At 40.6% G+C, this 72,089-nt stretch overlaps 3 protein-coding genes across 4 annotated transcripts; 1 reads left to right on the forward strand and 2 right to left on the reverse strand.

The window, feature by feature from the left end:
- Positions 1–6,033: 6,033 nt before the first annotated feature.
- Positions 6,034–7,441, reverse strand: LOC139649018 (uncharacterized; the record flags this gene model as incomplete). The annotated part of the gene is made up of 3 exons (XM_071525302.1): positions 6,887–7,441; positions 6,393–6,562; positions 6,034–6,122 (listed from the first exon to the last, which is right to left on the reverse strand). Coding segments are annotated over exons 1-3 (731 nt in total), but the record flags the coding sequence as incomplete, so codon positions are not given.
- A 2,565-nt stretch (positions 7,442–10,006) lies between these two features.
- LOC139649017 (RNA polymerase II elongation factor ELL) lies at positions 10,007–37,974 on the forward strand. Its single transcript, XM_071525301.1, has 12 exons — positions 10,007–10,144; positions 12,783–12,830; positions 24,957–25,084; positions 25,781–25,935; positions 28,700–28,941; positions 29,783–29,907; positions 31,375–31,489; positions 31,878–32,334; positions 32,847–32,910; positions 33,425–33,596; positions 33,712–33,756; positions 33,858–37,974. The coding sequence occupies exons 1-12, from the start codon at positions 10,007–10,009 to the stop codon at positions 33,966–33,968; spliced, it is 1,800 nt and encodes a 599-aa protein (XP_071381402.1). The 3' UTR covers positions 33,969–37,974.
- Positions 37,975–38,243: 269 nt separating this feature from the next.
- Positions 38,244–44,838, reverse strand: pex11a (peroxisomal biogenesis factor 11 alpha). Of its 2 annotated transcripts, none has more exons than XM_071525304.1 (3): positions 44,545–44,838; positions 44,247–44,362; positions 38,244–39,777 (listed from the first exon to the last, which is right to left on the reverse strand). In XM_071525304.1, the coding sequence occupies exons 1-3, from the start codon at positions 44,598–44,600 to the stop codon at positions 39,302–39,304; spliced, it is 648 nt and encodes a 215-aa protein (XP_071381405.1). In that variant the 5' UTR covers positions 44,601–44,838; the 3' UTR covers positions 38,244–39,301. The 2 variants fall into 2 exon arrangements, with proteins under 2 accessions (XP_071381405.1, XP_071381404.1); XM_071525303.1 differs by having other exon boundaries at positions 38,244–39,870.
- Between the last annotated feature and the right edge of the window lie 27,251 nt (positions 44,839–72,089).

The following is a 72,089-nucleotide window of genomic DNA, read 5'->3' on the forward strand; positions in this document are numbered from 1 at the left end:
TAAAACAGCTTAAGAGGAAATCTTTGTCTGTATTATTGGGAGCAAGCAACTATTCTAACAGTAACAGGGATGATGAAATCATGTGACATACTGTGGAGACACAGAAATGACCTCTCCACTCAAACAAACAAGCAAAAGCAACAAAAGGAACAAAGATGGATAAGCTGAAAAAAGTCAGTATAAAGGAACCTCAAAGCTACACTTAGTCCACATTAGCCAATGCACTGCACAACATGGAGCAGGAATTGTAAATGATGAAACATTAAATAACTGCAAAGAGACACTGGACATCTGCCGGAGCTGTGTGGACAACTAGTCTGGTGGCCACGCAATACAAAGCCAGCTTTAGTCCACCGAGCCTTATCGGATCTAAAAATATTCTCTCTACCAAAAATTCAATAAAAGCACATGGGGAGATTTCAGTGGAGGAGATTTACTGTCCCAGTAAATACCCTCTCACCACTGAATTTCCCAAAAACACAAAAGCAGAAGTAGATATAGTGTCTGAGGGTAGTGCCATGTTACAGCCAAGGCTGTGCCGATGAGAGAGATAAGCCTGCTAGAAGTAGGGGAAAAAGGTAAACATTCAGTGAGATTAGATGAGGCACATGCACAGTTCAAACACTGGTGTGAGTGGCAAAACACTGCTGTGACATCAGGACAACCTAACATCCAGTTTTCAGAGGTAAAACAAAGAATCCATTGTTTTGTTCCAATTTCATTCAGACATTTCTGTTTAGTTCTAGGTCAACATGTTGAAGCTACCGACTAGTGTGGCAGAGGTTGTAGCAACAGAAGAGCACATGCTGAGTGAGAGCTGGCCTGATCTTATCTGCAGTGTGTTACAGTTGTCTGTACTTGCTGGCGTGCTCCTGGAGCGTGAGGTCTGGGTGTGGTTTCTAGTCAGCCTGTTGCAGCTATGCCAGGAAAGCTACAAACAGAGCCCAAAACCTAAAACTTGTTTAAGTCACGTGACCCTGCAGCCAAGAGTTCGGCTGCAGGTTTGCTCGCAACTGCTGCTGGAATCCTTCATGGATGAAAAACAGTAAAACAAAGAAACATGTTTTCCACACAGGTGTCGGCTTGTATTCTTCTCTATTACCTCTGACAGACTGAAAGGCGATTGTTTGCCTCCCTATTTGTGTATGGAGAGGAGACACCTATTTGGAGAAGAATGGTTTAGATTCATCATTTTTTCCACATAGCTGTGTCTGAAAGGTCAGCCTATTCATTTGACCCAGCTGGCTCTGCAGAGTGAGTCACAGTATCTTGAGTTCAGAGACAAACTCTACCTCAGTAGAGTGGACAGCTTGCTTGCATGCCTACATACCTACAAACAGGGGAGGAGTGGTCATGTGCATAAAAGTGTACAGACACAAGCACAATCATTTGGTGGGTGATTTACTGTGTACCCATTTCATGTAATGGAAAAGCAGAACTGCAAGTTCTAGGCTGCATCGTGTTACAACTGTTGATAAGAACTGGATTACTATGCAAGAAGAGGAAGAACAAACACACACACACACACACACACAACAATAGCAAGTAGTCGCACCACTCATTTAGTGATAGAGAACAAGAACTAGCCAATTATTTTCTCATCACTGTGTTTTTCACAGGGAAAGTATAGGACTCACCCACCAGGCCTATATCCTTGTTGTGAGGTGGGAGAGAGAGAGAGAGAGAGAGAGAGAGAGAGAGAGAGAAATACTGTATATATACTGTGTATATATATATATATATATATGTACATTTAGAGAGAGAGAGAGAGAGAGAGAGAGAGAGAATGTGTCATATGTCATTGCCAATGTCAAATTCGTCTTCGGTGGCAATGACCGCAAGTATCCTCACTCATCATTGGACATAATCCCATTCATCACATCTCAAGGTTGACACTCTCACGTTGCCAATTTCTTCTGTGGATCTATTGTTTTGCACGCCTTTCTCCTCTGAGAATGTCACTGTTACCTTATTCAGCTGCATTCCCTGCTTGATATGGGTGTGTCTCAGAGGCTGTGGGGAAAGGCTTCCACACGCTCGCCAGCCTCTTGAACAGTGTCAACAAAGATTCCCCTTGAGCACATTCCCAAGAAAGAAGTCTCATTGATCGTTGCATGTTACCTATTAGTTCTCGGTAAACACCTTGTCCAGTATATTCATGTTATTCCGGCGTGCTGACAGTGTGGCAGTCTGATAGAACAAGAAAATTCAGCAAATGCACAAGAACACACTAAGTCGCACAGGTTAACGTGCTGAAAATTATGCAATAACCATCAATCATCAAGGTAAATGTTCAAACTGCAGTACATTCCCATGAACTGAAGCTGAACTGTAGCATCACTTAACTGAAACTGCACTCTTGCTCCACCCCACCACTAGTGCTACACCAGAGGCTGGTGTAATCAAGGCTTGAGCAGCCATCAGGCCCAGCTCCCCTGGGGTCAGAGTGAGGGAGATTCCTCTCTCCTCCCTCAGTAAAACTTGTTTGTTTTTCTCCACTCAGAAACCGACAGTGACAGCCATCTGTTCTGTCTCCACAGTGTCTCTGCTTTTCCATTGAAGGCTATTTGTTTAGCGCGTGATTATCTATTTGTATGTTGTAGTATACCACTAATACTCAGCAGTATCCAAGTCCCGCATGACAAATTGATGCAACACCAGAATGATTGACTGGCTGACACTGTCCATCTGGACTTGGATTAAGCTATTAATTTAACTATTTGACATGTCCCAGTGGTCTAATTAACTCCACTCCAACATGTGTTACTGAGATGGTTCTTTTTTCTGCCAAGAGCAAAAGTATGCCAAAATGATTAGCAGTGCAACACCTTCCCTACCAGCACAGAGTGTAAGCTCCTGTTTATATTTGTTGACAGCAGGCCAATGTAACCCTACCTTACTTTACATCCCACCAGTTTAGACTGAAGACGTCTTTAAATGTGTTGTGTAGTATTTCATATATGGCTAAAAAAACACATGCATGCCCTGCACACAGTACAGGCAGGCTCATTTAACTATGGTCTCAAGTTTGACAAGCTCACTTTTACTCTGATACAAGTAAAGCAGCTGCTAGTGACACTTAATGTTGTTGACTTTGGGGTCGTGAAGGGCTGATGGGGCAGCGCCCCCCACTCCCACCCCGGCCCCTGGGGTTTTTTATGGGCACTGAAGTTGGGCCTGTCCAGTGATCCTCAGATGTTGGTTTCCATTGATCTCTGATAATGACATGTTGACTGATGGGATTCAGTCCGCGCCTCCATGGAAAACCGTGTCTCCAACCATGTCTCAGTGGGGAACGGTTTTGACGCATGCTACTTTTGTCTGAAGACGCTGAGCGCGAGGAAGTCTTCCGTCACATCTCATCTTTCAAAGGCTTGCTGCGTCCACGTCTCGTCGGACAAACGTCAGCGGTCCTTACAGTCGATTTAGTCCCGGCCATTTTTCTCAGCCTGCCTGTTGTAGCCAATCAGGTAAACTGTGGTTCCTCCAGACTTTTCCAGGGGTTTCATTCGTCTTCACCGTATTCAGGAATTACACCTCCTCTGAGAAGTCTGTTAGGATCAGCTCCACCAGCCAGCCCATCACCCACTCACCATGCCACAGACCGTTCTACTGTGCTGTGCTGAATCAGACTGTCTGACCAGCTTTGCACACTGTTCTGACAAATAACTGTGAAGTGCTCTTAGCCGTGCTGTTTGCGACAGGCGACTGACAGAGTTCAATCAATGTATCCGCCAGAGAACAGGGAGAGGCTAATGAGATTTTCTCTCCTTGTCTGTCTGTCATTTTACAGCACAGACACGCTGTGACTGTCAAATCTTCTTTGAAAGGACTATGTCTCTCTGCTTCAGATAGTCACTCTTGTCAGCTCTTTTGCCTAAATTAGTCTTTTTATCAAATACTTTTTCATAGACCTTAACATATATATGTTTCACTGACATGCTTATCCAGAGAGACTTATGATGAATGAGCAGGTAGGGGTTCAGTGTCTTGCTCAAGGACCATGGCTTTTGCAGGGATTGAACCTGGGACCATTCCATTATGGGATGGTCTCTCTCTAACCACTAAGCCAGGTTTGTAACATGCTGTTTAATTAAATCATTTCTCAATTTTCATTCCAATCCATCATCAAATGTATTTCAAATGCAACATTAGGCTTCAGCCACTTTGGAGAGTATCAGATTTGCAACAACAAACAACCACAGTATGTCAGCAGTCTTTAAAACGCTGGCGTGATGCTCTGATTGTCTACCTTAGGGGCAAGGCTAAATTTGACTCCACAGCACACAACCCTAATCAGCTGCATCAAAACAATCATTAACCAACCTCCTGCTGCCTCCCCTGTTTTCTCTGACTCTCTCTACACACAGAGGACCAGACTCACACACCTCCCACCCATGTCCCATCATCACCTCCATAGAGCTGCATAACACAAACAGGACCTCACACACAGCACAGAGACCAGGACTGTGTGGCACACACATCACATGGGTCCTTGCAAAAAAACAAACTACACTGTTGCATGTGGAGCCTCTGACATTTCATACATGCCTGCGTGTAAAGCAGGACAATTATGTTTTGCAATACACCCATGAGTGTGTAGGTTAAATGAATAACATAGTTCAAAGGCTTCATCGGGTTTAGTACTTGGAATGACTGATATTATATTTGTTCTATGTATCCCCAGATATGCAGCAATAGATTACCACCCTATTGTTTCTGCTGAGCAGTTGGTGCCTCTGCTGCTTTCAAATGTCACACGCTGTGTTCTCTGTTTGTCAAACAATATTCAGTTGTTGCTTGCACTTTCACTTTGATGCAAACCTGCTTTGACTCATACATTAAGCATTACTTTGTACTACTTGTGCCACCACATGATATTTCTGGGTGTGTGAAGTTTTGCTTTTGTGCATTACTCCTCCCTACAGCTATTCCAATCATTACTGGTATGTCAAGTGTAGCTGACTTTGAACATCTTGAAATATCATTGGGCAGCACTTGTCCTCAAAAGTGCAGTAAAACTTGTCATTCTAGGAATATATCAAGCTTTGTTTTGGCAACACGGAGGCCTGAATAGATGGCGAAATTTTCCAGTGTTAATTACTGTTGGTTTTTCAGTGATAGTTATTTTGAGTTGACAAGTGTTGATTGGAGAGTTGTTTGTCCACTCATAGAGCTGATGTGGCTCTGGGGCGGCTGCTCAAAACTGTTAAATTAACTATGATGGGTTTGGACTTATATATTATGATTTTTACACTCTCAAAATTAAATAAACACTGATAATTTTGCTGTGAAATGTGAAATGCTTGTAATATATTGTCACATCTGTAAAAAACCCTATAGCAGTAACAATTACAAAATATTGTTTGCTAGAAGAAATAATGCCACCAAATGGCAAACAAATTACGACATATTACACTTTTGCTATGACCTAAATCTTTGAGGCAAGACTTTTCCATTCAAATGCTGTTCTTTGCAATCTGAAAAGTAATCCTCAAATCATCACGGCGCATTGAAGTCTCACTCTCACGTGTTGAAGTTATCTCTAAACAAACATGAGATGATAAACACTTTTACAGGTTTTCGTCAGTAGCACATGAACCTCTTCTGTGTTTATACTGGCTGTTTAATGGTGTGGGGTTATAAACCTAAGCCATTGGCTGTAATATGAGTGGCGTCCTCCCATAGGTTGGGAGGTGTTGGCCTCTGGCTGCCTCTGAATGGTGTTAGGAGGAAGCCATCTGCTCCTGTTTATGGTTCATTAGCCTTGCTACTGAGGGTAGCCAGGCTGCCCCCACAGCAACAGGTATAAAAGGCCTGGGCTTCTTTAGAGTGATCATAGATTTTGCTTTACTTTTTTCAAATCAGGATGATAACTGACCAAATCTGGGTTTCTGTTTCAACACGCTCCTCGCCCCCCCACAACTACAGAACCACACAAAAAAACAACACACCGGTAAATAATTAGTATTTGTCAGAGATGTTGTATTCTAATACCACGGTGTTGTGGAAGATAATTGCCCAAATCCTTACCTTCCCAGAAGCCCAAAGGTATACTGTGAATCTGCCAGCAGTAATGCGATCTCGTCTTTCTGCATGGATATAGCACACTCCTCCAGGGCCTACAGGTGTCAAACAGCACTGTTTTATCGGCATCCTTTTGCATAATTACTGTAAATACATTTAGGCATATCTTAGCATTGTGTAATTTACTGTCCTTAATTGATTGACATATTACTTGATGAATTCTTAAGTGTCACAAGCTAGAACAGCCATTTTGTTTATGCGTACGGTCTCTCCATCGGTCACTGATGAAGTGTGACAAGACAACAACTGCTCCGCACTGGAGAAACCTGCAGTGTTAAAGAGGCAGAAAGGTTCAAAGCTCGCACCTGGTTTACATCTCCCTCTCCTATAACAAAGACGAGCTTGCGGTCCTTCTCCACCACCGTCCGGTCCTCCAGGACACCTTGCATTTTGATGGTGACCTCCTGGCCCCAGGTGGGGTGCAGGGCATGTAGGGGCCCGGGCTCCAGCACCTTCTTCCTCAAGAGCCGGTCATCTGGGTGAGGAAGGGAGAGAAGGTCATGTAAGGGGAAGGGGGCTTATCTGCTTGTTGTTGGTAAACATGCAGTCAGAAACAACCGTTGAACAGACTTGTGACCGATGTTGATTGCATAATTTGGCCACAAAATTTGTCCTGGTTTTGTTTTGGGGTCAGATTTTACGTCAAAGTTTCACATAAAGGTCAAAGTCAATTAAATGAAATGGAAAGTTACTAAAGTTTGTTCAAGACTATGGCTCCATTTTAGGTACAAAATGTATGGCTATAAATGTGATGTACTATGATGTACTGTGTACTGTACTGATATATCCACAAGCCTACCTGCGATGTCCACCCAATCTTCTGCCATGAACAACTCCTCAAAAGTAGAGGAGGTCCACTCTTCCATCGAATATTCTGGAAAGAGACTCTCTCCTGAGCTGTCCCTCTCCAACACGGCTTCTGCTGCCGATGGGTCTTGAAATCGGACCGTCTTCCAGCTGTTTGTTTTTTTCAGTTTCCTCCCATCTTGACATTCTGTCTGTCTACTTTCTCCCTTTGAAGGTTCGGAGGGACTCTTCATCGTAGCGCCTTCACTCTCTCCTCCATTACTCTCTGTTTCGTTCTCCTCTTTCCCATGTGGGTCCTTGTCTTCCTGTCCAGGCCCATGGGACAGCTCCGTTGGACTGTCCTTGTCAACAAGCCCAGAAATGGCCTCCCTTACCTCAAGCTCAACAGGCTCCACCACAAGCTCCTTGTGCTCTTCACAAAACGGCTTTGTCTCCATCTCACTGCAGGGAGCGAGGGACACCATCTGGGGTAGCCTCCAAAAGAGATGATCCTCCTTGTCCGGCCTGCGTTGCACCAAGGTGTGGGTTGGTGGTTCTGTTGTGAATCAAGTTCTGCCACCTATGTTCGTTTACAACAAAAAAGCATCTCCATCCACGAGAGACACGATGTAATCTTTACAAAAATAGAGCATCCACATCGTATTTAATTAAATCCAACTTAAAATGCATCTCTAAATCCTAGCTTCATCTACAGTTAGTTGAAGAGCTTTGTCCTGTCTGCAGCTGCGGAGTTTATGCAGTTCTGTTGCACTTTGACCTCGTCTCTCTGCTGCTGGTGTCCGTCTTAGTCTACATAGTCCAGTGGTGTGGGAGCGACAAGAAATGATCAATGTAAAGAAATTGTGCAGCGCAACGAAGCACTCTCAGTCAGCAGGTTTGTGTGCTGGTAATCTGTAGGATTAGAAGAGGAAAACCTAATCTGCCAGAACGTCTGTAAGCTCCTTAATGACTTCATCGCGCTGCCCCATAATGCAGTTTCCATGAATGCAATCCACCAATAAGATCTCAGGGGCTGCAATCTCTAATTTAATTTGCTTTAAATTACACTGGAAGATTTTCATTTTCACTTTTTAAGAAGTGGTGTTGAAGGGAGGCCACAAGACTCATAGAACAGCTGTGATAACCGGCTGACCTTACAGCTGACGCTAGGTTGCATACGCTCTGTTTATTGTTTATAATTGCTGGAGTTGCTTTGATGAGGCACGCCACTAAAGGCAAATTAGTCTGCATTTCAGAGTGTGTGCATACATATTTCATATCGCATGTATAATTTATGTGTCCTTCTAATTGTTTGGTATATTCACATTATCTTAAAAATAACCTGTTGATGGAAAAATAAATGTTTTTGGAATGTTCTGAATGCATCATAACTTAAAATAATGGTCTTTATTCAAGTGTTTACTCAAGACAAATAATGTAAATAAATCCTTTGCAGCCTCAAAATACATGTAAATGTTAAGCTGTAAATATTAAACTAGAATGGGTTTATTTTTTTCCCATTGGTGCATATCTAATTCTTTGCTGCTGACCAGTTATTTCAGAAGATAGGGTTTGGACAAATGAGATTATATGGTATGTTAGGACTGTGAGCCAGAGGGGTGCAAGTGACATTTGGGGGAATTGTATATCAAATCAATTCTAAACTCTTAATGAGATGTATCTTGTATGAAAAAGCAAGTTGTTAATCAAACGGTTACACTCTTCTGGCTCCAAGCCAGATATGTTACATGAATAACATTCAGCCAGTCATGGAAGCTGATATAAGGGTTGTAATAGCATTCATGAATATGTCATGAAGCAGTCATAAAGGGTTTAGCAAGATATTATGAATGTGTCATGTATGAAATGTGTGCTATGTGTGTTGTATGAAATGTGCTACAAATAAAATTTGACTTGACTTGTCATAAATCCCCACACTTCAAATGAATGGTACAAAATAAGATATCATTACATGATTGCATCATTGCTAAGTCATTTTTCACTTCACCTTTTACCTAACGCAATAGAGAGTGAGTTCAAAAGGAACACAACTTTTGTTTTGTATTTAGAGATTTCACTATAATGTTACAATAGGAAAAGTCACCCAAATATTTGACTGCCAGAATACCTTTTTCATACTGAGAGGGGAAATAAGATACAATCTATGGAGGCAAAATCAACCTGCACTTAGTAGGATAAAAGTACAATGTACAGGTCAGTGTCTACATTGAATAACTGATAATGATGTGTCTCTACAAAAAACATCTGACATAAATGTACAGAATATAGTATAATAGTTCGGGCAGCAGGGTGACGTAGTGAGTAGAGAAATTTAATTGCAAATACTACAGCATTGAAAATGTATTGGGTTGTGTCAACTAGATTGTTATGAAATTTATGAATGTTTATTACTCTTCAAGTCTTTGCTCACTGAATCTCTACCAAAATGCCTGTGATGTTACAGCACAGTTAGAAGGACATCAACGTCCTCATAGCCATATGGTAAATAAACACTGCATTGTTGACTGTGAGACGGCTCCTTAATCCACAGCCAAAGCATCTTGTCCGTCAGGGATTACATCTTTAATTAACCCAAATTCCATATTTTTCATTCTCTGATTCACTTCATCTGTCTGACTGCACAGTGTTGGCAGGCCACAAACATAATACCTTTAAAGATGTCCAATCTTGAGATTTGTTTGGAATTTGTTATTTCACCTTTTTATTCAGGAATTAATAAATTCTACCGTTTCATAGGTTTTGATCGGATCACAATTAATGCAATTTCTGTAGATAAAAAGTATCTCAGGCTGTAAATATGTAGTTTTTCTGCACTTCAAGAAGGAAATATGGAGTTTCACAAACAGAATTAAATGCTATAAAGCTTTTTTTGAAGTGGCAATCTATTTCAATAAGTTGTTTCCATTTGTCTGGGAATATGGATATAAACCTTTCCATACATACTTTATTTTGTTTGTGTGTGTGTGTGTGTGTGTGAGTGAGTGAGTGCGTGTATGTGCGTGTGTGTGTGTGTGTGTGACGTGCGTGACGTGCGCCGGCAGGACTTAACTCCGCCTATAGGTTCTACATGACGTTTCAACGAGAATGTCGCCAATTGCCTTCAGTTGTAGAAATGGCAGCGCTGAGACAGGAGCATCGGTATGGGCTCTCCTGTGGAAAAATCAACAAAAACACCCCGAATAAAACTCTGTATCATGTAAAACTCACTGACACTGCCATCCGGACGCTCGAAGCCTATCAGAACCTGAAGGTAAGGAACCGATTGGGTTGAATTTGCCAGCTTGTGTGTGTGTGTGTGTGTGTGTGTGTGTGTCTTTTAAATCATCTACCAAGTACGAGAACTGTAAATTCTCCATTGAAAATAGAGCACGCTTTTACTTTTAGATCAAAAAAAAGTTCAAATAGGCTACTTCAATAGTCAGCCGACCGTTCAAGTCAAATCGACAATAGCATGGGTGTCTATGTAGGCTGCGTTCGTTTATTATGCCTCAGACAGTTACAGTATAAGGCAGGCTTGATTTATTATGATCATAATGGGCTATGCAATAGACTTTGATGAATGAACGGATTTCATTGCATTCTCATAGAAGCTGTGAGGAAAATGTATTTTGACCTGAATTCGAGTTGTGCTTGTCTGCTTGTTAACGAAAGCACCATCTTCCGAAACCCAAAATGTATTAAAGTTCCCATAAGAAAGGTTTGCTGTGAGCTGTAGAAGCCTGCTGTGTTGTCTCTGCTTTGTAGCCATACATCTGCATCTGAAATGCATTATTTAGGCTCTGCAGTACAGGCGAAAACACAAGATTGTCAATCATTAAATGTAAAGAGGAAGGCTGTCTTTTTCTGCTCAGTCGCTCTCGGGAATAAATGGAATTAATGAATGGGCTATCAGGCAAATTGTAAGTATTCCGGGAGACTATTTTATTGCTATGGGTTGTTTTTTATGGTCCATTAGATTAGACCTAGATAGTTGATCCAAATTGCCTTTACCGGGGAAACGGTAGATAAGAATGGTTCTCCCGCAGTTATGATTATAGTCTCATTTGGTTTAAGTCTTGTGAACCGTCAAAAAGAAACAGACCTATTCCGGCGAGAAGTTGCTTAACTGGCTGTACACCGTTAAACTGGAGCTGGACGTGGGTTCATTAGTCGACCGTGTTCAATCCCATCCCAAACTTGGTTGCTTATTGGGTGGTGGGGCTCGGCAAGTTGTTGCTGGGCTCTTGTGTATTATTGTTTTTGCCCTTTACACGTCCGGAGCCCGCCCAGCTCCACAGCTCATTGGTCCGCGAGGCAGCGTAAACTTTCTGTGCCGTTTTCCCCAGTCACACAGCGCCTGACGACTTCCTCCAGGCCACAACGCAGGAGAGCTTATTCCCAAACTTTTCCATGTCAAGGACCAGCCGAACAAACACGCCTTTAGACCGCGGATTCCCGTGTGTTTTGGAGGATTTTGTCCTAAGGAGCCCTGATCTGAGAGGGTTTTTCTTATTGGATATGATTGAGTTATGAATTGCATTATAGTCTATACTGTAGGTGGAGAGAGGGGCAGTGAAACCTACAATGAAAAGAGTCATTCTTTGCCGTCTCTAATTGTATTAACTTCTAGTGACTGAAATAATATTTAAAGGACCCTACTCATACTCCACAGTATGATTCATAATTTTCATATAAGCAGTCATAAGCAGGGATACCAAGTACAAACTTAACAATATAGGCCTTTTTCCTAAGGTATGTAGGTAGGCAGATAGATAGATAGATAGATAGATAGATAGATAGATAGATAGATAGATAGATAGATAGATAAATAGATAGATAGTTTGTTGTCCTCCATGGAGGAAAATGTTAAGTCTCTCTTGAATGATGTCAAATTTGGACTCCTAAAAAATTTCTTTAACAGGTTTCCTAGATTAATAATAGCCCAAGACAGCATGGGTTTGTAATGTGCAGCAAACATTTTGGGCTTTAAAATGTATTGTAATGTAATGTTTATTTCAATCAATGTCAAAAGCCAAAGGATGGCAAAGAAAATCACAACAATACAATGTAAGAAGGTAGGGATCTCCCAAAACCATTAACAATAGATGAAGAGTCCTGTTGATCCTGGCCACAGCTGCCTTATCTATTAACCATGTATCATCTTGCCTCAAAGGCAGACAATATGCTTTTTTTCTTTTATTCTTTTAATATTTCAGTCTTGACAATAGGTGGAAAAAGAAACATTTTGTTGGTTAGGAACCTCAAACCAGGTACATTGCGCTCTCACTGTTAAATAAAGGTTTACTGGGAGAACAGTGTTGTGCAGGGAACACAGTTTTCTGCAAGTCACTGTACAGAGGGCACATAAAACGTACCTTTATAAAGAAGTGTAATTGGTTTCAGAATGAGCTTAGCCTTTCCTCGGGGAACTGTTGTAACCTTTACTCATTTAGATGGGAAATCAGCTGAAAAACACACACACACACACACACACGCACACGCACACGCACACACACTGCAAACTGATTGACATGAGCAAAGTTTTCTGTAGGCTAGATTGATTAATCAGACACATTCCTCTGAAGATTAGGACTGGATCCCCTTCATCTGTAGACCTGACTACATAGAAATGTGACAGTAATTCACTGGGGCAAAATCAGATGGGAAATAGCAATTATGGTAATTTTTGGCATTCAATGGGTAAAGTTTACCAAGCTTGTCTCATCAGAACAGATACTGTTACTGTTACCTAGTTATCTAGAGAAATCCATGCTGGAACAATGGCGATACATTTTCCCTCATAACATTATATGACGTATGAGCTGTCCGTCAGTTTCAGGATGAACGCTATTCGACTGTATTACAAAGGCTGAATCAGTAACCGGTTCCTCTTTTTTCTCTCCTTACAGGAATCGCTACCAAATCAGCCAGCAATTTGCTTCAAGGGGAACCAGGGGGTAAGTTGTTTTGCATACTCTTCCTAATGCTGCAGAAATTGAATGCGTTAATTAGTTATGATTTGCGGCGGAGCACACTTGTGACAGTTCCTCTGCAGAATCTCATTCGATTCTTACGCATCCGATAAGCAGTCGCATGCGTCCATTGAGGCTGTCGTGGTGAGATCGCAAATGTGATGATATTCTCATTGTTTCATCTGGTTGTTTTCATTGGCTTTAAGGTACATGGAAAGGAGTTGTTGTTGTCATATTTGTTTAAGTATGGGAATTGAAAGACCCAGTGATCCACACAGGGAATATGGTTGCTGTAAATGCATATATACATTATTTTCTCAGTACCCCAAGCCTTGAATGCTGATGAGGGGGGAAAAAGTAGCACTGGTTTGCTCGAATATAGCATGTTGTGTCAAATATCCGGGATTGTGTATGTAAGGAGAGTAGGTATATAATCTACAAAAACACTTGGCAATGAAAGCGAGAGGGCATTCCTGTGAAGCGGCTGTGAAGAAAGATGCCTGTGTCCAGCCAGATTAGCCCAGCCACTAGAACACCCTCCCCAGCTCTGCCTGCTAGGCTACTACACATTTACCACACAATCGGCCCTGTCTAAAAGGAGCTGTTCTAATCCCCGCAAGAGCCGATTGCATTGACGAAAGTGACTTTGCTCTGTACACAAACGCCGGCCCTGTGTGCTCACACAGGCCCTGGAAGCCCTAAGACAGGGTACGCTATACCCCCAGGCTGCTAGCCAGGTTACTGGGTCAGGCTTGCAACTGGGGAGGCTTTGTTCAGAGAGGGGGAGGAGGCAGGGGAGTTGGTGAACCCCAGGGAGCCCCATGTCTCCACGCCTGTTGTCTCTGTGCAGACATGAAAGATCTGAAATACAGGAATGGTACGGGAGCGGTGGAATTGTTATCTCTGCTTATCTGGGCGGCACTGGAAACATATACAAAAATATGGCCAAAACACCAAATAATACATGTAAACGTGTAATCGGACATATGTAAAAGGCACAGTAGATTAACATGCTTATAAGGGTCCTTCTGTGGAGCAATGTTAAGTGTGCACAATTTAAGTGTGCTTTAATCACTGAATAGGATTTGGTGATTATATCTTGGTTGGCACATTACATATTCAAATTGCTTTGCGGAATTCAAGCATAGGCTCCCTCCCCCTCCGACAATAGTCCCCTAGCTGGACGATTGGGCATTAATGAGGTAGCTGCAGCCATTGGTGGGGGAGACCAGATTAAGCCGTTAGTGGGGGGAGGATGTTGGTGAACATGGCAGTCTGGGTACAACAGACTGAGGGGATAACCAGTATCTGTGTCTCCAGGTTGGAGGCTACAGCGCTACAGATGCAGATATTCGCCTGCTTATTCTTATCCTGCATTTGCACCCCGGCCATTTCTCCTTCTCCAGGGTTGGAGGAGCTCACCCTCTTCCCTTAAAACAGCATGGGATTCAAGAGGTCATGTGTAGTGTGCGGCGAGGCTTGTGTCCGCTGACAATTGGCAGACGTGGAGCTCCATCACAAAAGCCACGGCTGGTCCTTGTGATCTCGGTTCTTGCCGGCTCATGTCACATTTCCTGCGAGGGGGCACCTCCAGGGCCACAAAACCAGTGGAATTCTTCAAACCGCTGTCCTGGCGCCACTCCAGGGCTCCTATCAAGAAATAGCACGCAGAGGTTTTCGGCTGCTTTTCTCTCTGACCCTGTGGCATTTAGTCCTGCTACTGTAAATTGTCTGGCAAGCTTGTAATCATGCAATGAAAGGCAAGGGCCCTCAGATTCCTTTGAAACCAGTGTTCAAGGGAGCTGTGAAACTTACTCATAACAGCAACAATAAAAAATATTGCTTTCAAATTTAGCTAACTTGATGCATATGGCTCCTGATAGGACATGCCTCTACTTTTACTCCTCCAAATAAGGTCTTCAAAATTGGAGGGCATTTGAGGAAAGGGACTTGAAGAAGCTTGAACAATAACTAGCTTTCTGAGCGGTGAAAGAAAAGAAAAACTTGCAATGGTGCAAGTTAAAAGTGGAGACGGTGATGCAACTGTAAAGAAATAAGAGAAGAAAAGAGAAATTCTTTTCTCAGTCCATAAAAGGTTGCAGTTGAAAAGAAATTCGATTGAAATAATCACCAGGGATTGAGGAATATATTCAGTACTGGTCTGGGTTCCCATGGCCTGGAATTTCACATCCTAGTGCTTATTTTCCTTTAGGGCTGGCAATGCAGCCTCCTTACCGGCATGTTTTATACCCATTTTGAAAAAAAAAAGATTCTTGTATTCTTCTTTCTTAGATCCATGCTGAAGGGCACTTATTGATTGGGAAGTGTTTTTCCCACTCGACCGCAATACTGCCCAGTATTTACAAGGACATATTTCTTGTTATTGGAATTCGACTAGATTTTTCCACTTGTGCTTGTGTACTGACTAGTAAACACTTTATCCCACTTATTGCATTGCCAAGTTGAGACATTTCTTTGTGTCATTCAAAATTATACTGTTCCATTGAATAGAAGTGTTGTGAGTGAATCACTTTGTCTTTTTGTGGCTGTAATGGATATTACATTAGAACATTGTATTACCGTGTCAGGTGTGACACTGGTGTCATTTCCTCTTCCATTCATACATGGTGAATTGCCACAGCAATTGAGAGGATATTTTTGTTTATGGTCTTGTCTGTATTTATGTGCACAGCTGCCATGTAAAGGCTGTGGTGCTGAGATGAGGGGAATGTAGCAGCCCTCTTTGAGATATTCTCATGACGACTGTGTGTGAAGGCTTAGCTTCCCCTGGCTCCCTCCCGCCTGCCCTCTTGATTATTGTGCCATTTCACCCCGTGCCTCGGCTGAATCCTTGGGAGACATCAGGGCCTCTATCTCACACACGGCTGCTCTGACTCTACCCCCACCACCACAGCACTTTGCCTCCCGCTCACACTGCAAATAAGCTTTTGCAGTGTGTATGTGTGTGTGTATGTGTGCACACATGCGCACCCGTCAGTTTTTTTTTTCCTTTTCTGTAAGCTAATTAGAATAACAATAACAGGAATGCGGTTTGAGAGCCGTCCTCTCCCAGTGGCTCAGCAGTGAGTGGGAGAGTTGTCCCACGTGTGTCTGAAAGGGCACACGCCGCTCTATTCATCCAGATGTGTTAAGCGAGGCAAAAGTCCCTGTATGCCCTTCTCGTCTGAGACCCACTGTTTTCCTGCCGAAGCCGTTGGCCTCAGGATTTTTAGATCACATATTTCAGGAACAAACCTCATGAGATGCTCCAGTTAAGGAGGACTTTTCCTTAGCGAGCTCCTCTGTTATTATCGTATTCCATAGCTTCAAACAAGGGATTGTAAAAGGCGTTATTGTGACTGGGGCAGTTAAATTGTTTTTTCTAAAGATCAGAAATCAAATTTCTCCAAGCTGGGGAGGCAGTGTGGCCTAAAGGCGACAGAATACTACAATCAACAAAGTCAAACTTGCCTGAATTAGAAACGGTTGAACACGGCGCCACATACAAATTTGTGCATTCTTGTTACGGCTTCATGTTGTTTGTTTATTTACACTCCATGCCAGTGGGGGAGCATGAAGATTAAAGAGGTAACCGTAACCCAGGGAAACCGGAAATAGCAGTGACAAAAACTCAGAGCAGAACAAATAACAATGGCTGCGATGAAAGAGCGACAAAGACGTCTGAGGGAATATGAGGATTTAGAAACTGTTTGATCGGTCATAAAGGAGCAGATATCTTCTAACAAGCTCAGCAAGCCGAGCCTCGAAACGCTTCATGTTGAAGAGTTGGCCAGAAGATATCAGCACGGAGATGTAAACAAAGGCACTGAACTGCAAAAAGGAAATGGAGACACTTTTCCACAAGGCAACACAACCAATCATGTGATATCTTACACCAATTGCAGACGGTCGCGCAGTGGGGGCTGGTGTGCAATGAATTTGACTAGTTCAGCCAGCGGAGGCCGAAGCCAATGCGGGACTTTGTTTTTTCTGCAAATGTGTCCTTTTGTCCCCAAGAACCTGCCGAAATCTTGTTTCCGGAGCAAGTATACTGTGGGCTTAAGAAAGACCATCCTGTTGCATGAAGGTCATAGGCGTGATCCCAGTGACAGCCAGTGTCAACAGCTGTCCATGCTGACATGTCCTTTAACAAGACAAAACCTCTGCCTGTCCCAGGGACGACACTCATGTCCCTGTGCTCTGAACCCTCTGGTGACTCTGGCATCACTTATGCTTAATTTTAACACTTTTTTAACACCAGACCATGTAGGAAAAGAACCATTAAATTTGCCAAAAATGCAGCATATAGGTTTAGAGAGGGATGATTTATGACAAGTAAGAATAGGGTTAGGGTTTACGCCACAAGAGCCAAATCTGTGAGGTTAGGGACAGCAAAGAGGCCTCTATCTTAAGTGACAGTATGTCAGATATCACTCGTTTTCCTCTGCAGATATTGGCACCGACATCAGACTCAAAATTTGCTTATTAGTCTGGCCATTGTCTGAGGTATATCCAAACACATTTTTAATTACACAGTGTCCAATATGGCAATCTGGTGCTCTAAAGTGCCAAAAAATACATTGTTTATTTGGATTGATAGAGACTATTGTTCAGCACTAATGGAGCTGGCGGAGCCCCTTGGAGATTTATCTCTAACCAGGATGACTAATGGTGACGGTGTGTTTTAGCCAAGTTGAAAAGTAAGATTGCTTGTTTATATTAATGTTTATAATATTCTCATGAAAGTTAGTGAATACCTGAGACTACAGACTACAATACTCTTTGCAGTAAAATCGTCTTGTACTTCTGTATGTTTGGAATATCATTTAATATCTTGGACATGTTTCAAAAGAATCCGGTATCACTTTGTAGGCTAAATGCTTTAAAACAAGGAATCATCAAGATTAAAATATTTAGGTGATAATAAGGAAGTTATCATTCAAATGACCTGTGATAAATGTTACTATCTTCCTGTGCAAAGCTTTAGATTATTAATCATTCAAGGAGTCTTGGTGAGGTAAAAAAAAAAAAAAAAAAGAGCAGGGCTGGAATAAGGAAATGCTTTATCTGGTGCCGGTGCTTGCTTATCACAAACATTATTTTTTCCTGGATTTAAAAATGTAGCACAACAGGATATGAGCAACACTGGCGCTGCAAATAAACACAATGACAGAAACATGGTCAGGGAGCAGTGTTTTTGTGTACAACATTTCTAGGTTTCTATAAAGCCTAAACCCGAGAGCTTGAGAGCAGCACCAAAGAGCTATTGTTTAACCTAAAGACGGAAAGAGATTTAACCAGTTTATGTAATTCTTAGTAGATTTGTGATGGAAGATATACACTGTGCAAAAAGGACGCTGATGAATTCTGTTTTGAGGTCACTGATTATACTAGTATGTGTGTGTGTGTGGGGGGGGGGGGGGGGGGATTCATATAAAAATTGGGATTATTTGAGAAAATGATTTTACCCATCATCCTTTCCTCTTTTTTTCATAAGCACTAGCAGTAACAATCACAATGGACATATAACTAAACTCATAACGGTAATCAATTGTTTACCACCTTCAAAAGTTTGAAAAATACAAAAACGGTCTATTGTATTGGATCAAATCAACAATTACAATGTATTGATAATCATGATCACATTGAATTGGGACCCCAGGAATAGTAATCACATCAAAGGTCCCTGAATTTCCTCACCCCTGGTTGTACATTGTGTGTTTGACAGTTTGTTGATTAGCAGGGCTTATCACTTCACTTTACACCTCACATCTTGGTGTATGTTTTGGATTTTCCCTTGTTCCTCCGAGTTTCCCTGCAAGTTAATCAGGTTTGGACATACTTTCCAATGCACAATCTGTGAATTGTTAAAGGATTACAGACTGCCTGCTTGCGTGGAGAAAAAAGTCCAGTAATGGGAGTATAGTACAACGCTCCAAGTGGTTCGGGATTGCTCCAGCGAAACAGCTAGGAACCAAGGAGAAAAACACATTATCGGTTTCCGTGCATGTGAGTTTTAATACTGAAGAGAATATCCTGACTTCCAAACACTTTCACCATTTTATGCAAATTAGGGAAGGCTGGCAGTAGAAAGGTGTGTGTACAGAAAAGCATAGTCTGTGGGGATTTAAGTGTTTCTTTGCATCTATAGATTTACCCTTTGATTTTTTTTTATGTATTTTTGAATTTACCTATCAAGATGAGAGAAAGCGGGGGATTATGCTATTATGTTATCATCTGCCTTTTTGTGAGTGTAATTGTGGGCTTTTAAAAGATGGCCAGCAGTGTTGTTTCCATCCCTCTGTCTATCAGAGAAGGAGGCACCTAAGGACGGGTGGGGGTGGGGTGGGGGGGAGGTGAGGAGATGTGTGTTTGTTGAGGTTGACAGATTAGCCCCAGCTTCTTGGAAAAGACTGATTTTGCTTGGCATAAGAGGCAGTACCTTGGGGGATGCTCGACAATTGCCCATCCCCATATCCCCACACTGCTCCCGTCAATCCCCACCCCCTTCCTTTGCTTTCCTGTCTCTACCAACCCCCCTCAATGAATAGACACAGGAACCACCACATCCAGGCTCTCTGAAAGCATGATTTAGACCTTAAGAGGTGATGTCACGCATTGTGTTTTCAACGAATGAGTCACAAAGGAATCATAGATCATACTGTAAACAGCTTGGGGAGAGTATACAGCAATAACTAATTTGACCCTGCATTTCTCTGAGGCGATGTTTGCCAGCATCTCCATCCTTGCTCGCCTGCATGTGTCGCTGAAATATTGTGTTCTGCTCAACTGACACTTGAATGCTTTTTATTGTCTGACCAATGGCTCAACTTGTGGAACCCATTAGAGGAACCATGGTAACAATCACTTTCATCCATGGCTGACGTATATTTTTCAGCTTTGCACTTACATACAGCATGCAGTCTAAATAGAGATAGATTCATAGGAACAAATACATTGGCCCCAGCCATGATCCATCCCCCTCTTCACTGCTGAGTCGCTTAGCAATGTTTAGCACATTCCAAAGGGAGGACTATGTAGGACTACCCATCATGCACAGGCTCTACTGGGAGAATACCCTCCCCCCCCCACCATCCCCCCTTCTACCCCCCAACCCCCAGTCCCCCCCTTTACCCCCCAACAACACACAGCCACACGTCCCCGCTGTTCATGAATAATCCAGGCGGGCCGACAGGCCATTGCACTCAGCTCTGTGGGGGAAGAAGCTAGAACAAAAGATGGGCAGCTCTCAGAGCAGCCATGGCTGAGCTGACTCAGATGAGAAGACAATGGTAACTAGTGTCAGTACAGACAGGGGCAGGAGGCAAAGACTTCGGAGTAAATCACATATCCAGGCGCCTGCTCCCATCACAGTGCTGCCACGCCAAATACCAGAGCTGGGAACCTTGCCTTCTCCCTTTCGTCTGCAGAGCAAAGACAGAAGGAGAGAGAAACCATCCTCTCATCTTTCCCAGCAGATGTTTGGCTTGCAGGGGCAGAAAGACGAAAGAAGAGCAGATCTCCTTAGTGAAACTATTTTCTAATCCCTCACCAAACGGGAGGGTTAAGAATACTGTTTAACCCGATCAAAGATGAGTAGTCTTTACATGCTCTGGGAGTTAAAGATGGAGTTTTGCATGGACATCACCGATGGTGCCCTTTGTCCTTGTTCAACTGCAGAGCCCCCTGCCAAGTTTTTCCGTTCCAGTCCAGTTCACACCTTACAACAGGCTGAAAGTATTTGACATCTCCAAACACACAGGGCCTGGAGTAGCAGATGTGGCAGCGCCGGGGCCACAGAGGCAGTTATTGTATCAGCCTGTACACTCCATGGGGGGCTGCACTGACAAGGTGCTAAGGATTGCCATTCTGATGCCATTTGGCTGCTACGACCATAACTGTCCAACGGCTAAGCTTTAGTCATATCATAACAGTGGGCAGCATTACTACACACCTCTGCTGCACACAGGCTCTCACTGCTGTGTGTGTTTTTTTCTGGAGGCAGTTCACTTACACACTATGTTAACATGTAAACCAATATGTCGGTCTTCATCTGATTATAAAAGTAATTTTATTAAACTGACACATGTTAACAGTATACTCTGATTATAATAATATGCCATAAGCCTTCAGTCTGATTAATTAATCATCAGATTAAAGGATCAGTTCTACAATCATAATTAGAATACTAAGGACTATAAGCATTTTAATTCTTCCCCTGGTTCAGAGCCGGACAAATAACACCAGTTTAATAATCAACTCAAGGACTTTTACAACAGGCCAACAGGAAATTCAAATTACATATCAGAAACAGATTTTGTACCATAGCTCCAAACACAATACAAATATCTTGTCCTTGTCCTAGGAAAATTGCATTTTTAAAAGTCACATTGACATATTTTTTCTGACTGAAAAGAACTTGTGGAAAACAGGCATTCTCTGAGGATTCATTTTTTATTGTTGACTCCTGCCTTAGCTAACATTAGCAGTATTCGGCATATTCTCAATAATGTGTAGAAACAATATTTTGTGTAAAAGAGAAGCACGTAACAGCATATATCTGGATAAGAGCTTGATGAGAAAGTTACAAAGTATTGATGTCAGTGATTTATTGTTTACTCCAATGCTTCCAAACAAAGCAAATATTTTACAGTTCCAACATCTGTTTAAAACTAATTTGCTGTCACATGCTCTTTATCAGTGTACAAACAAATGCTATTTGTTGGACACACTTACCCAGAGCTTCTTTCAGTTACATGAATGTGTATACGTGTCTAGAGCTCTGTTAGTCAATTTGAGAATGAAAAAAATATCCCTCTTGTGTGTGTGTGTGTGTGTTTTTTCCCTTCTTTTTTGTGGCTCATCTACCATTTTGTTGGCATTTAGATTGTGGATTGTGGATTTCAAACCCTGTGTTCAGTTCCCTTGACTTGCCTGTTTTTGTTTCTTCATTGTATGGATGACATATATCACGGAGTTTGACTGCTAATAGTTTCTTTTGGGTGAAGTGGGGCCTAAACCCTCGGCCGCGGTGTAGCTTAGGAGATGTTTGACCTCACTCCCTGCATGTGACCTGTGGGAGTGTGGGGCTCCCTCTGCTTAAAAAGAGATGGAAAGGCCATGCACACGCACACACTGCCTGGGGCCGTGGCCTGGGAGCCCATGGGATCAGACCGACGCTCCACACTGGGACCTCTATGAGTCAGCGGCTCTGTGTAACTCTACACCACCTCCTTGACTGACAGTAGCTCCAGGATGACTAACCTGTCTGTGTGGGTGGTGTCACTGAACAAATCAAGAGTCACAGAGGAATTATCAGTTTGGGTGGGATGGTGACATATAGTTCACTTTGCATGAATTTGATGTGATGATAGCTCCTTTCTGCAGTCATTACTAGTCACAACTTTACATCCTGAAATCCCCTTCACATCTTAAAATGCAGACGCCTATTGGTTTGTGAACTGCCATGTTTAATAACTCTTCTTCTGAGGGAGGGATAGCAGTTTTGGACATTCCTCCTTCACTCAGATTGAAGTTTTAGTCGGAGCACCCCATGCTTTTAAGCCGTTTTCATACAGCGCTCTGTGACGCCAAAACAAATCAGTCCGGTGATCCCAAGGTGATGGAGATAGGCTCCGCTTTAGGAGGCAGGAGCTGGGAACTAATGGGTTAAATGACATATGGTTATGAAGCTGGAGAAGGAAGCTGTGAATAAAACGGGGGCGACCTCTGAACAGTCTGACCTGGTTGACATTGATTAGAATTAGAATGTGAAGTGTGCACGGTGGCATGGATGGGGGTGACAGGCAAATCTAACGCATGGCTGGAGGGGGGCTCACACTGCCGGCACAGAGGGGGAGAGGGGATGTGGTGGCACTGTGGGGGTGGGTGAATCGCGGGGTTACCATGATTGCAAAGCTTAAACTGTAAATCACGGGCTGCGCTGTCGTCTGAGGGCAAGCCAGCTTTTGTTTAGTGGCATTCTCATTTTAAGACCCAAATTGTTCTTCATTGCAATTCTGCATGCTTTGACCTCCATCTCTCTCTTTTTATGACTTGTTGCTTCTAATTTTGGTCAAGGCGGCTACCACTTTAGACAGTGTCTTGAAGTAATAGGTCCTGAGGACATGGCTCGTCTGTTGGGCCTGCTCACTTTGATGCTTTTTTGGTTGATCCTAGTTAATTAGCGTAAAACCCAAAGCAGACCCAAAGCAGGGAATCTGCCTTACCACTTCATGCGAGCGGCTGGACATAAATAGGTCAGAATTAATGGTCAGTTGTGTGTCTCAAGTGTCCGTGGCCTTGTGGGCTGCTTTGCGTTTTGTGTTGAGATGGGTGGGCTGCGCACATTAAGGAAAGCTAGAGGCTGATGGGGGTAGGGTGAATGGCATGCGTTGGGTTTCAGAAGAGGAGGAGGGGTGTTGAAAGAGGAGCTGTTCATTGGCTCCACGCTGCAAAAACTGCTTATGGCTTTGCTGCATGACTGGGCATTTGTGACAGCTATGGTCCTGCCTGCCACATCTGCCAGGGGCACTGCGCTCTCTGCCAGTCAGCCCATAATCAATCACTTACCGCTGATAACTAAAGAGGCAGTTTTAAGTCCCTCTGACTGGCATTTGTTTGTCTTGAGACCTGCAGTAAAAAAGCCTTTGTCCTTTGGCTGAACATGTTACCATGCGCTACCGTGTGCTCCAAAATGAGAGGTGAAAGAGACGCAATTAGAGCGGTTGCGGCAATCTCACTGTAAATATGGTAAAGCTGTACACAGTACTACACATCAGTAAGGCTGTATCTGTGCTGGGTAAGGATGGGTGATAATCATTGGCCCTCTCCTGAATCTAGGACACACTACCAACAAAAGTACCAAACTGTCCATTTTCAGGCTGAAACACAGCTGCAGGCAATGCAAAAGAGAGCCGCTGCCCAATATGTTTTAAAGGACATACATATTACCTGTTGGTTAATGACTTTCTATGTTGAACTGGCCTTTTAGTGGAAGTAGGTTTTTAGGTCATTATATGTAACAGGTTTCTGACAGAGACAGACGGCACCCTGCTGGCTTGTTTGTTGCTAGGGAGCCATGGATGGTATATGACAGAAAAGGTTATCGCCCAAGTACAAAGCCATCCACTATACTATTGTTATGGTTTGCCTTTCAGACAGGCTCCGCCCATGGCTGGCTACAGGTCATCATCTCTGACCTGGGAGGTCCCATGGAGCCTCTGTGATTGGCTTAAACTGGGGATTATTTAGGTCACATTTATTGCCTGAATAAAAACAGAAACCAGCGACTCAATCTTGTTCTCGTCAGTTTCAAAAAAAGATTTTTTTTACTTAAGTTGTTTAGTTGCTTTACTTTATCCAGTGTTTTTCCACTTTGAGATTACATTCAATCAGATTAGGCTACATCTTGGAGAGATAAAATGTACTGTAACACATCACTCTATATATCTTATATAACATCTTACATCTTATATCTTATATAACACACCACTCTTCACACTCATACACCACACAAACACAAAATCAGCAATACTGGCAGATACATGCAAGTGTGTCAGAGTGTAATATAGAACATTGTAACACTGTTGCAAGTTAATAATTACCATGAGTTACAACAATGGAAGCTGGTTTGGCGTTCACACTTACACTGCTACTAAAATACATTTGTGTTTTTAAACTGTTCATACATATAGGATGTTATTAATGGATGGTGAATGTAGCAGTTTCAAAGTCAAGAAATAAAGCAATTTCAGAGATAAGAAATGAAGAGTAAATATGGATAATTTGGTATTTAAAAAAGCCTTGTTTCTCAGTGCTATTTACATTGTGTGGTCTAACAGGATGGATATTAGAATAGTGTGTGCAACCTAATGAAACAAATCTATCTGATAAAGCATAACATTCAGCTGATGACAGAGAAACACTGTGTTATAGATGACACTGTAATTCTAAAGCAGGGCTTCAGTTCTGAACTGAAGTCATGTGAAGTTAGATATAGATCTTGCAACTTTAAGACATCATGGTCTCAGTCCAACTCATCGTAAAGACATCCTGCATTTCTGAATTATGTTTTTAATAACTTCATACTCGTTGTTTTTTCTTGGACAGTACATAAAGATCCCAGCGCCGTCCCCTGAATCTCCTGATGCACTCAGAGTCTTCTCCTTCTACCTATCCAGCGACAGCAAAGACAAACCTCAGTCCAGCTTTGACTGCATTCACCAATATGTCTCAGGGTAAGCAGCACACTTCACTGTTTTCACAGCCAACCACAAATGGAATTCATAGCAAGTTCGGTGTCAGACTGAGACCACAGGGCTTCTCAAACAGTGGCCTCTCTCTTAAATACATTTCCTATTACCAATTCAAGTAGCCCATGCCCTCATGTTTACTGCAACAACAACAGACAGCACATTATCAGGCTATATTCAAACATGTATTCAACAAGTTCTATAATAATATCCAAAGGCTGACATGCCACAACTGACCTCAAAGGTGTGACCAGAAATAATTGCAAACGGTCATCTGGTATTTGTGGGCCACACAGGGTCAATGGGTTGGTTGAAGGGTTACATTAGTGCTGCTTTATTTGGCCCGCAGCTCAGAGGAGTCTTTTAGCCTTCATAATTCCTCACTTGTTGTTTAGATTGATGCTGTAACACAGGATTTGCGACACACAGTCACAGAACCAGTCATGTGTGTGACAAACGAAACCATATTTTGTACTACAACTAAAATCTAAAACTATGTTTGATAAAGGCCTATCGATTGAGCTGTGCCAGAAAATTTGTCAATTTTAAGTTAAGTCTTCTCTCTTGTCCCGTTTTGTCTCCTCTCCTCTCCTCTCCTCTCCTCTCCTCTCCTCTCCTCTCCTCTCCTCTCCTCTCCTCTCCTCTCCTCTCCTCTCCTCTCCTCTCCTCTCCTCCAAAAAGGGAGGGCAGGGAGCACCTGGAGGGCCAGGGCAGCATTCAGGACAAGATCACAGTTTGTGCCACAGATGACTCCTACCAGATGACCCGGGAGCGCATGTCTCAGGTGGAGAAAGACATCTGGAGCCGCTCAGCAATTGAGATCAAGCCAGGGCCAAGTGAGTCTTCACTTAATGGCTGTCTCTGCATTCTGCTGTATGTTCCAACCTCAATTTGCGTGGCAGCCTTTAAGCACATAGGGATCAAGGACAGATAACCGAGGAGTTTCATGTTCCCAGAGTGCTTCTAATCCATTGCTTCTCACCATTTCGTCCTGCTGATAATTGCCATATGGTGTGGAAGTTATCACATAATTGATCAAAGCACTGGGTTGCAATTATTCATGCAAGAGGGATGCCTCTATTTCTTGTAATTTTCCCTTCATTTTGACCAGATTGCTCAGGCACTGTGCCAACTTGCCTGCCAGCACCATTAATGTGATTGAGTTTGCCAGAAGTATGCGCTAACAAGTCTCATGCTGAGTGGATGAAGTTTTGCCTAAAAGTTTAATTACGGTGACTGGGATTTGATTAGTTTGCATTTGATGAAATATTGTATAATTTCTTAACATCATTTAAAGAAGAGGCCATAGTTAACCCTGAGTACTGGGGTTCTGACTTGAGACCCCCTTTTTCCAGTTAATTTTCTTTTTTTTTCACAGCCTACTCCTTGCCTTGGCTATGGTTTTAGTGTCATTGTCTGTTAAATTGAACATGCTGCATCTTTTTAAATGATTTAGCCATGAGGCTTCATGGCATTTAGAGGTCCCTTGTGAATTTAAATGCTTGTGTAGATGATGTTTTATGAATGGGAACATGCTGTGATGAACATAACTGCAACATAACGTTTAGGGTAATTGCCACATAAGCCTGCTGTTGAAGCCAGTTTCTAGACATTACATGCCATGCTTTGCTGCTGATACAGCCTCTCAGGGGCTCTTGCACAATTCTATTAAATTTAATGTATCTGGCACTGATAAATGTTGAAAAAGATGGTTAGAAACACATGCTCATTTTCCCAAGCGCATAACTGGACTTCTCTATCTGTGGACAGTGTGACTTGCAGAAGAAGAATCAAACAAAAGTGAAAGGAAGTGGTTATGTGTTTATGTGCCATATGCTATGGAGAGCACACAAGCCTTTTGTGGTGACTGACACTCCTTTTGTGGCACAATAATGCTATACTCATCTGTATATACCAACTCACAATCATAGGTTGCAGAGTATAAAAATGTCCATGATTTAGAACATAATGTGTATGTTTCAAAGTTCACTCCATCCAAGGGAAAAGAGGCATTCAAGGTCACTGACAAATGGGCAACAGAAATTTGTGCACCGGTAGTTTTGGGCAAGACCTTGGTGCTTTTGAAAACAGTTAAAAAGTTATAAATTCAACTAAGTTATGAAGTCACCTAATTTATTATTGATGCACCATAACCGAGCCAAAAGTGTCACAGTTGCTGTTTTTAATTGGATCATTGCACAAATAGTATTCCCACAACAGTGGAACCACATCAGTTATCTTAACCTTCATGACAGGCATGCTTGTGGAAAAGACGCGCTGACAGTTTGAAAACTTCCCTCAAGCTGCTTTAATTTATTACCTTCAAACAATGGTTCTTGTTGCTGCGTGTTTGAAATGTGGCAGCACAGGTTGTTTCAGTGCAGGAGGATATTTGACTAAAATCTCCATGACTTGAGCCAAGGGAGGTAGATGTTGAAACAAGTTTCTGAAAGACTGTTGGATTTGGCGAAGCAGAGATTAACTGCCTTGGATAAAGTTTATTTAAAAGACTCCTTTTGATTCTTCTGAGGCAGACAATATGCTGGGGTTCTTGATATTTTAATTTCCCATGATCATTTCATTGCTGCAGGTAATGGCAGTTCCCACTGTTGTGGAAAAATAAATAGCTTAGCACGCCTTGGCACCTTAAAAATACAGATAGTTCATACTTTGCTTCACTCTTTTCTTACTTGATTCAAATCATTGTGACATACAGAAATGCCAAGAGCATTTTAAAAAGGATAGATATCTTCTGTGTTAATGGTTAAAATGTCAGCTATATGATACTACATTGTCCCTGTGAAGAGGCTGCGCGTCTTCGTCCTATAGCACCTTCCAAAGTATGGCTTAAAATTGTAATGAGATTACGGTCGGCAGATATCTATAAGCACTGCCGTTCCTTGCCTGCCTGGGTCCAACTGAATTAGTACTGCAACAGGAAGAAAGGGCCTCTCTGTGTTAGTTGCTTTAGTTTCCATGCTCCTCTGTTTACTCAGCAGTAGGTTAACCCTACTGTCAACCCCTTCACTGTGTTCCACTCACAACACTGCCTCTGCACACCAACACAGAAACTGCATGAGCACAGGTTCAAGGTATTTAAATATATGTTAAAATATATGTTCAAAGCTGCTTTACATGGAGCTGAAAGGGCTGTACCTGTCTATAGCATTTGCATATAGCATATTACATTACAAGATGATGAAGATAAAGTGTATTAGGTTGTATCTCCTGTGAAGGCCTTCTTTCACATTTCAAAACCAGGCTCTGGTTTGCATAACTGGCCTGAGGACTGGATCAGGAATGATATCTTGGCTGGGATTTTCAAGGCACTGTCAGTGTATGTGAATCCTGACGACGAGGTATAAACCCTTTGCTCCTCTTTAGTTTTGTATAATGCACTGACTGAATGGCCATTCAAGAACAGCTTTAGTTTATTCCTGTGATAACTTTTCCAATCACTACCACTATCAACGACTAAAGAAGACTGTACTTATCTTGGCAGAAGTTTAATGGGAAATTATGCCATCAAAACAACCATACAAATACAATCACAAATGTAATATTGAAACATTGCTGTGCTTCCCTTTGTTTTGATCTTAGGTAAGTGTGTGAAGGTCCAGAGGAAGCAGGGTCTCGTATCAGGAACAGACAGCAGCAACAAGCACTCCCCCAGCAACAAGAGGAGCCTGGTTCTCAGCCCTGTGGCACACCGGCCCTTGAGGGACCGCGTCATTCACCTCCTGGCCTTAAAACCCTACAGGAAACCTGAGCTGCTACTGTGGCTGGAGAGGGAGAGGGCCAGTCCAAAGGACAAGGCTGACCTGACCTCAGTCCTGGATGAGGTGAGATATCTGGCACATTGCTACACAGACACAGTGTTGACTGGTGATTAAATACTGAAAATGTAAGGGGAAATGCAAAAATAGTGAATGTTGGACTATGTATTATGATTTTATAGGAATAATCCCATTTTAAAACATCACTTCAGAAACAAGAAAAAATTATCACAAGCATAAAAACTACCGGTTCATAAAAAGTGGGCTAAATTGAAATACAGCTGCATTTAGAGTCAGTTGATATCACTTCATGGTTTAAAACTGCAAACATAAGTAGTCCCTCACTGCTGCTGCTTCTGCTAATGATACTGGCTCCATTTACAGCCTACTGTTGTACAGCTAAAACTCTGATCTAAAAGGGTGATTTCAGTAAGTTTATTTCAGGCATGTTTCCTGTGCTCACTATGTTTGAGTGTCCCACTGCAGTCATCAAGTGGAGACTGTGCCGCTGCTGGTAGCTGTAATTAGGGCTGTGCTTTAATTATCTTTGGAGGAGAAGATTGTGTTTTGACAGGAGAGGGGTGGGGTGTCTCCTGCTGGGCTCCGACTACTTTAAGAATTGGAAGCGGTCTGAGAGGCATTCTGGGTAGATTTGTTTCAGAATTAGATGTTCTAGGAGCGCAAGGTTAAACTATTTTGTCAAAACGAGCCGTTCAGGCGACTGTAGAGCCATTGAGGTGCAAAAAGGTCTTTAAATATAAGGTGGGGTCAAGGCGTTGCAAGTTAACACGGTGTGAAGCTTTTACAACCTCAGATCGTCGGCTGGATTCTCACCCTGACAAATGACCTGTTGTATTCAGTCTCCCTCCTGTTGCTTTATTAACATTTCGGAGCCATTGGTTTCCAGATTGCGAAGCTGAACTCTAAGGATCACAGCTACAGTCTGAAGGATGAGCTCTACAGGCATGTGCAGAAAGACTGGCCCGGCTATCTAGAGGAGGAGAAGCAACTCATCCATAGGCTCCTGACCCGGTGGGTGTGATTTCCATTATTGTTCATGCATCAAGTGAGCCATAATACATATAACTGCAATTCATTTTTAGTGTTTTATTTTTTTGTGTTTTGTTCCATGGAGAAAGTCAACTTGGCAACCCATAACTTTACTTTTTTACTTCTTTTTTTTATTTCTTTTACACTTTCACAGACACCTTTGGCCAAATAACATGGAAAAGAGTGTTTCTAAGGGTTGGGGGATTGATGCATTTTGACAATGTGCTGGCGTTAATACAGCCAGGCCGCTGGATTAATGTAGATGTCTGCTGTGATCATGTTGAAAAGGGAGCTACTAAATGACTACTTCTCTGCACTGATGAATCTCTTAATGGGCACATCAAAGCAGAGGAAAATATTCACTGCATGGTGTTGCCAAATGGCATTAGCATGGGAGGCTCAGAGTAGCAAGGCCGAGCTTTTCAGGATGAACTGCGTCCCTCATACGTGTCCTCTGCCTGCCAGTAAACACTCTGGCCATGTGCTTCATGGACATTTTGGGAAAAACTGCAAGCCCTGCTGGCTGATTTCACAACCCCCTCTGTTCACAACTCTTGCTAAATTTAAAAATGCTTACTGTAAAAGTTATCAAAATGTTTTGCCAAGTGTGAGCAGGATGTATACAGTCTGTGGTAGCCTGCAAATGTAAACTTCATAATTTTTTCATGTAGTTTATTGCAGAGGACTGACTTTTTTTGACTGGATCCTTTCAGTGCAGGCTTGCTGACTTGGTTAGTTATGTTAAAAATGCCATAAACTCCACTGGTGATTACACTGATCATATGGTTGAAAAGGTTGCGTGCATCCACTGGGAGGAATGACTATTCTCTTGTTCTAGTGACGTCTGTATGAGGAAGGAGCTGTAGGAAGCAGATTGCCAGAGGAGAGGGTTTGGTCCTGCAGAGCTTAAATCTGCTACTATTGTTCTGTTCACTGGACACCGCTCAGCCTTTGTGGTTGCCTCCTGTAGATGTTATCACCGGAGAGTCACAAAAGAAAACATAACACAGAAACACGCAACCGGCACTGATAATACTCCAAATATCGTAATAGGGGCTGAATGTTATTTTGTGATGACACACAAATAAATTAGGTTGTTTAAAGACTAGCATCTTAATTAATTTATTGAAAGTGGTTTTGAGGCAGACTCAGACTTTGCTTGCCAATGACTGTCATAGATTTTTAGGTTAACCAAAGGCATCTTCTTGATTCAACCTATGCTTTCTTCTGTGGAAAAAAAAGTCCCACACCTGTCATTTCTCTGGGAGCCGTGCCATTACAAATAATATGATAATTGAAGTCCTATTTACACACTAAATCATAAATCTGTCAAAAGGGAGCGTCATGGCCTACATACTGTATCTTCCTGTTTATCTTTACAGCCCATTTACCTAGTACAATAAGAATAACTGGCTAATCGAAGGTGATATGTTCTTAATGTCTCTTCAGGAAACTCCAGCCACTCCACAGTAACCAGTTGAAGAGTCTCCAGTCCAACCATTTATTCCACAAAACCCCCGGAGACTCTCCTTCACAACTCAGTCCTGCCAAGAGTCTCTCTGTGGTAATTATTCACCTCAAATGAATTATACCTTCCCCTGTTGCTACTGCTTTCTCATAGGACTGAGAATGGTTAGGGATTTTCCTCTATTGCAGATTGCTGGAATTATTATATTTCTGTAATATCTTCCAGTAAGAAGTGTGATTACATTAAGCAGCATGACACTAAATACATTTAAGAGGGGAATGACAGTTAAGTTTCTTCATATAACAGCATCTGCTTTGTATTTATGCATGCGCTACAGACAATTTCGGCACATCTCATTTCAGGGTCCAGTTAGGATGTTAACATGTAACATAATTTACCAAATAATCAAATAATAGTGGGTCTTATAAAACATAACCAAAAAATTTTACAGCAAATTAATGACCTTATCTCCTTGTTTTTGCAGAAACGTCCATTGCCCTCTGACCCATCCAACTGTCAGACCCCCAAGAAACAAAGACTTTTAGACCAGTGTTTGCCTCTGCAGTCCCCCTCCAATGGAGACCATGGCCCCAATGGGGTTCGTAGCTCCTCTAGCCAAGGAAACACTAGTGTACAGACCAAAATGGAGTTTGAAAGAACCAACAATCACATCCAGGGGAGCCCAAATGGTCTTTACTCACGGCACAAACTCAGCAGCTCATCTACTGTTCCCAAACCGGAGAGGACGGAGCCGGCCCCTACCGCACCCAGCCCCAAGCGCCCACAGACTGAGACCTCCATTTGCACTGACCATCAGTTCGCCAATGGCCAACATAAAAAGAAGAGGTCCAAAAAGCACAAAGACAAGGAACGAGAGCGCTTAAAACCGGACTGGATAGAGACCAGCCCAGACCTGAAGCAGAACCAAGAAAATCTCAACGGTAAATGGCAATGAAAATTACTTGTTTGGAAAGTTTGTCTCATCCTTGCTTTTACCTACTGTACTGTAATGAATCTGCTTTATATTATTTGTCCTGGCCATGACACTATCTGTTTCCGTCTAGCCATTGTAAAGGGGAAAATGCTCCAATTTCAGGGGTGAGTTACAGTTGCCATCAGAAGCCCACAAAGAGCAATTCAAACAACGTTTTCATTTGAGAGCGTCGTGTGTGTTGTTCTCCACCCTCTAGCCCTCACTCCCCGGTCTAGTCTGTTGATGATTGACTGTGGAACAGCTGGGTGACCTACGGTCCAGCGAGTCAGCAGGCAGCGTTGCCTCCTACTCTGCGCTGCTGACGTCACCGCCTGCCTTGGAGCAGATCTCTTATCAGGGACAGTGATAAACGATTCCATCAGCCTCGATATGATGGGGGTTTTTATCTCATTTGCATTGGCAGATTGCTTTAACCTTTTTTTTTCTTTTCTGTCTTTGTGTGCGTGTGTTTATCTACAGACCATGATGGAGCAAAAACACCTGTCAATCGAACCTCAGCAGAGGAACTGCCTGACTATTTAATGTAAGTTCAAATACACATTGTGTCCCTCACAGCCACCTGGGTTTCTAAATTGTACTCCCAGATTCAGTAGGCATTTCTAAAACGCACTACAAAAATAAACAGTTTGTCACAAAATCGATGGGGCCACCTGAGTTGTTGTTGATATGATCAAGATTTTGTTTCAGAGTCTACCTTCTTTTATTATTTTTGTTGAGAAAAGACACTGATTTGCCCTAAAACATTTAGGTTCAGCTTCAAAACATTCACATAAATAGTGGGAAGAAAAAACAAATGTCTTAATGGGCTGTCACAAAGCTTCACTGAGAATGACTTTGAAAACAAATGATCTAACGTCTTTCATTTATACATCTGGACAACACATCACACTGTTAAATCCGTGACGTGTCAGACTATTCACTGCAGCGTTCTACAGTGCCATCTACTGGGTAAAGTTAAAGGGGAAAAAAATGGCTTCTTGTTTCATGCTCCCCCAATATACTTTTAGTTCTCAAGATATTTATGTTTATCCTTTCAGAAAATACAGCACCATAACAGCGTTGGAGCAGCGTCAACAGTACAAGGACGACTTCTGTGCCGAGTATGATGAATACAGAGCCCTTCACGACCGGATTGGTACTATCACAGAGATGTTTGTTCAGTTGGGCTCAAAGATCAACACTCTCTCGCCTGGAACACAAGAGTACAAGGTACTGCCTGGACCAGGAACCAATGGCTGCTCCATTTTCAACATAATACTCTTTCTAAAACAGACACACATCAGACACATGGCAGGCTAACACTGTTTTCTTTCAATCCTTCCAGCTTATGGAGGACCAAATACTACAAAAGTACAGAAAGTATAAGAAAGTAAGAATGTTTTTCTTTCTCTTCTCTTCTCTTCTCTCATTGTGTCACAGTCTTTTGTGTATTATTGGAAGCTCACTGATGCCCCCTTTTTTTCTTTTTAGAAGTTTCCTGGGTACCGGGAAGAGAAGAAGCGATGCGAGTACCTGCATCAGAAACTGTCGCATATCAAAGGCCTGATCATGGATTATGACCAAACGCAGGAACCCTCCTAGTCGCTGGCCTTTACCCTCAGCAGGGTGTAACATGACTGGACCAAAAGACTCCACGTGGACCAAAAGACTGCCCAGCTGGGTCCCGGAGTGTTAAGGACCTTGGATAAAAGCTGAAACACTATTCACTTTACTCCTCCAAGTGTTAATGGAATCGAGGAGCAAGGTTCTCTTTTCAAAAGTGGGCCAAGACCACCAACTCGTGATCAAATGATGCCCTTTAATACTATAGTTTTTAAGAATGATTGTTGTTGTAATGGCTGGATATTGTGCTGCTGTAAAATGGTTAGATGACACAGTGAAAGCCAAATCCATTTTTTTCTATCTAAAATGCAAAATAGATGTGATCCCTCCTGCCGAATTGCATTTTTTTATTTTATCCTTTGTCTTTTTTTGTCAGGACTAAAGCATTGATTTGTGTAAACGTATTAATTTGATGGTACAATCATAGCGGAAACAAATGCTACTAAAGTCTGTATTTAAGTACAAAGAAATTTGTTTATTTGCTGTTTCAGTAATGGTACATAAGTCAAATGTGAACGTAACACCTTAATTCATATTGTTAGGGTTTAAATCAATAAGTTACAATAATGAAATCACATAATGACAATAATATGGGCATGACATAAGCAATCTATCTCTCCTCTCATATAATAATATAGCCTGGCGAACTGACAACTTAATTTATTTCAAAATTTAGACAAAATCGTCACCCATACAAACCTTATACTGAATTGAAACACTAACACTAATATGATTGAGAAATTCAATGAAGTTTAAAGCATAACACGCAGGTTTGTTTCAAGATTTGTTACCTTGTATTTTCGCCCAGAATTTGTGGTTAAGACTTGTGTCTCCTGGTTTGATGTTTTAGTTTTTTATCATGTAGCTTTCTGCCATCACCCTGCTCCATTTCCAAGACATGTTGGAATGCCAGAAAACCACTCTTCCAACTACCATTATGTTGGTTTCAAGTTAGTGCTTGTGCAAAACCAGTGCTAATTCCACCAACACCTAGCCTACCATGAATTGCCTTCTCATTATGTGAGGAAAAAATAGAAACCTTTGACACATCTCAAGTCTACTAGTTACCATTGTATTTACTGCCACACAGTACACAGTCGTACCTCTCATGTTAATGTTGTAGATGAATGCCTACAAATTGGTCTTTTAAACATACAGTATCTATCAGCTCTACATGCAGTTTTAGAGCGTACAGGGTATTCAACTTGGCATAGTCCCCACATTTCCACTTGATTTGATTCTGCTTTGGTTAATGTCTTGATGTGGTTTAGTATGGGATTTAGTTGAAAAATAATAATTCACTTCAGTGAATGTTACATTTTGACATTATACTACTGGATATGGTAGAGATGCCTTTAAAAACTGGATTGTGTAATTTTTACCATCTTTGTACCAAGGCAGGTACAATCCAAATCAATACGACCTGTAATTTCATTTCACCTTAATTAGCCACAGCCTGAAGTAGGAAGTAGAACAAGAGTTCGGTGTTCTTTGAACATCGGCACCAATGTAGCTGTAAACACAACTGTTGTCTTAAAGATGGCCTAAAATGGGAGAATGAAACTAATATTTGCCTTAACATGTCTGACAGACATTTCCAAGATTCTGATACCCCTTTTCTCAAATGTACTTAATCTTGGTTTTGGTCACCTGCACAGTTCAAAGTGTTTTAAGACAATTTGTTTCAATGTCTTTGTTATTAGTTTGAAGGAAAAGCTGAATTTAAATTAATGGATTGTTTTAGTACGGCAATTGTTGTCTCATCTGCGTTGAATTTTTTTTCATGTACATCTTAATCATTTGTGTTTTAGCAGCATTTTTTTTTCTCATAATCTGTTAGATAATCATGAACTGAAAAGGAATTTATTTTAAGTCATTCTCCAATCCTATCAAGCACCACTATCAAAAGCAAGAATTATTTTAGAGATCTACACAAAATAATGTGCTTAACTTCTCTGGACTTCTTAATGCAAATAGTCAGTGGGTGTAATGTCACATATTAGGAATGTTCTGTTGCATAAATTAAATGTATGTTACTTCATTAGGTATTTTGAGATGTGTGTGTGAGGATTTGAGACTAGTAACAGTTGCTCTCTTGGCACATATTCACTAAGCTTAAAAAAAAATCTATAGTGATTAGGGCTGGGTATTGAAAAATGATACCTAATGATATCTAGTACAGACTTTTGGTGATGTATCAATTTTAAGCCTCACGTGGCATCAAAGCTATAAAAAGCTGGATTCTTAAAACATGGAGCCAAATTTTCTGCAGATGGCCTGCACAAATATACAAAAAGAAATGAAATTTGTTGTCATTTAACACACAAAGGTATTGAAAAAAAAAAAAAAGATTTAGAACAGGAATTTTAAGTTTTGGAACCAGAATCAAACAATTTGCACCGATATCCAGCTCTTTTATTGATAGAAGATCAACGGTCACATCACATGACCTTATTAACTTCAATATCACCTGTAAAAAACTGGTCTCAGATAAACACGCATGTTCTTAGATACTTAATGCATACTGTCCCTGATATGCAGCACTGGACTGGACTGGGTTTCCAAAATCATCTTTGTGTTTTGATAGTCTTAGTTTCACTGTGAGCATGAACTAGGGTTCGACCAGTATGGGGTTTTGAAGGCTGATAACAGATTGAAGCTGCCAGTAGCTGATATTTTAAGATATTCTATATCTTAAAATTTGACCACTTTCATAGCAAACAGGTCCAAAAGAATTCAGAAAGTATTCAGTTTTCCACCCACAAACTGTATTCTTGATAGGATGGAAAATGTTCTGAAACACCATTTAGACCATGAGACCCTGAAACTCAGGATAATAGTAGTAATATTATATAATCAATTCAAGTTAAGGGCTTCCCATACACAACCAGTGTAATACTGATTGTTAATACAATAAATACTGTATGTAATCAAGCAAGCTGCATCATATCAATGAGATGGATGACACTGACTGGCCAATATCGGCCCAATATATCAGCAAACCAATATATCGGTCTAACCCCAGCATGAACAAAGTTAATCTTACCATTTCTAATAATGAGATGCTTTTGGGAAACCACACCTTCGGTCAAATGAGCTTATCAAGTGCTAACTGTGATGTGTTTGTATTTTACTGCTGCAGGAGCTAACTACTGTAGGTGCCTTTTCATAAGGAAAGAAGAGCCAATTGGCATTTACCTATCATTGGTATTCTGGAAAAACCTTGTGCCACCAGTGTTTAGTACTGTTGTTAGTTGTTTGCAGTACATGGTTCACGATGCTTGGATTAGTGAACCTTATTTCAGATGCCTTGTGAAAAATATAGCCTAAAAAGTGCATGGACACTTTCACTTTCCAGTTTTTTAAATTTGGCTTTTTAAAAATGTGTGGTTTTCCAGGACACCAATTTGCCTGCATCTTATTTGTTAGCTATTTGCATACATGTTAATGTAATTATTTGAAAGAATGGCCCGAATTTTTATTTTCATTTCTTTTCACGTCCAGCCCAGCAAACTATTTTCACATGTTGTTTCTTACCGGTGCGCTTACTTTGTTTGTTGGTATTGGAAAAACAATGTCTCAATAGAAATGTGAAATTAAATGCTGTGTCTAGTATAAATCACTGCAATTGATCTACCTAGGAGAACAAATTTCTCTAACTATTTATTGCTTTTTATGTGTTTATTTTCTTTTTTGGGGTTCTTCTTTGCACAGTTTATTCATTCTTTTCACAGCAAGACTCGAAGTACGGTGAAAGGGAAATGGAATATATTTTTGCAATTTTTGATGGTGGATGCTTTATCACAACATCATCCTCTTGAGAAAAGCTTACATACAAAAATGTATTGTTGTCCAAGTAAAATTGAAGAATAAAGCTCTTTTCAATTGGTCCTGTGGTTAACAAGATCCAATGTTTCCCCAAGAGGGCAGTGTTACTCTATTCTCAAATTGAACTGCAACAGAACAAATCATTTACTGACAATAGTGGAGCAATTTGTATTGTCAGCCTGATTAAAATATGAATATTTGTTCCTTGAAAAAGCAAATGAATCTATTTCTATTTCTAATCTATTTCTAATCTATATATTTAATTGAATTATCTTCAATGCCACTTCATTAAATATTGATATAATATTTTCCCAACCTTACAATCATTAGCAATAAAAAATATCAAACCACACAGAAACAATTAGATTGAGACAATATATTAAGAATTTAATTTCAAACACATTGATAAACAAGTATATATTACAAACAAATCTATTAAGGCTCTTTAATCTAACATAATTTGCATAGATTTTTTTTAGATGGAGATTCTGTACTCAAACTTTTCCATCACACTTTTCTTGTGGTTAACATATGCTCTGCTGCTAATAACGTTGTGAAATGAGGTTTTGAGGTTCGGTGTTAATATAGAACTAGTCAAAGTCCATGCCACTTGCCAGGTAATTCCCTGAAATTGCCAAACTTCCGTTAGGTCCCTTCGTACTGGAAAATATGTAATGTTGGCTTTGAAGTAGCTTTTTCAGTGCTAGAATCTTAGAGCTAAAAGTTTTAGCAGCATCCTATCAGTGAATAGAGAGCAGATAAAGACAGCAGTTCTAAACTGATAAAGCCACCTAGATGAAAACTATGCACCTAGCTTTTTTTAACGGGCCAAAAGCTTGCATTAGTGAAGGGCCCGTATTTTGCAAAGTGCATCCCTTTAGTGTCACTCACTGCAGATACAAAGTGCAAAGTAGCATTGCAGTTACAAACCAGCTTGATTAGAGTGTGACAAATTGGTCTTGGGGGTGGGGGAGGAGGGGGAGGAGGGTGGGACTCTGCAAGCCCAAAATAGAACTTGATTTGCTCCCTTTTTAAACCAGTGTATCAGCCCATAAAGTTTAGCTGGTCCCAAAACCTAGCATAAGATGTCAAAATTGTATATTTCCAAAATATCCTGTAATTAGTTAACCACTTGCTCACAAATGTAAAAAAGAAAAAAAAACTAGCTGAGATAACACACAGAACAAAGATCCATTTATTCCAAAAACCTTTCAAGCCTTTCAGTTATTGCTAGGTCAGGTTTGGTGTAAAACATAATTACCAAGAATATAGGCTAGTTAGCAGAAGTGCTTGTAATGTCTAGTCTACACAAAAGTCTAGTCTTTGTGCACCCAGGTTAACCTCAGTTAGCCATTATAAGTCCAGTTATATCACTAAATCCTTTTAAAGACCCGTATTTCAAGATAAACTGTATTTCATGATAAACCTTTTTTTTTTTTTGCTCATCAGCAATAAGACATTCCCATCACTTTCAACCCTGGATATCATGGTTTGATTTTTAAGTTGGGCTGTATGAGGGTTACAATCCCTAGCAGTGAGGATATCAGACCGCAAAACCCGACCACTCCTGCATTTGACTGGTATATACCCAGCCTGTCTAATGGAATGAAAAGATCGCATATATTTTTCAGCATGTCCAAGGCAACAGCAGGATGTGTTTTTAGGCTCTCAAACACGAGGAAAAGAAACGCATCCAGCTGAGGAATGACAACTTCAGCTACTTCAGGACTGTCACTGAGGTGTCGATTGAGCCTCTGCTGAAAGTGCTTATCTCTTGTTCTCTGTACCACTAACTGGGAGATTACGTAAACATCTCTGGTCAGACCCATAACTAGCGAGAGCAAGTAGTAGCGAGAGGCGTTTAGGCTCCAACGGTCCTTGTTGATGTCGTTGATAAGGCCGACACTCCTGGCCCAAAGTACATTGTCACAGATAAAGTAGAGGGCGCGGTTGATGTTGGCCACAGTGAGGAACAGGCACAGCACTGGGTCAGAGAGTTGCATGGTTCGCTTGGCAGCCTCAATGGAATTCACTGTGTTCCCCAGCCTGAACACTGACAAAGAAAACAAAAAAAACTGGGCATTAGAACAATATGAAATGTCAGATCTATATTTCATAGTCATAGCAGTCTATTGGATTGCAAACTAGGAGTGGGTGAACACTTAAGCTGCACTTAAGCCTTGTAATATTTCAGGTTATTACATTATTCACCTGAGGGAATTTGGTCATGGTCATTATATACTCACTGAAGAATATAATAGCACCTGTTCTGGCTCTGGCACTTCATTGCTTTCCTTGCCACCTCAACCCCTCAGAGAACGAGTTATTGGCGTCATCCAGAAGCCACAATCCTTGGTAAATTGGCCTCCTACAAGGTCTGAGTTCAAATTGTGAGAGCCATAAATGTGTCCTTCCCCCTTACACCCAGCCAAGCTGAACTCCTAGAGGACATAGGCAAGCAGCTAAACAAGCATAAAACCTCACTCAGACCGTGGAAATGTCACAGTCCTACGTAACCCGTGCCAAGCAGCCCAGGCACACAGGCAAAAGAGCCCAGTGGATGATTCTCTGATGCAGAGAGGAGATAATTAGGTGGTGCGCCAACAGAGCCTGGCCTGGCTCTCTGTGGCCCAGACTTGGCCCTGACACAGCTATGCTGCAACAGCAAGACGAGAGAAAAGGCTTTTAATCCCTGACTCTCCTCTAAGGCAGAAACTCATCCTTCATCTAGATGTGGAGCTCATGTCGGTCTCTGGGTGTTCAATTTGCATGAAAACCGCAAAGTTTCAAAATAATGATTTATGCACAGGCCAACAAGTGCCTGGTTTAGAGCAGAAAATCATCTCTCTCTTGACAAAAGAGGTGATTTGAGTGGCCCCAGGGAAAAAAGCCATCAGCGGTTTATATAGTATTGCAGGTTTTGAAAAAGGTAGTACATTTCTGGCCTACTTTAAATCTAAGAATGCTGATTGAACATTTGAGGATGTTCAAGATCTAAAAAAGAAAAGATGACACAAATGAGAACAACTAGTTTGCATAAATACATCTAAAATATGCTTACTTCTATTAGTATTTATCCTCGCACAGGAAATTTCTGATTGAGACAGCATGTCCGCAAATCTACTCTGCTGTCTCTCAGGCAGCCCACTAGTGTTTCATCTGTGTGTGGGGAGACTGACAGGCTCCAAACTTCTTACTCATACCAATTCCACCCGACTAGTCATTAAGAACTCACAAGGGACACAAACTGCTTGTTCGTACATTAATTCGCTCCGTGGGTTGTAAGACCTTTCTACGAGCCATTTCACCCAGTCTTAAGATCATCACTTTCGCATCATTACAGCCACGCTTGTTGCAGGTCTGCCTGTCATCAGAGCACTTACAGTCCACTCACCCGCGCAGTGTCTATCTCAGTTCACACTGGGGTAGAAAATAGTTTTCACTATAGTGGCAAGCAGCCATTGACCCATGGGCCAAATACCCACAGATGTCTGAGATACTGCAATTTGCAAAATTGCCAATTCATCCTCACAGCAACTTTATAGAGCACAATCAAATGTGATCCGACAGAATTTGGAACACCTTCACAAATACATATGTGAAGTTTCATTGCTTTAGCATTAAATGTTTAGGTTTGTGCATCTTTGCTGTCAGCTTAATTTGTGTGTCTTGGCCAAATGGTTACATGCATGAAAATTCTCTGGAATACCCATGATGTAAGCGGTTGAAATATTCCATGTGTAAAATTTGATAGAAATTGAGTCAACAAGACAACTCCATGTGGTCTGATGCACTTTGTGTGCAAATATGTATGTGAAGTTTGGTTACTTTAGCATCAAGCGTTTAGGTATTATACCTCACTTCTGTTAGCATGTCTTCGCCATCACCTCTGTCTGACATTGCCTCCTCTATCCCATAGATGATAACAGACTTGTTAAAAGCTCCATTTCCATTTATGTGCTCATATGTCAAGAATATGCTCATAACTTCAGCCCCATATCGGTGGCATTTGTGGGTAGCTACAGTTAAGCCTCTGTTTTCAATTGTACTTCTTCTCATCTGTTTTTCATTGGTAAAGTTATTGTAATATATGTAGTAAGAGAATAGCCTAACAAAAATATAAAATACGGGCACTGCTTGCATGTGGTAGCCAAGCAGTTCAAGATGAAAGTGGTTAAAGTCAACTGAGTACAGTTGGAGAAAGTCAGGAGATGCTTAGCTACATCATCACCACATCCACTTTATTATGCAGATCCAAAACGTCAGAGGAATTGTTTTGGTTAAGGATTCTCAAATTAGGAATGTAAAAAATGTTAAATCTCTTTTACATATCCAGCAGCAATAAACAAAAACTACAGAAAAGCTTTTTTGGTAAGTGATGCTTAAGATGTTTTTTCAAAATAGCCAAGGCACACTACAAAGCTCCAAAAATCTTCAACTCTCCAGTTTTGTGAAAATAGCTGTTCCAAATGAACTACAGCCTACCTGTTCCAGGATTGGTTTCTGCAATGCCAATGTTTATGGTTCTGGCAGGGATGCAACAGAAGCAAAAATTATTGCTACAACAAAGAAGTGAAAACCAAGTCTTGTCTTCTGAAAAGTGCCAAATATTCTACACTGACATGTTGTGGGGTTGCACAAAACATTTGCATCAACTAGTTTTAATTGCATCCATCCACTAGTGCCATCCATATGAAGAGTTATCAACATTCTCTTAAATTATGGGCATATAGGGAAAAAGTGAAACAGGGCTTTCAGAGTTCAGTTCAGACTTTTCAAGCTCAGGTGCTAAATCACCACCAGGGTGAATCTCAGGTGGGGGATGACAATGGCCATTCAGAAAAAACAGATTTTGCTTTGTTTTGATATTTATCAGGTTCCGATATACATATGTACATCACTACTCTGAAGTATGGGATCCATATTTTGAACAACTCCACCTGTTAGCAAGTGGAGAGTTTACTGGAGCAAACAATATGTTTTCCACTGTCAGTCAATGACTGATTTGTCAGTTACATAATAACAGAGTGGTAAAATCACAATCTTACAAAATACAGAGCACAGAGGGAGATGTTTTACCAGGAGTATGTTTAACCAATTAATTTGTAGCATAAATGAATGTAAAGTGGTTCAATTTGTTTAAAAGATATCAATAGATCTAGGCATACATCCAGTAGACCTGGAATATATAATTTAAATAAAAGTAGATAAAAGGTTAGGCCTATATCTTACACCAGCAAAGGTTCTTTGACACTTAGGGCCAAGTGGTAGGTTTCAGACTAAAATGATGTTTGGAACAAAGTCTATATTATTAAGCCAATATACTAAAAAAAGGAAGGACATAGACTTCATGGAAAAAAGATGGGGGTTCCAACAAGGTTTTCATACAACAGATGGGGTGTCCGTCTTTGCCACTGAAATATTGGCAATAGTCTTTATAGGCTTTATGGTGGGTGGAGGAAGTCAAACCAAGTAAAGCTGTTATTTGCTTTGATTCAGCTGCTGCCTTGTCGGCCGTGAAGCATGAGACAGCAAGAGCTCGCTGTGACCTTGTTAATAAGATATTATTATGTTTACACAGAAAAGAGAAAGTGGGTGGTGTTTTTGTGCATGCTGGGCATTCAGGAGTTGAGGGCAATGAAACGGCGGATATAGTGCTACAAGTATAATCAAAGAGGGGCTTGCAAAGGAAAGGCCGGAAGAATGGATCAATGAAAAACAGAGGGAGGCTTTACTTTTTGGTCCAGTTGTGCATGAGAGTCTGTAAAAAGGAATGGTGTATAAATGGGAGGTGAAAGAAAAGATGCTGTTAAATTGACTCCACTAGGGCAGACTAGGGCATTGTGGGCTAGATCATAAAGCATCCAGACAGGCTGTGTGTATGTGGCAGTCCAGAGACAGTACTGCATGTTATATTTACTTGTAGGAAGTATAGTAAAGGGAGAGAGAGCAGTTATTTAAGGAGTTTCTTCTTTTTCAAGATAAACATCATCAGATCACTGAAATTTGAACTTTCACACATTACAGGCCTTTATCCTCTGATATAGGCAGAGGATGAGGTAAATATTTTCATGGGCGGTGGAGGGCAGCAGTACACTTTTCAGTGTCTAATCTGCTGGAAATTTTATCAGAAGAAGAAGGTGGGAGTGGGACCTCTGTGCTCTAGCTCAGTGGTTGATTTAGTATTGAACTGTAGAACTGTCTACACTGTATATGGGGTGATAATAGGAGGGCGAGAGTGAAACCTAGGACTACAGTGGTCATTCTTATACATTCTCTAATTGGTGTATTTCTTAGTGAGTTAAATCAAAATGAAATATAACTATTCTGGGGACCCCCTGGAAACCCCCTCAAGCACCCCTGGGGGCCTCCGGACCACACTTTGAGAACCACTGCTCTAGGTGCTCCTCCTTTAAATTTACAACTCACATTTTCGTCCAGCACTCATATTGGACTCCAGACTTTTAAGCTTCGCCACAAGTTCCTTTCTTCCCGAGCTGTTTCTGAGTAAATATTTGGACAGTGCGCAGGCATACTGTGTTGCTCTGAAAAACAAACAAACAAAAATCAGTTTGTCTTACTTGGCTAACCGTTAGCACACGACGGTTACAGCCGCTCAACAAGCGCTGCCATTGGCATTACTCCATAACATTTAGCTGCACGTTTCGAACAATAACTTAAACAGCCAATAGTTTATATCCAAATCATAATGTTAACAACAACTTACCTGAAAATACGATCCCTCCCTTGACTTTGATTGGTAAATTTAATGAACGTGTCCATGGTGAAATCTAACAAGAACAAGTTGTTCTAGTTGGGCGAAGGCAGGCAGTTGCACAGATGAAGTAGCTACGTTAAGTTCTCGCTAACGCTGCTAACTGTTAACCGTCTTAAATATAGATTACGTTTGTTATAGTAGCGCATCTAATGTTATCGATCCAAATTCAGAAAAGTTATCTGAAATTTTAAACTTCATTCACATTCAGACAAAGCTAATTTTCCAGTCAGGTAAGTCAGAGAAGTTGTTGCATGCCAGTAAGGATAGGTCTACTTGTTTCAGTACGGATAGTTTTGCGAACGGACCAAAGGGGGGTGGGGGGGACGAGTTTTGTGGACGGACCAGTGCGTTTTGGTTACTGTAAATAATAGACTCCCATGATAGAAAAAACAAAAAAAACAAAATAATATTATACTCCCATGATTAGTGCTTATTGACCTTATACACAGTCGTAAAAATACCAGCCTATTGTTTCACGCTATGGCATTTGCTATTGGAGAAACCTCTCAAAAGTAATAATAAATAAAAAATAAAATAAATAAATAAAAATCTTTCAACTAATGTGATTATTTCATTGCATTTCAAGTTAATTTACGAAAAAAAAATCACGTAATACATTTTAGAATGATTCCAAAACAAATCGTCCCTATATAAATATTATCGGAATATTATTGTGATACAAAAGGTGATAACAAAAAACATAAAGTAGCCACAATAAGGTCACTATAAACTCACTACTGATTACTCCAGACACATTATAAGTCCCTATAGGAATATTATAGGAATGTTGTAGTGATTTTGGGGGTATTGCGAATCCTTAACGTTAAAAAAAAAAGATGGACATAAAGCTCACATGTCAAAAACGGTGAACGGAATGTGCACGTACCAGTTGTAAACAACAGGGGGCAGTATGGCAGCTGTCTGTGGTTGTTTGAGTGGTTGATTCAGATGCAGTGTGCCACATACAGACTTAGGTGTAACCATTTAAGAACCGAGTATAAATCACACTTTAGGAGACTGGTAGGATTAATTGGCTGGCCACACTGGTACTAAACACTGGAATAGATTTATAACTGAAGACACAAGAGGTTTCTCACCCAAAAAGATGCAGATTGATTATACTATACTATTGACTACTATTGACTAATATATATATATATATATATATACACACACACATATTTAGACAGTGGGTTATATATTATGAATAATCATGACAAGACCTTCTGAAGTTTGACACAAATTTCATAACCCACTGTAAATCAAAAATACGTGCATGTTTTACTTGAATTTTACCGAACATTACCGATATAACCACTTCTTTTACAGTCAAACATTGATGCAAAATTTGAAATTGAAATTTGAGTACTTGTATCAACAGCACAGTCAATCGATTTGAGAGTGAAAAATATTTTCAACTCAGCTAGTTAAAAAGCCAGTGGGGCAACAGTGTTTCAACTGTTTTATTACTAAGGGTTGGAATCAGAAGAGGAAGGTTGTGAGTTGAATAGTCAGAGACTGAAGAGCACCTGCTGAACTAATTATAACAGTATAAAAGTTAGAGCATCTGGCAACAGAAAAGCATCTATTCTAAAGAGAGGTTAATTTAGTTCATTATCATAGAATTCCCTGCCACTTGGCCCCTATTTTTCACAGGTGTAGATCTATTGGTGTAGATGAATAGGTCAGTATTCAGAGCCTGAGGAGCAGCAGAACAATTCAACATCTGTTTTTTTTAATCTGATATCAGAACAGAGATTACTTGCAGTTCTCATCAGCTGAATGAATGGGGTTGGAGATTGTGTTGAAGCCTTTACATCCAAATTAATTTTATTTGATTGTAAGGCTGACAGATAAGAGCCAGAAAATGTGCCCAGATTGCTGTAAAATTACCTTGGTGCTGTCACAATGGGCCACAAAGTTAATCTCCTGTTCAATGGTAATGGAGCAGCTCCAGGATTTTTCACTTGATGACATCAACAAGAGTCTTGCTTGTCTTGTTTCTAGCTTTGGGAGACACTTGTGAATGCTTATAGCATGCAAATTATATTTCAGAATGGGTTTCTCCTTTAAGGTTTTGGACTGGATTCTCTGTTTTTAGGCAAATAGTTCCAACTGTGGAGCGCCATGCCCCCAAGTGTACAACTGCAGTGCATTTATAAAAAGAGCAGAGACGATTATTTTTAGCCATCAGAAACTCTTTATTGGCATCATGACGATAATCTGTCTTTAACATTTTGTATTATTTCATTGCATTACATATATATCCTTTATTACATTTTATTCATATCCTTTACTGCCATTTGCTTTTTCTGAACCTCTGTTCTTTGCTGCAACCACACAATTTCTCCTTGAGGATCAATCAGTCAAGTTCATAAAGTTACAGATCACAACGTTCATAAAGAACATGTTCATTGGGCTGGGTTGGGTTTATGACAAATTTTTTAGGTCAAAAATATGACTTCCACTATAAACAACATTCCTGCCTGATAGGAGCTGGTAACAGCAGAGTGCAACCAGCTTCAGTTTTTGAAGGCTGATACCGATATCTTTGTATTGAAGCTGCCGATCGCCAATATTTTGTGCTGATATTCAGCATCGTAAAAGTATTCAGTGTTTCCAGTGTGGAAAGCCTCTGAAACAGTATTTAAATCATCATGTGACACAAAAATTCTCCACTGAACCCATTAAATTATTTTAGCAGCTCTTTAAGGCAGAGTGACTCACCACACCTATTCCATTGCAGGGAAACTCTGGGATCGATTACTACCTTTAAATAAAGAATTAATTTACAAAAAACATTATTGAACAATTCAGTGAATAAATAAAATAAAAAAAAAGATTCATCATATCGTCAGTGGAACACAGACTGTGGCAGTGACCGCTGTCTGATATTTAATTAGAGGCCGATATCGGTATATCGGTTTCATCCAACAGCAGAGTCGAGGGTTGCTACACAAACTGGTCATACACTGCCATGTTAAATGAATGGGACTGAGCTAATTATAGCCAGCATCAATCTGAGATGATGAATATACATGAAAATGCTGAAATAAATAATTTCCTTCGGTTAGCTTGCTAGTTATTCTACTGATGTGGATTTTGACATTTGGATAAGAGCTCAAATTAATAATGTGTAAATGTTAAACTAATGCACTGCCATAGCATTCAAATGGCAAAATGTATATGGTCCAGAAATGGAATAGCTGGTGAAAGCAAAGCTGTTTGGCATTTAGTATGGAGACCATTAATTTAAACTGAACCTAAAGTCACATCAGCAATAATATACAGTTGTGTACAGTGGAAGGTGAGATGGTCATTTCTTCAAAATTTGGTGTAAAATTGGTCACAACTTGACCAACCTTATCAAACTGACATTCTGCCAACCCAGTCCATATATAAAAGGATGATTAGTTGTTATGTCAGAATTACTGATACGATAGCCCACTGTAATAATAATAATATGAAAACATATGCATCTCTGTGCACAGACATAAGCTTTTCGTTGGAATATTTTGCATTTGTGTCATTTTCATAGTTGAAGATGATGAGATTATCTGTCCATTCTGTCTTCCTTTCCCTACTATACTATATTGTGTGTCTTTTGATCCTTCTTTATTACATTAAGTGTTAGCAGCAGGAAGATAGGTGGAAGATGGGGTTAAGTGAACCACTTAAAAGCTGCATGGGCTTGGTGATGTCATTGTGATCTGATGCAATACTTGTGAAATACTGAGGTTTGCTAATGTATTGTTTTCACTGTTAAAGGGTTTAGCCATGTTCACAGCTGCTATGTCCACAATCTACAATCTGGCCAAACTTGAACCGTGGCTGGGCTCATCATGTTTCACCACGCTGCGGGACTTGGTCAAATATGGCTCCCAAATATTATGAATGTGTTTTAAACTGAGGTTCAAATATAGTGTTGCCAAATCCCCCGGGCTCTATGTAGATAAGGTCACACTACGTTGAGCATTATCAACTCATTTCCATATGTTCACAGGCTAACCCATGGTGGTGGTGGGGAAGTGGGTAGAGCAAATGCCCTTCTTTTGGCAGACCCCTTTTGATGAACATCTTTCCATATACAGTATATCCTCAATTACCATTTTCATCTTACGGAATAAATATATTAGTTATTTGAAGCAAACCTCAGAGAGTGTGGTCCTTGGATGACATTTCAAGGGTCCCTGCCACTCAATAAGTTCGATACACCTAGGAAGCTCACTTCTAAATTTTAAAGTTGAGTAATTCAGAAAATATTTTACTAGATAAATGTGCTTCTCAAACTTGTGAAGTTTAGGAGAAGTTGGGAGGAGTTTTAGAGTGGATGTGTGCTTCTACTTCCACTGGACTTGCAACTTGCATTTTGCAAGTTCTCAAAAGACTTGAAAAACAAAATGAGGAAGAGGATTAAAAAATAACACGTCTCATAATGAAAATAGAAATAACTAATACAGCTGTCCTGTCCAGCAGACAAACGTGATGCATCTCCCTGGAAGCAGGATGTCACAATGATGAAGAAAACTGGAACAATGAGAGATTTAATTCAATAATAACTCAAAGCAATATAAAATGTAAACAAAATTCACTTGGTTTAGGTGTAGGATAAACTGTACAGATGGTAACCATTGATTGTTTTTCTGGAAAACAACAAACCAAACAAAAAAAAAAACTGAAGGTAAACAAAAGCTGCGTCTGGTCTTACCAGAGTGCAGGATTTGGGAAGGTATACTAGCAGTCAGCTTCTCAATCGCACACATTTTTCGTTACACCCACTACACACTGATTAGAAAATTTAGATGCAGATTTAGATATTCAGTACGCCATTGGAATTTAAATAATAAACCTTATTCTTTGAATGCTAGCAGGTTAACATTCACTGGTAATACATTTAAACATTCCAGTCCACAGTGATGATAATGAAGCATTTAATATTCCATGCTATTTCAATTAAATTAAAATGTTCCAATCTTCTTTGACTCAGCACTGCAATAATTGATGATATCACAGTACTGTAACTGGACCAGCATAATGATTGTAACTGGACCGGCAATAATGATTACATGGTAATAAACCCTTTTGACAAGCTTGGTTTCATAGTAACAGATGTCAAGAAATATGAAGTGGCAACTGCATCCACAATTTTTATCCTGAGATTCAGAGCACATGCACATGAGGAAGGCTCTTGAAGAAATAAGTCTGACAGATTGAGGAGGGCAGCTTCTTGCTCCCTGGGGAAGTTCTTTTTCTGACAGAAAACTCTCACTTTTAAAGATATATTGACTCTCGGCCAATTATTCATTTTCTGCTAGCCAGAGTAGCTGCAGTTGCCATGTTCTGACTCTGACCTTATTTATATCTGGTATTAAAATGCGATCTGAGTCTGAATATGCTCTCCAGATAATGAAAACGATCAGGATCACGCTCTTGCATTTACCCCTGGGGTTTATATGCCTTTTCTTTGTCTGCATTCTGTCTGATTTGTGATTGGATCTCATTTTCCACATTATGCAAAGCAGGCGGGTAGGTCAGGAGGTGGTAAGTCTGTTTACTGTCAACAAAAACAAACATGGCAGGTGTAGGGTCATCAGAGGCAACGATACTGCACAGCCTCTACTTACTCTTCCTTTGCTGTGGATGGAGTCGTCTTCTGTGACTGTCTAGTAGGAAATTATGAAACATTTCCATCCTGTGGGACTTCGTCACTAATGCAAACACTGCACTGCATTTGCACCTTGCTAACTCTGGCTGAAATCCAATCATAATGCCAGTCAGGGGCCTGCATGTCTCATCTCGAGTTCAACATAGTCCAGTTTATCTTCGTGAGAGCTGGCGACACGATGCCAATCCCCGTTAACTGGTCTCACGATGGTTATCAACCCGCTCTGTCCACCCAAGATTTTCCAATTCACCCATGAGTACGTTCATATAAAAAGAGCTGGGTTTGTAACAAATAGCCAATTACATGCAACATGGACAGATCTAGAGCAGCATATTTGATGTAAGGTGAAACTTTATTGATGCCTGTTGGGAATAGAATAAATAGAATAGGAGCACACAACTAGAATATAAAAAAATAAGTAATAAAATAGTGGAAAAACAACTAGAAAAAGTACGTTTCCTTGAGAAAATGTGCTGGCTAACTGAAAGCAGGTAGCAGTACTGCTTAAGCAATATGTTTGTTTCTTAGCAAAAGAATCACTTGATTATCAATACAAATACAGGAGCAATTGAAGTAGTTGAATTGAAGTAGACACGGAAAAATAGTAGGATGTTAATGGAATAAAGCTATACCTTTAAGAGCATTAATAATGAAAAATTGTGTTTCAGTGGAATGTATCTTTAAAAGTAGCCTATGAAGCGCTTTGAAAAAAAAGACAATTCAGGTGGGAATCGAATAACCTGGATCTCCTACAGCAACGTTGACAGCAACGTAGTAGGAGGAGAAGAACGAAGAGAAGGAGGAGTTGCGGGAATAGAGGGAATGTTAAAAAGAGTGGACGGAGGAGTAGAAGGAGTAGAGGAACAAGTAGGAGGAGTAGAAGAAGGAGTGCTTGGAGGAGGAGTTGTGGTAGTAAGAGGAGGACTAGTAGGAGCAGCAGTAGACTGTGAAGTTTGACTTTGACTGCCATGACTTTAATCTAACATTCCACCATTAATATCTTTTAATACCATTTATCTTTTTTGTGGGGTTATATAATCATATTTCAACATGTTAAATAGACTGTAAAAGTGGGGAGTATGGATCACTAACATTTCTGTTCTTCTCTCAAGAAGAACAAACTATCATAATGAATAAATATGAGCAAAGCAATACAAACACATTATAACAGCAACAAGTATAACACTGTTGCTGCTGCCAAGCCCAGAGAGGATTGCTGGAGGAAAATTGCAGATAGTGTAAATCCATAAGTAAATAGGCTTATTGCTGCACGTCATGAAGGCAAAGCAGGCAAACTATTCATCGACACAATGTTGTGTTTGTATTGAGGCTGTGAAAAGGTTTCCTGCAACAAAGTCCACCTCATTTTACCCCTGGGATGCGGTGATGGAATATGGGTGCAATCCAGTGGCGGGTGGAGAAAAAATGGAATAGGTGGGGCCAAAACTTCATCCCCAACCCCCAAGTGCTGCACCCCTTAATTCATCTAGATCCAGCACTGACATCACTTTATTGCAAGCAAAGCGATGTCACAGAGTCACAAACTTCTGAAACAGCATCAACAAAGTCTGTCATGGCCGTATGCCTGTGCAGCATCCATATTTCTCTTCTGAACTTGCATACGGCAGAAACCTTTAGCCTCCCTGACTGCACTTAGGTCAAACCCTCGAGATGCCTGAATACTGCTGAAGCTGTCCGTCAAAACGTCCTCCTTCTCATAAACAAGTGTGTGAGACGCCCGTGGCAACCTGCTCGCTGTCGTCCGGTCCTGAACAGCCACTTTTTTCGGAGAGTGAGAAGAAAAGGCTGAAAAACCACTGTGATAAGAGAAAAAGTAGTATACTGGGGTTACTGACCAGACTGCCCCTTGCTTTACCAAATTTAACTGGTGTATGAAATGTGCATTGGGGTAAATGCCTTGGTTTTTCTTCCTCTCTCCATGTGTTGCACCTGTCATTACATGGACTCTAGCACCATCAAACGTTTGCGCTATTAGCCTGACTCTCTCTGTCTCCTCTGGTGATCAAACCGCACTCAATTGCTCTAAAAGCAGGAGATTGATGCAGCAGTCGTGCCCCCATCAGCTGCCTTTAAATAAAGAAATCTCTCCTGAGCAGTGTTAGCTGTTGCTATGAACAGAAAACAACTGGCAGTGAGCTGGCAGTGTGTAGAGATATCTGTCGTTTCATCATGGATTCTGTGTTCTGCGACTCCTGTATGGTATATCCAGTGTTGGGGAAAACACATTACTGTGTTACTGTAATCACATTACTTTTTCCTGTAATGGAGTAAAGTAAGGCATCAGTAATCACATTACAGTTACTAGATAGGATGTCACTTGTGTTACATTCTTTAGCGTTTTTATCCTCTTTATTGACATGATATTGATCGAAAGATTCCCCTTCTCCTGACTTCAAGCCATGTCAGAAATATCAGAATTACGAGTAGAGCGCACATGAACGAGCCAACAAAGTGTGAAGTATGAAATGGAAAGTCGGAATTTAATGCTGTAGACTTTATCTTCATTAAAAACCTTCAAATAAAGATTTTGTGTCTGTCATTATTTAGACTACTTCTGCTCGTAATGTGGGTTTAGGTATACAATATTTATTGTAGTAGTCCTTTTTACTACCTGTTAAATCAATAGTATTCCTCTGTACAGTTCTTTGTTATTGCTTGTCTCATTCATTTGAATGCAGTGTTTCTTGACCACCATGACCATGACCATTTTTGTGTTTATCCAAATAGCTTTGAAAAGGTTTCATAAACCCAAGGGTTGTACAGTTTTCCCATCCTATACAGGACCAAGTGTCTTCAATTAAATTTAAAACATGCAAATCACCAAAATCTGGTTTCCACCTAACAGTGTGATGATAACCTGGTTCGGGATGTGCCCCGTTTAAAAGGAAGCCACCGTCATGGACTGAAAAGTCAGAGTGAAGTCCAAAGTTACCTCACTAACCATCTAATCTTCGTGAGACAGATCCCAGACCAGTCTGCTAGATCCCAACACATTCTGATCACAGTGTGTGCTGTATTAATATGTGTTTTTCCTTATCCAGATGTAAGGAGCAGCATGGTGTTTACCAAACTAATGGTCACGTGACAGCACTGAGAGTGTTTACTGGTATAAAGTATCAACAGGAGTGGGAGTGGTGCAGAGAATATAATTGGTGTGCAGACCCAAAGGTCCCACGTTAGATCTCCTCATGAAGGTTTTGCCAACAGTTTGGCTAACTGTGGTCCTAATCATTACTTTAAGCCTAGAATGCACAAACAGGGTCAAAACGATCCTGTTCGGCGGTTGCATTGCTATATTTTCTTAAGAGCACACAATAAAGCAAGCTTTAAAAAACAAGTGAAGCAACACCTAATTGCCCTATGCCTGTAACCACATTTTGTATATATATATATTTTTTTTCTTTTGGATAGGAATATCAATATGTATATAAATATGTTGGAAGATTTCACCTTGTATGTATATTCAGTACTTTTTTTAGTGCATATTAATATGTATGTATGTATGTGTATGTATGTGTGTATATATGTATGTATATGTGTGTATGTATGTATGTATATGTATGTGTATGTATATATAGTGTATAAGTATAAGTGTATAAGTATATATATATAAGTATCAGTGTATATGAAGAAGAATATGTATAGTAATATATTTGTGAGAAAAAATATTGTTAGTTATACTTTTCTGATTTTAATATAATTTGGTTGTTGTGTCTGTAAGTGTCTTATCTGTTGTCATGCTTTTATGTTTTGTGTGGACCCCAGGAAGAGTAGCTGATGTTCTGCATCATCTAATGGGGATCCTAATAAAATCTTAAACCCTAAGAAAAATATTTTATCATTGAATATTCAAGGTATTCCTTGTCTGTTGCCTTTTACTCCTTTAGTATATTTTATTACTTTTATTTTCATTTGATGTTCCATGTATTCTTTTACCCATATAAATGCTATGAGAAAATTGTTTCTATATTAGTGTCCCAAGTTTAAAATGACCCTCATTAATTTTAATGTAAAACACTTTAAAACACTCGATATATAGGGGTTAGTATCTGTAGTATACTTGGACAGTGACTCATGGCTATATTTACATATGTTCATAGGATGTGTGAGTAAGTTCAAGTTCAAGTTAATTTGTAAAGCACATTTAAAAACAACAACCAGTTCTGTACAACTATTAAAGAGCAACAGCAAGAACAGATGCAGACGGATGCAAAACAATCGATAGAGATAGACTTTAAACATAAGCAACAGAATCTTAAAATTGAAGTTCTTAAGCGAACTGGGAGCCAGTAAAGGGAAGCAAGTCCCGGGGCGATGTGGTCTCTTTTCTCAGAGCCAATCAAAGCCCAGCAGCAGCGTTCTGCATAAGGGAAATATGCCTGTGCAAAGTTTCATGTGTTTTGGACTTTGCCTCTCTGAGAGAGAGACAGTGGAATAAGCATTTCGTTTTGTCACTGACTTCCATTGTTTTTGAATACACTGATTCCTATGGGAGACATTTGCACTGCTGATACTAAAGCTGTGTGTGTGTGTGTGTGTGTGTGTACTCTTAACACTGTGTGAGGGTTGTCATGGGCTATTTTAAAATACTGCAACAGTTCAGAGAATCTTTCCACAAAAGCATATTTCCATCTTATCATTGGACCACAGCGTGTCAGGGCCCTCATTTATCAAGAGTGCGTAAGTACAAATATGTGTGTAAACCATGCGTACGACCATTTCTAAGCAAAGAGTCGGATTTATCAATTTGTACTTATGCACATTCTAAATTTTATTCGTAAGAGAGAATTTAGAACCTTTTCTACGCAATGTTGATAAATGAGGGCCCAGGACTTTATTCATGAAATGTACAAAAACTTTTTTGCCCTAGACTGCATTTTCTTCAATACTAAAACGCATGTTGCATCCACATAGAGCAGCCAATATAAGTGACCATAAGTTTCCTCAAAAATGTATTCATGGAGAAATCGCTGTTAAATTATACCTACTTACTGTAATTAATCTAATTGTACTTTCTTACTTACTTACTTACTTAGCCTACTTAGTTACTCTCCAACAAGTCTTTACTTACTTACTTACTTGTACCCACTAAAGAGTCCTTAGCAGTGTACCTGTAACAACCATTATGCAATCTAGTCAAAAAAATTTGCTTGTGAATAGCCCAGCTAGGGGCATTAGTCATTAATCTTTGTGTGTTGTCTCAGGCGTAAACCTAACCACAATAAACACTCCAGTGGTGAGTCTGAGTCAGTCAGGAGCAACAACAAGGGGCTTCTGCAGGACGTTATCAACTGAGACATATGGCTTATAGCTCTTCACTCCTCTTCAAACTCCCTCTTCAGCATTCAAGCAAACTGTCAATCTGTCGGCCGTTACATTCATCAACTGCTGGGAGAAAGTGTGTACAGCAATACTGTATTATTGTGTTTTAAAACAACAAGACGATTTTCAGAAGAGAATAGGAGCTCTTCTTGACTGTTGCATTTAATAGCTCAAGAAATTGGTAGAATTTCTGTAAGCTATATATGAAGGCCAATATAAACTCTACATACAATAGCTTTTAGATTTTTCACATTTAAAAAAAATACAAGAAGGATCATTGATGAATTAATTGCCAATGTTTTGCTGTTTAGAGATGTTTTCATTATTCCCTGCAAAATCAAAATACAAACGGTTTTCAGGAGTATTTTACCACAAAGATTAGAAAAGCAATTTGATTCAGTTGTTGTCTTTGTTATTCCCTTCTTATCTGTCTCTTTGCTCTTCCGTGTGCCTTGGCAGGAAATAGAGATGCTCAGCATTACATTACTGGCAGGGAAAACATAACCATTATCATGTTCTTAGATTACTAAAACCAGGCACATTGTATTGTGTGGCATTATTACTCAGGGGGATTGCTAGGAGTCCAAATACAGCCAGACCTGCAACAATATGATTATGTTCCTGCAATGCTGAAAAAGACCATTATCATATGCTCGCCACAGACTTACAAACTGAAAACACAGAGCATTTAACTCTAAGTGAATTACAGAATTTCTTGTCAAGCTGTTGATAAGGTTTGCACATTAGGCAAGACAATTGAGACACTCGAGAATACAAACACAAAAAGGAGCTGGCTAGCTGATAATTAGTAAACTAAAATTAGCTTCAGGAAACACAGATTGCCCTATGTTTATAGAATTTAAATCACATCACAAGACATTTCTGTCACAGCCTACTCGCTTAACATTACAACTTGTTTGTGCACACTGAATTTGCTTGTGTATTTTCTAATATCTGTGCAATAAGAAAGGTTTATTAATTAATATTCATTGATTTCACCATAACATGACATTCACTAAATGTAATTTTGAATGGTGTTTGTTCACCAAAACAAATGTTGGAACCACTGCCGCCTGTTAGAGTGAAAATGACACCCTACACATTTCCTACGATAACTTCAAGGAAACATTCAACTACTGTCAATTTTTATTTTTATTTACTGTGGTCAGCAATTGAAAAGCCAACAGTATCAACCTTTCAAAACAACTCTAAAAACCCAATATTTTAGTTGTTTGAAAAAGTTTTTTTGTCCAGGGCAAGATATGTAAGTTACCGATCTGTCTAGCTTAATATTGTAGATGTTCTCTTTCCTGTGTAGACAGACAGATAGACAGACAGACAGACAGACAGACAGACAGACAGACAGACAGACAGACAGATAGATAGATAGATAGATAGATAGATAGATAGATAGATAGATAGATAGATAGATAGATTGATAGATAGATAGATAGATAGATAGATAGATAGATAGATAGATAGGTGGGCGGTACAAGGCTAACTTGAAGCCTGGGAATAATCTTTTTACCATCTGTAAAGGAGGAGAGACAATGGCATTGACATTTTTTCCATGTGCGTCACAGAAGGAGTGTCATATCAGATCAGACTGTAATGCACTGCACACTGGTGTGAAACAGTAGACAACATACAGTAGAACCTTACTGTTTTTACTGCACTGCTGAATGAATGAGACTGTGAATCAACAGTGAACTGTGGACCCACGGCTGCAAAGTCAGTGATTTCACTTCATAAAGTCTCCAAAGTATAAGTGAATATTTTTTTCAGCATTTCATTTGACAGTGCTTACATTACCATTATTATTTCCAGATACTCATAAATTATGCTCACTAGAAATTTGCATTCCTAATGGCCCAAAATTATTTTTCTCCACTTTTCCTGTAAACATGCTATGCAGCCCTAGTGACTCATCCATCATTTGGGGTTCCAAATATTTGATTTGACAATTTGATTTGACAATTGATTTGATACTTTTAATTACCTAGAGCCTCTGTGCTGAGAGCTCTGTTTTTTTTCTTTTCTTTTTTTACACTGAATGTGCAAAATATTAGGAACACTTAACTGTTTTCGTGAATCCAGGTAGAGGCCATCATTCCCTTATTGATTGAAGCAGACGAGTTATAGAGAAGGATTTTAAAGCTTTGAGACGATTGAGATGTGGATTGTGCAAAAGGAACAGCAACTATATATCAGGCAGATGTGCCTAATAATGTGTACATTCAGTATATATATAGAAAGTTTTTGGCTGGACCGCAACAGCGGGGCCAGCCTTACAAACGCGAATGTCTGTCTCTGACTGAGTGACTGACTGACTGACTGAGTGATCAAGTTACACCATTGGTCGGCCGTGGCACGTGGCACATCATAGCGTCACAGAGCCAGAAATTTAAGTTTCGTTTTCTCCGCCGTCTAGTTTCTCCGCTGAGATCAGGAGCCCGTTTCTCCCACACAGTAAGCAGGCTGACCAATATCATGCATGTAAGCTGAAGCTAAAGTAGAATCTATACAATTATATCATATCACCGTTTATGTCGATGCATATGCGCGAGCTCAGTCCACCTAAAGTCCTCTGTTCTGTCGGGGGAGAGAGAGACACAAACAAGCATGGAGGTTTCATCACGCCGAGGGCTTATTGCCGACCTTCCCGAAGTTTCCCGGGGCCACGGTTCCGGCCAGTGCCACTAGCTGGGCGCCGATTTGTTCCCGATGATCCGGCCGAGATTTCGGCCGGGGTTCCGACGACGATGCGCCCCCGGTGTCCGGCGAACAGCGTTTTCGGCACCGACGGGTAACAGGTCGCCTGGCGCTTGGATCAACAGGATCAATGCGGGCCGTGGGTGGAGATGACAGCGGTGGAGAGAGAGACGGGACGCGCTGGAACGATCAGTATGGATGTATGAACTATTATTCTGTATTAGCAGTCTACAGCCAGGGGTTAAAGTGGGCCGGAACGATCCGGAACGGCGTTCCAGCACCTTCGATTAATAAGTAAATAAATCTGATTGGCAGTTTCATACATAATAATGACAAGCGAGTTCACAGGGCTGCCAACTCTCACGCATTGACCGAGAGAAAATTGACATTTTTCACACGCTCTCTACAAGTCTATTTTCTCACGCAGTGAAAAACAAATTCATAACTGATAACGTCGCAACGTGAAAAAAGGAAACTGACAGCAGGACAGACGAGACAGAGCAGCACAGCGCAGCAGAGTTTTATTCAGACCATCTGAATAGCGAGAAATATACACAAATTATTATATTATATTATTATATATATTATATTATTATTATATTATTATTATATTGTAATTTATTCCCATGCATGCTGCTCAGAGTAATCTCAGTCAGCAGCTCTTCAGCGTCTCTCCCTCTCCTCTCGCGCCGTGCGCACGCAGACAGGAGTGAGAGTAAGTTGCTATGGTTACGCGGACGCTCTGTGTCTGCCGCTCTGAAACTTTCTCATGATTCCCAATAATAGGTTTTTTAGGTTAGTATGCCTATGCAAGATCATGAATGTAAGCACCTCAATGCTGTTTCTTGACTTAATCCAAGAGGTTAGGTGGTGTAGAAATGCAGGAAATTTGTTTTAAATTACTATTTTTTTCTGAACCCCCCCCCCTCTGAAACAGGTTCCCCCACCTGCCAAATCCCACTTTCACCCCTGTCAACAGTGGAGTTAGTTACACCATTGGTCGGCCGTGGCACATGGCACACTCATACACGGTCCAGCCATATACTAGATTTTGACCCAGTCTTGTTTCAGTTCGTCTTCACCAGATTAGAAGCAGATTAAATTTACAGGACATGCTCCCAGTAAATTCTAACAAGCAAGGGCATAAAATCTATCTGACTACAGTCATTTTTCATCACTGCTTCTTCATTTTGACTGCTCCTATATCACACATTGTATAATCAGTTGCCCCCATTGAGCATTTGGCTATCACTGGATTCGGCCCCAGCCTTTTTCTCACTCCAAAGGAAAGACTGGCATGGTTTGACAGATTCTGCCACTAAGGGATTCTGAGGTCAAAAAAGGAGGTTTGGATATTTGGATATTTGGAACATATTTGCAAATTCCCCATCACATTAAACATAGGCTGTGAGGTATTGTATTTGAATTGTGCTGTACCTTTATCTAAGTGCATGAGATAGTGATTTCTTTACTGGTCTACAAAACTGAGTGAACCTACCAAGCAAATCCCTCATGTCATGTGTATGATTGTATGAGAGGCTGCAAGACTGACCAAGCCTCAAGCCAGTGCTCATCTCCAAGGTGATCTATCTCGTCAGCTTTTTTTGAAAGTAGAGTACAAAAGACCTCCAGGAATCTGAGTCTGTGAGACTTGGAGGTATGGCTACACAAACTTGGTTAGCTCTGTCACCACTGACGTGATGAAGACAAGATTAATCTTGAGTTGCAAGCCGAGTTTCCCTTGAGGTGAACTTGTATGAGCTTCCCATCTATTGAAGTGAAGAAGGTGATTGATGGCAAATATTATCCCATTGATCTGCTCTGCACAGGTACACTGGGGAATGTAGGATGAAGCTGTCTATAGTGCGGCAGTACCTCAGCTCAATGTTGCAACAATGTGTGATTGGGAACGAGATGCCACATTACATACAGCGGTTTTCTTGCAATATAGCCAAAGCTGGAGGCCAGGTTTTATGTCACAATGGCCCCCTTTCCACTGAGGGCCAAACCTGGTACTTGAACTTAGTTCCAGAGTTCCTGACCCCTTTCCACTGGGTTGGCCTGGGCCAAAACAGGGCTAGTCCAGGAACTCAAATCCCATTACTTGGCCCTTCCAGATCCTCAGAGCCAAAGCTGTTAGCCCTGATGCTTATACATCATCACATTCTATATTTTTTCAAATAGGGGGTGTTGCTTAGTAATGTTTGTAACTGAGTGCAGCCATTCCTACATTAATGAGCATCTACCTTTTAGAAACTAGGTATGTTAATTCTTAAATCTGCATTACTTTCAGCTGCTATCTTAGGAAAAAATTACGTGTTGCTACATTGCTACAAATTAGACTGTTAAGAGTTGAAGTGCCATATTGATCAGTGCAAGTGGGCGTGGTCTATCACATATTTGCTCATAACTCAAGATGTCTTTGAGCAATCCTGATTAAACTCACTGGAGACATCCTGCACTATCTCCTGAACATAGCAACAGGAACAGCCGTGAACAGCAACCGCTCGTTGCTGCTCACAGCTTTAATTTTGGCCAATTGAGCTGCTTCCTTCTGTTGAGCGCAAAAAGGTTTGAACCCTCAAATTGCCACTTGCGGCTATATTTTTCTATGTGTTTTTCTATGAGTAGCAAGATGTATGTTTTTTTTCTAAGATAGCAGCTGGAAGTAATGCAGATTTAAGAATTAACATACCTAGTTTCTAAAAGGTAGATACTCATTAATGTAGGGATGGCTGCACTCAGTTATAGACATTACTAAGCAACATCCCCTATTTGAAAAAAATATAGAATGTGATAATGTATAAGCATCAGGGCTAACAGCTTTGGCCCTGAGGATTTGGAAGGCCCAAGTAGTGGGGCTTGAGTTCCTGGACTAGCCCTGTTTTGGCCTAGGCCAACCCAGTGGAAAGGGGTTAGGAACTCTGGAACTAAGTTCAAGCACCAGTTTTGGCCCTCAGTGGAAAGGGGGCTAGTATCAACAGTTTACCACCAATGACATTCACAGAGATGAAGTGTAAAAGTTCAATTAGTTAACCCAATCGATGACAGTGTTTGATGCTATTAAAGAATCGTGTTTCTTAGTGGCCTACTGTAATGAGAATAGAATGGAATTATAATTGAAATGTTTTACACTCTCAGCATTTTAATTTGTTTAATCCATTTGTGAATTGTGTCTTTTATAAGCAACAAACGCCTGTCACAATAAGAAGAGGGACTGTATGTAGCAACATTTGTATTGCTGTCATGTTGTAAATATCTTATAATAATGATAAACCAGAGAGAGACCGACTCAGACTGAGCTGAGGTTTTCCAAATAAATTTAAAAACGTGTGTAGAAAATTTACCCACTAAATAATTCAGTTTTTTTGGTATCAGTGTAAACTATCTGCATAGGGATTTAGTATTGGTCCTTCATGAGCAGTGCTCTTGCTCATCACCTGCTGTTTTGCTTTGTTTTTATCTCTAAGGTATAATGCTATATGGAGATAATAATAACATGCTACAACAGTTTTAAATCTGCATTGTTACAAAACATTTTATTACTGAAACACATTGCCAAGTTTTAGTTTCAGACTCAGAGAAGAAAAGACTATATACTGATTCGGTGATTGTGGTGTGTGTTTCACATATGAATCTTATATATATTCACAGATTTCCTAAGGGCAAAAAAGACACCAAAAGAAAGGCAATGAAAGAAGTTAGATACACTGAATGACTCTATTCTTCAATATTTCTTTACTTCTGGATTTGTTTCAAAAATGTTTCTTTTATTAATGTCTGTGAGAGCTTAGTTTTATTGTGTTCCTCTATTTCCTTTGAGATATCTGTGCCCTTTTCCTTCAATACTTAGAAAGCAGGGTATAGCGTCTTGTTAGCTTCGGGAGACATGACATATGAGTCAATACTTGATTGAATCAACAAGGTGAGGGCAACAGAATTTGACCTGTGAGTCACAAATAAGTCCAGGGTCCCGACAAAATTGTGCAAAAAACTCTGACCCCCCATCTGTTGACAAGAGCAAAAATGCAGTTTGTATTCTTATCATGTTCACCAAGATGTGTGCAGAATAACTTGTCAAGTCTCTTCCGTCCAAAGTAGCCCTGCTGGCTCACAGTCCTCTGATGAATCAATAGAAAAATGCTGCGTTAGTTGAGAAAAGTCACTCTTGATTATCTCAAATTGTGAGGTTGTGGCATTACGACCTTTGCAAGCTGTTACTTCTTTAAATTATTATATTTCCCCCGAACAGCTGATTTATGAAATGTCCCACTGATACGATGGCGCAGTCTCATTTCATTTAAGTGTCTTGTAGTGAAGTGGCTCATCGACCTTCAAACTACGTTGTCATAGGGCCTCTTTTTCATGTCAGGTACAGAAACTTCTTCAAATGAATTACATGAATTAATTATATTGCACAGATTATTTATTTTCAATTTGAGCTTCTTGTAGATGTGTATTTGCCTGAACCTAAACTAATTTTAATTGTGATGTTAATTGTGATGTTTTTTGTGTAATTAAGGGCTCTTATGTAATTCCACTGTGCATTCATGTGGTAAAATAGTGAAGTTCTTATCCTTCATTCATCATTAAATCTGTCTCAGTCACTGGAGTACATGTGACCTTGTCTATTGCCGCCTACTCTAACAAACAGTATCTTCAGAAATTGTAGAAAGTAGACAGAGAATTCCAAAGGTGCATTGTTTTAACAGAAACGAACATACCATCATTTTGAGGCCACCATTTTTCTGGTCCTTAGTATTACTTATTAATTTGATCTACAGGTGCTACCATGCAAGCAAAGATAATGCTTGCACAATGTTTCTAATTTGCAAAGGAAATGAGCAACAATTTGCTGTCTGCAAAGAAAATACAGGGTACAATATCATTTATTGTCATGAAGGAAATTTAGGGTGCAGGATCAGTGCAGAAAACAGAGTGCATTATACACAACAGTGGACCTTCACCAGTCAATATCATTCAATTATAAGTGCGGTCAGTCTAGTAATGTCAACTCAGAATTTGAGGCGTTGATACACTCAGCAATGTACAGCATGTTTTAAACAAACATTCCTAAGGGTTGGAAAAGAAGCAAATAGTCATCACCCAGGCAGGGAGGAGATTGGCATGTGAAAGAGTGAAGAATGCCAACCACATCTCAACATGAGCTAAATAAGGCAAGATTAGAACGTAGAATATACCTGCTCCAACTGTGGGTGGTGATATGCATCTTTTATACTTCAGTTTGACATTAAACTCTGAGAAACTCTGAGTAAATAATATGACCTAGACTTAAAATGACTTTCATTAAAATTCATGTATCTGTCATCGGAGACAACTGTTATCCCAAGAGGTTTGCACATTCAAGCTATTCAAGGAAAGTGCCATGTAAAGCCTTGAGAAAGTTCTCAATTCATAGTTAATACTCAGAATTATTAAAAAAAAATAAATGTTAGTAATTCTTATCAGTCCAAAGGTCATTTTACAGGACCTGACCATTTGTGTGGTCCACACTCTTTTGTGGAACATTTACATGTCCAAGGTTGTATAATTTCTTATGACTTTATTAGAGCAACAAAACAGCAAAACAAATCATTTCCAAGATGTCACAAGGCATTGTGGGGTCGGATCAATGCGAAGGAGACAGCAGAAAGTAGAAAATGCACAAAAAACTGTATGGCTTAAACTGGCATTTGACACTTTACTGCTTTTACCAATACACAGGATCTTATGTAACTATCCCTTGTTAAACTGGGATGCAAGCCTAGAAACTTGCCTGGATATTATTGAAAAGAGGCTGGGTGAGTGTGGGTACGTTACCCCGTCCTTTAATATCTTTTAGCATGGAAACATGTGACCTAGCCAGCGTGATAATGTTAGTTAACCATTTAATGCACACAGCAAGCTAACCAGCCACAGTTCAAGCTAGATTTCCATTCAGTCATCAGTACAAACCAATATCCTGTATCATAAATTCATAAAAAGTTAGCTGGTCTGTTTGCTAAAGTTTATAGGAGTTGGGATGATAATACTTCATGCAGTGGGGGGGACCCTGGGACCCTCACATTGATGACTTATGTGGTTTTGATAGTGAATGTCCCATATCACAAACAAACTGAATGAATGATGACGTGGCATATGAATTTGGCCAAGCGCCATTTCCTATTGCAAATGAATGTATTGACTCAACTCACATTGGCAAGAATGCGAAAAGACAATAAATTGTTAAACTGAAGATCCAGATTCAATCGAGGCTGTCAGACGCAACAACCTCTTCCTCCATTCACATGATCTCCTGGGTGTGTGTTACGCGCCCCGTGCATCCAAGCTGCGTATAAGGATTGCACAATTGGGAAGGACAATCAGAAACAGCTTAACTCTATTCATATACATTTATTATTTTTTATTTATTTTCTGAACTCAGCCACATAATTTCTCTAATGTCTCTGAGTTGTTTGCCGCTTTCATCCTGGTGCAGCCGGACCGGCTGGAGGCTTGTTTATGCTTCAATCAGCAGCTTGGCCCACTGTTTCTCCTCCACCATTCAGAACACGGCTTCACTTTGCCATTGTAACGGATTATGACATCATCGGATGGAGCTCTGCTCTACCAATCAGAGCCTGTCTCAGCTGCACTGATGACATCACAATCAGAATTCTGACGTGTTTGGTCACAGCAGCTCAGAGTATAAAAAGCCCTGCTTGAGGTCTTCAGCTTCATACCTTACCACACTGTGTGGTAAGGTATCCTCCCCTGGGTGTTGGTACAGCTGTTGCTTGGACTGTGGCAAGGGGCTCTCTTTGGGAACCTTTTTGGGGAAATAAGGACCGTGTAGACCGTGTAGGTCCTCATTTCAGAACAGTAGCTATTGGATGCTTGATGGACTAGGAAATGAGGACTAGAATGGCAGTTAGAATGGCGAAGCAAAGCCATGTTCATTAAAGAGCTGGTGGTTGGTACAACGAGGCATGGTTTGCGTCCCGCTAAAGCCAACCTGCCAGCCGCTCCAAAGGTGTGGTCTGGCGGTTAGTGATGGCGGTTCGTTGAAGAGCTGGTGGTTGGTACGAAGAGAAGCGGTTTGGTTGCGGTTGAAGCGTGGTTTGCCTCGCATTCAAGACAGCCAGACCAAATGGTGGTCTGGCGGTCGCGGTCACCATTTGGACTGGCTGGCTTCAGCTGGAGGCGAACTGCGCCTCAACCGTGAGTGCCAGACCACAGTTTGGACTGGCTGGCAGGCTTGCTTCAGCGGGAGGCGAACCATGTCTCTTCGTACCAACCACCAGCTCTTCAACAAACCACCATCACTAACCGCCAGACCACACCTTTGGAGCGGCTGGCAGGTTGGCTCCAACGGGACGCAAACCGCACCTCTTCGTACCAACCACTAGCTCTTCAACAAACCGCGTTCACTAGCCGCCACAACACCTGGTGCAAACTATCAAAATTAACTAGAAAAACATGACTTCACTTCACCATTCTAACCACCATTCTAGTCCTCATTTCTCTCAGAAACACATTTCAGTGAACTATTAACTTAATATAAGAGAAAGTTTCCAAACACGCCCATCAAGCATCCAATAGCTACTGTTCTGAAATGAGGACCTACACGGTCTACACGGTCCTTATTTCCCCAGAATGGTTCCCAAAGAGAGCCTCTTGCCGCAGTCCAAGCAACAGCTGTACCAACACCCAGGGGAGGATACCTTACCACACAGAGTGTGTGTAAGGTATGAAGCTGAAGACCTCAAGCAGGGCTTTTTATGCCCTGAGCTGCTGTGACCAAACACGTCAGAATTCGGATTGTGATGTCATCAGTGCAGCTGAGACAGGCTCTGATTGGTAGAGCAGAGTCCAGCTCCATCCAGTGATGTCATAATCGGTTACAATGGCGAAGTGAAGCCGTGTTCTGATTGGTGGAGGAGAAACAGTGGGCCAAGCTGCCGATTGAATGCCAAAAATGAGTTTGGATTATTTGAAATGATATTTAGCCTATTACCTAGAACTTTATTTCTATCTGGAGTAGGATTGTAGATGCATGCATTTACAAGTCAAACTTTTTAAGACTAATGTATGTAAAATAAGTCAAAATGTATATGCAATTGGATGTCACATGCTTCTTAGGTGTGTGTGTGTGTGTGTGTGTGTGCATGCGCGTGTGTAATATAGGCCTAAATGTTGTCTAACACCCTTGAAGCATAAACACTATTTTCTGAACTCAGCCACATCATTTCTCTAATTTCTCTGAGTTGTTTGCCACTTTCATCCCGGTGCAGCTGTCCATGTAGTCCATTTTGTCCAACAATGTCTGATAGGAAATAATTCTGACAGACATAAGTCTGACAGCCTCGATTGAATCTGGATCTTCAGTTTAACAATTTATTGTCTTTTCGCGTTCTTGCCAATGTAAGTTGAGTCATTACATTCATTTGCAATAGGAAATGGCGCTCTGCCAAATTCCTATGCCACGTCATCATTCATTCAGTTTGTTTGTGGTATGGGACATTCACTATCGAAACCACATATGTCATCAATGTGAGGGTCCCCCCCCAATGTTTTAGACACAATTACGCCACTGGTAGTAAGTAGCTCACCAGGGAATATAGTCCTGTTAGTCCCTCAGTCAAGCAGCCTCCATCCATGTCTGTAGGGTAAAAGACAACCTCTTTTCTATGTTCAGATGGTACTTTTGATAGAATTGTGGTAGTTTTAACGACAATAATACAAAAGGAACCTACTAAGTCTATTCTTTCGCTAACCTAGCCCCTGGTTTTATATAAAGTACTTAAGATAAACAAACAAATCTTTTCCTTATGCTAGGAATATCTGCTCATTCTTTATACCAAGAACAGGAATTCCTATAACTTCCTGATTAAAGTGTTAAATAGTGAATGTGGCTACAAATCCTACAGCATCCAACTTCCACAGGACGTATCCTGTTCGTATACCTAATCTACATCACAGTGAGCTCTACAAAGTTTGCAGTCCGTTCAATGTTGGACCAGAATATGAGGTCAGGATTTAGGTTTGTGTTGACTATCTCTATTAAGACTAAGTTCTTGAACTAGAGCTGGTCACATTTTCCCAATCACTGCCCTTGCTGCCCCCCCAGCTGCCCAAACCTGTAATAATTGTCCCATTGGATCAGTCTCTTCCCATTCGTTGGTTAAAGAATGATTTCAACAAATATTATTCGGCCGAAACACCAATGAAAAACTGTTGCACGAATGGTTCAAACTTTAGCCCCGCCCACAAAGGCGCCGATTGGTTTTTTTCTTGATCGTTTTCCGATCGAGAAATCGCCTTTGAATAGAGCATCACCAGACTCTCTGAATCGCTCAACCAAATCTGAAGAGTGGGCGGGGCGCGATTCAGGAGTCTGGAACCAGGCTAGTCCGTTACGCACATCTCAGATACCACTGATGGGATTTTGATGACAGAGGTATCTCAAGGCCCAAACTCAATCCCCTTCACATGCAGCGCTACACTGCTAAGGCATGGTGGGAGTCCAAGACATTTTTTTAATATTTGAACAAACCATACGGTGTCTTTACTTTTCTCTGGGTATCTGGGGCTGATATCCCAGCTGCAGACACTTGTCTCATGACACTCACTTCTCTATATATCCTAAGCCTCATATCACATCCAGCCTTAAGTCATGAATCTTTCTCCTGATATCCTGTATACTCACTTTATACTTATTTTATTACTTTGTGTTCAAGATGGAAAAAGGACTTGTTTTGCGAGTGGTAACAGGGATTTATTTATTTATGTTTTTTCTGTAAAATAATCATTGTACTTCTTGTGATTTGAACCTGTAGCTGTTCTCGAGTGTAGCCTACATCTTCATTGAAATTCATTGTGGATGGTAAGATCAACATGTAATCAGTGCAGTACATGGCGTCCTTGAATGCATTGCCTCTCATCAATGGTCATTGTCTATAAATGAAACAAGCCAGCAGGCAGACCAGAGAATAGATTGTTTATGGATGAGTTATTTCCTCCCTGTTGTATATCATATAATATAATATAAAACAATTAAATCATATATAATTTAAATAATATATATGATAATTCAAGTGAGATCATCTGTGAGTCCCATTGTGTTTTGAACAATAGAGGATATTGACTGTGCATTAGTTACATTCACATTGCCAATAAATCATCTTTTAACAGTTTCAAATACAGACTTAGGACCGGTCTGATGAACTGAACTACTCAAAGTTTTCCCTCAGTAACTCAACACACACATTCTCTCTCTCTCTCTCTCTCTCTCTCTCTCTCTCTCTCTCTCTCTCTCTCTCTCTCTCTCTCTCTCTCTCTCTCTCTCTCTCTCTCTCTCTCTCTCTCTCTCTCTCTCTCTCTCTCTCTCCCACTCACACCCTCCCACTCACTACAGCACTCTCACTTCCCCTGTGACTTTCTTTTTTCTATAAGGCTATTTATATGATGCATCTTGTTATTCTTCTACAGTTTTCCCCAGTGATCTGTTGATTATTTTATCAAATTCAGTGATGTCCTTGCTTGTTTTTTTGTTTATTGTGTTTTGGCTTTGTTTATTTCTTTTGTTTGTTTTTGATGTTTTAATAACCCATTTTTATCTCACCTGCACAAATTGATCTTGTTTTCTTTATTGAGTTTTTAATAATTATATATTCTATTACTGTGTTTTACTGTGTTTTCTTACATGTGTTTTATCACCATGCAAATTAACTAAACTCAACGAGGCAACAGTAAACACGTCCTCTCCCACTAGTGATGAAGTGCCCCTCATGGCCAATCAGTAACAAATATGTCACCTTGTTTTGATTTGTAATTGTAGCGTTGGAGCACACTTGAAATTGCTGGAGGGCTGCGGTGAGATGCAATATTTCCCCAAGTTTCATCAAATTCCAATCAGTGGTGTCTGAGATATTACATGTGACACATGGACAAATGAATGAACAAATGACACAGAGCTCCCCTTGGGCTGATCTGTGTAATTTTAAAAATGACAAAATGCAATGGTGAGATACATCATTCCTCAAAGTTTCATCAAAATCAGATCAGTGGTATCTGAGATATCATGTGTGACACATGGGCAAACAAATCAATGATGTAGCGCCCCTCTTGGGCACTACATCATTGATTTGTTTGCCCATGTGTTTCAAAATTGCCCAATCAGTGCAATTTTTGAAAATGCTGAAATGCAGTGGTGAGATGCATCATGCCCCCAAGTTTCATCAAAATCCAAGTTGCATCATTCCCCCAAGTTTTATTTAAATCTGTCAGTGGTGTCTGACATATTGTGCTTGACACATGGATAAACATATAAACGATGTAGCGCCCCCCTTAGCCAATTGGTATAGTTTTGAAAGCGGCAAAATGGTAAGATGCATCATTCTCCTAAGTTTTGTCAAAATCTGATCAGTGGTGTCTGAGATATCGCATGTGACAAACAAACAAACATACTGATTTCATCACTGGGGAAAACTAAACTACACTCTAACTTTGAATCAAACATGACATCTCACTCCTGTAAATCAATTTTTATCGCTCAGCATGGAAGGACATGAAGGTCTGGAAATGGAAATCTGGAACACAGGAAATCATTCATGCCGCCCTCATCATCCACAGCAGCTCAAACTTCGTAATCCATCTTTAATCAAAACCTTAAAATCCTCCCCCTCCCCCGCCTCTTCATAGATTTGCCGTTAAATTTGCCCAAGGCTCTTGTGTGGGTTAATGATGTTAGGCTACACGGTCCTTGTGAAGCTTGTGAAGAGCCCTCCCTGTCAGTCATTTTGGCATTTGCGTCACTGTTGGGTCCATGTTGTTTTCTGAACATTAAATAAACTGAGGTTTGGACAGGAGAGGCTATTACCAAAAGACAATAATGAATAGATTCAGGTGTGTTTACTCCTGGATAATATGGGTGAGGCAGAACTGGTCAGATAGAACCGTCCGTACTGATCAATCTCTCTTTATCAACAAGGTTTTCTTTTCAGAAATACTTCTCTTCAGTGCTTAATTTGTGCAGGATACCTGCATTCCAGTACCTATTTGCGTGGACCCGGCACCTGGTGGCATGAAACATTTTTTTTTTTTGTCTGCCATGTAATACTCCCAATAGTTGACTCCTCGTTCCTTTCCCCTCCCTTCCAAAAACCTAACTGTGGCATTTCCATATGAAGACAGGTGATTACCCTATTAGAAAGTAGCAACAAGTGCATGGTAATCACTTCACACATGAGTGAGCTGCTCTGCAGAGTGTGTTATGGTAGACTTCAGACAGCGTCATGACTAAAACTTGAATTTGCTGTCCATATGTCCGCTGTGTGGACTATTTTGGAAAATTAGACAAGGTAAGCATGATTTTTTTTGTTTTTAAACATGTTAGCATATTCTGTAATCTATTAGGTCTCTGCTGGGACAATCAAAATTCATATTTGCATTGATGAGAAATTTTTTGGAGTGCGGACCTGTCCCACAGTTAAATATGTGGGCAATTGCGCATGTTATGTTGAGTGTCCAGAAATAATTGGTAATAACATGAGAATTGGTTGACGTGAAGGGCTGTAAGCCACATCACTGTGGGCATTTCAAAACCAGCGCGGTCCAGCTGAGTGTTGCATTTAGGTCGACTTCTAGCTGCACCACGACACGTTTTATTGCATTATTCGCTGACATTGTTTCCTACATTCAAAATCGATATCCTATGAAAGTATTTGTATTGAATATTGATGCGTAACTACTCGAACCAGAATTTCTCTGGTAAACGGTTTAAGCCATTGCAGTTTCCTTTATGTATGATTAGGATGTCTCATAGTAACCCATGTGGTCATTTTTTTGTTGTGCACAGTGCAGTTATATCTTTAGTCTACTACTTGAAGGTCAGGTTTGTAAAAATGAGCATTATGTAGCCTATGCAATAATCAAATATTGTTATAGGTCCCCAGTAGTCGGAGCTCTAAGGTCATATAGTCGGTCATTTAGTAATGTTCAGGCTGTTAGGTTTACAGTAAGCTATATGGCTGCAATGAGCACCACCGTGCCTCCAGTGCGCTTGTTGTCTTGATATGTTCTGGAACCTTTTCCCTCCACACTGACTCACGGGAACACCGACCACTTGGTGTTCCGGGACCTCATCATTTACAATTAAGCACTGCTTCTCTTGAACCTAATAAGGTTGGAAATATTAGAGTGGCAAAGAAGAGTTATATAGCACTTAACAGATTGTCTACTGAATGTTACTGAATGCCTGACATGCCACATCAGAGATGTTAATTCTCCATTTCGGTGTAGGCTACTTGTCGAGAGCAAAATAGCAAGGCACCAAAACTGCAGCAACTCCTTACTCAACACTCAGCACCAACTCAGAACAACAGCACAAGGCAATGGATGATCTTCACAGCCTTCAATGGCAGATCTTTTAACATTAAGAAATATTTATTAACAATTTTAATTAAAGTTTATTATTCAAGCTATTCACATTCAGTGTTCACTCTACTTTTGTCAGATATCAGTGTGTGCGTCATCATTAAAATTAAACAAGAAATGGCGATTGAATAGTGTGCAGATGAGTGGGATTGATTTCTGTTACAAATTTATTTTCCAAAAACCCCAGATTTGATTTGTGTGTGTGATGATGATGTGAGATGGCACAGACCAAACCCTGTTTTTTCTTTCGCTGAATTTCAAAGGTAAGCTATTAAAGAGAGAGGAGCTCAAGCTTTTCTTGTGGCCTCTGGTCATTTGAAGCTGTGTATTTTCTACCAGACTGTAGTGGCCTTTTGGT

Source organism: Centroberyx affinis, unplaced genomic scaffold (assembly GCF_046629955.1).
Source record: "Centroberyx affinis isolate AG114_WGS23_722 - 3 ecotype Tasmania unplaced genomic scaffold, CSIRO-AGI_Caff_v1 ptg001286l_1, whole genome shotgun sequence".
Classification (NCBI taxonomy): domain Eukaryota; kingdom Metazoa; phylum Chordata; class Actinopteri; order Beryciformes; family Berycidae; genus Centroberyx; species Centroberyx affinis.

Coding starts and splice junctions, on each gene's coding strand:
- LOC139649017 (XM_071525301.1), top strand. CDS start 10,007: ATGGCAGCGCTGAGACAGGAGCATCGGTATGGGCTCTCCTGTGGAAAA. Junction 10,145..12,782: donor AAGCCTATCAGAACCTGAAG/GTAAGGAACCGA, acceptor CTCTCCTTACAG/GAATCGCTACCAAATCAGCC. Junction 33,757..33,857: donor AGTACAGAAAGTATAAGAAA/GTAAGAATGTTT, acceptor TTTTCTTTTTAG/AAGTTTCCTGGGTACCGGGA.
- pex11a (XM_071525303.1), bottom strand. CDS start 44,600: ATGGACACGTTCATTAAATTTACCAATCAAAGTCAAGGGAGGGATCGT. Junction 44,363..44,544: donor GGGAGGGATCGTATTTTCAG/GTAAGTTGTTGT, acceptor TTTGTTTTTCAG/AGCAACACAGTATGCCTGCG. Junction 39,871..44,246: donor TATGAGTGCTGGACGAAAAT/GTGAGTTGTAAA, acceptor TTTCTTTGTCAG/TGTTCAGGCTGGGGAACACA.